The sequence below is a fragment of the Peromyscus eremicus genome, chromosome 19, assembly GCF_949786415.1.
Source record: "Peromyscus eremicus chromosome 19, PerEre_H2_v1, whole genome shotgun sequence".
NCBI lineage: Eukaryota > Metazoa > Chordata > Mammalia > Rodentia > Cricetidae > Peromyscus > Peromyscus eremicus.
Window position 1 is genome coordinate 61,328,284 of NC_081435.1, and position 71,538 is coordinate 61,399,821.

Sequence of the window (71,538 nt, forward strand, 5' to 3'; positions counted from 1 at the left end):
TATTGTAAAAATGGCTTTCCTACCATAACTAAATTACAGATTCAACACAACTCCATAAAAATTCCAATGCAATTCTTTACAGAAATTGAAAATAACAATCTTAAGTTTTATATGAAGACAAAAAAGGCCCAGATAGCCAAAACAATCCTGAACAATAACAAAACTGCTGAAGATGTCATCATTGCAGGCTTCAAGTCATACCACAGAGCTATAATAATAACAACATAATACTGGGATGAAAATGGAAATACCGACTAATGGAATAGAATTAAGGACCCACACATAAGCCCTCATGCCTACATCCACCTTAGTTTTGACAAAGATGCCAACAATACATGTTGGAAAAAAGATAATCTTCAAAAAGTGTTTCTCGTCAAACTGGGTAGCTAAATGTAGAAGAGTGAAACTGGACCCTTATCTCACAGCTTATACAAAACTCCAAATCAATCAAGGACCTTGTATTTTCTCTTCTTTTGCTGTGATAAAGCACCATGACCAAGGCAGCTGTCTTATTACTTTTCTAAAATATCACAACCAAGGCAACTTATAAAAGAAAGCATTTAATTTTGAGTAACCTGTGACGGTCAAGGCAGGAAACATGGCAGTAGGCAGGCAGGCAGGCATAGTGCTGGAGAGGTAGGGGAGAGAGAGAGAGAGAGAGAGAGAGAGAGAGAGAGAGAGAGAGAGAGAGAGAGAGAGAGAGAGAGAGAGAGAGCGCTAAATGGGAAATTCTGGGTATGGTATGGGCTTTTGAAACTTTAAAGAACATTGCTAGTGGGGTTGGAGAGATGGCTCAGAGGTTAAGAGTACTGACTGCTCTTCCAGATATCCTGAGTTCAATTCCCAGCAACCACATGGTGGATCACAACCATCTGCAGTGAGATCTGGTGCCCTCTTCTGGCCTGCAGTCATACATGCTGTACACATAATGAATAAGTGAATTAAAAAACAAAACCCTTAACGCCAGGTGTTGGTGGCACACACCTTTAATCCCAGCATTTGGAAGGCAGAACCAGGCGTATCTCTGTGAGTTCGAGGCCAGCCTGGGCTACAGAGTGAGATCCAGGACAGGCACCAAAACCACACAGAGAAACCCTGTTTTGAAAAATAAAAAAACAAAACAAAAAAAAAGAACATTGCTAGTGACATACCTCCTCCAACAAAGCCACACCTCTTCCCAAACAGTTCCATCTACTGGGGAATCAAGCATTCAAACATATGAGCCTGTGGGAGCCGTTCTTATTCAAACCTCCACAGAAACTTATAGTAGAGTTTATTTGGGTTTATAGTTCCAGAGGGCTAAGAGTCAGTGAAGGCAAGGACTATGCCGGCAAATGCAGGCATGGTGGCAGACAGCCCAGGCTGCATAAAGCTCTGGGCCTGACCACCCGCACTGCATAAACCAGGTGTGGTGGCACACAACTGTAATCTTAGTACTAGGAAGGGAAAGACAAGGGAATCAGAAATTCAAGGCCATCTTTTGCTATACAGCATACTTGAGGCCAGCTCGGAAAACACGAAACACTCTAAAAAAGGGATTTAATATATTTCTGCTATTTTTCTGTCAGTTACACTTATTCTTTGATTCAATTTTCTTGTGAGATTTTACTAAGCACATGTTATATCCACAGGTGGCTCTAGATACCAAATATGTCAAACACACAGCAGGTTCATTTCAATTATGAGGTGTTTACTATAGTGGGGAGCTACTATGGTCCATGTGATGAGGGTTCTCATAGAGTAGACCAAGAAGTGTTCGTGTACATCGTCGATGGACCAGAGGAGAGTGGCAGCGGGGCTTCTTTAGTCCTCAGGACAGTCATAACATCAGTTTCTCTTATTTCTCTGTTAAGTTTCCATCTGACAGATCTGTCCAGTGGTGAGAATGGGGTGTTGAAGTCTCCTACTATTAGTGTGTGTGGTTTAATGTATGATTTGAGCTTTAGTAATGTTTCTTTTACAAATGTAGGTACCCTTGTATTTGGGGCATAAATGTTCAGATTTGAGACTTTCTCTTGATGGATTTTTTCCTGTGATGAATATGAAATACCCTTCTTCATTTCTTTTGATTGATTTTTAGTTTGAAGTCTATTTTGTTAGATATTAGGATAACTACACCAGCTTGTTTCTTAGGTCCATTTGATTGGAAAGTTTTTTCCCAACCCTTTACTCTGAGGTAATGTCTGTCTTTGAGGTTGAGGTGTGTTTCTTGTATGTAGCAGAAGGATGGATCCTGTTTTCATATTCATTCTGTTAGCCTGTGTCTTTTTATAGGTGAATTGAGTCCATTGATATTAAGGGATATTAATGACCAGCGTTTAATTCCTGTTATTTTTTGGTGGTAGTGTGTGTGTATTTCCCTTCATTGGGATTTATTGATGTGAGGTTATCTTTTGTCTGTGTTTTGGTGGGTGCAGTTAGCTTCTTTGGGTTAGAGTTTTCTTTCTAGTACTTCCTGTAGAGCTGTATTTGTGGATATGTAATGTTTAAATCTGGTTTTGCCATGAAATATCTTGTTTTCTCCATCTACAGTGGTTGAAAGCTTTGCTGGGTATAGTAGTTTGGGCTGGCATCCGTGGTTTCTTAATATCTGCAGAACATTTGTCCAGGACCTGGTGTTAATAAATAAAGTTGCCCGGGGGACAGAGCTATTAGCAAGCCACAGTGAAAGCTGGGCAGTGGTGGTGCACGCCTTTAATCCCAGCACTTGGTAGGCAGAGCTAGGTAGATCTCTGTGTGTTCAAGGATACATCCAGCATTGGAGACACACGCCTTTAATCTCAATACCAACCATAGAAGACCTGGAGGTCTGTATAGACAGGCAGTGACAAGGTGGTAATGTGGTTGGGTTTACAACCAATGAGAAGGCAGAACAGAAAGTCTTTATAGACAGACACACAGGAAGTATGTCTCTTTCAGAGAGGTAGGACCACCGCTCTTAGCTATTGCTCTGACCTCTTGGCTTTTATCTCTGTATTGGCTCTGTGTTTCTTATTTAATAAGACCGTTGGTTACTTCTATAACCTGGCTTTCAGAGTTTCCATTGAGAAGTCAAGTGTAATTCTGATAGGTCTGCTTTTATATGATACTTGAACTTTTTCCTTGCTGCTCTTAATTATTCTTTCTTTATTCTGTATGTTTAGTGTTTTGACTATTATGTAGTGAGGGGACTTTTTTTGTGGTCCAGTCTAATTGATGTTCTATATGCTTCTTGTACCTTCATAGGTATGTCCTACTTTAGGTTGGGAGAGTTTTGTTCTATAATTTTGTTGAATATATTTTCTGTGCCTTTGAGCTGGAATTCTCCTTCTTCTATCCCTATTATTCTTAGGTTTGGTCTTTTTATGGTGTCCTAGATTTCCTGGATGTTTTGTGTTAAAAATTTGTTGGATTTATCATTTTCTTTGACTGATAAGTCTATTTCCTCTATTGTATCCTCAACGCCTGAGATTCTCTCTGTCTTTTTTTTTTTTTTTTTTTTTTTTTTGTATTCTGTTGGTTATGCTTGCCTCTTTGGTTTCTGTTCATTTACTCAGATTTTCCTTTTCCTGAATTCCCTCAGTTCGTGTTTTCTTTATTGCTTCTATTTCAATTTTCAGGTCTTGAACTGTTTCCTTCACCTGTTTGATTGTTTTTTTCTTGAGTTTCTTGACTTTCTTTAAGAGATTTCTTGATTTCCTCCGATTTTTTTGTTTGTCTTTTCCTCCATTTCTTTAAGGGAATTTTTCATTTCCTCTTTTAGGTCCTTTATCATCTACATAAATTTGTTCTTAAGGTTGTTTTCTTCTGGATCATCTGCTTTGAGATGTTCAGGTCTTGCTGTTTTAGGATCACTAGGTTCTGGTGGTACTGTATCTGGGCAGCTAGTTCTTCCCCTCACCAAACCAACCATCCTCTGCAGCACCAGTGACCACTGGAGCCATACACCCATCCTGCACTGATTGGGAACATAGACCACCAAAGCTATAAGTCCCCTCCTGGTCCGACTGGGAAGAACAACCACCACAGGAGCCAAAGGCCCCACCTGCTCCAGTTGGAAGAAGAGTGACCTGGAACCCCATCTGTTTGGATTAAAGGGAGAAATGGGTAGACGGTAGTGTAAGAACACATTAAACAACACAAAGAGCAATACAGTACCACCAGAACCTAGTGGTCCTATCTATCTATCTATCTATCTATCTATCTATCTATCTATCTATCTATCTATCTATCTATCTATCTACATGTGTCTGCATGAGTTTAGGGTTACCACTTGCATGCAGGTACCCATAGAGGCCAGTAGAGGGCATTGAATTATCTGGAACTAGAGTTACGGGCAGTTGTGGGCTGCCTAGTGAAGATGTTGGGACCTGTACCTGGGTCCTCAGCATGAGTGATAAGTGCTCTTAACCTCTGAGGGCATCTCTCTAGCTATGACCCCCAGCTTCCCAGAAAGTTTCAAAAATCATTTTGTTGTGGTACTCAGAGCCAGGTAACAGCCTAAACACCCATCACTGAGTAGAGTTTTTCATTAGGGAGAGAATTCTGCAAAGTGTCCAGTCTTCTACATCACAGACGATGACCAGGACTTTCTCTCATTTTCTGAAGGAGATCTTATTATCTCCTTAATGAGTCTGGGCGATTCCATTTCTTTTAGAATATTGCTGATTTGCATCACTCCTGAGCTGTCTGCACTGAATGAAGTTCTGGGAATTTGGAGTAGCTTTGAGACACAAACAGTGGTGGGTGGGATGTTTAGATCTGGAACCAAGAGTACTCATATACAGCCTTTTGTAAACTCCAGCTATCTAGTGGGTTCTAGTGTTCGGTCCCTCTGAAGCTCTTTGCCTCACTCCCCTTCTACTGTACCCTCAGAAATCTGGAAGCTTCTTGGAGGGCCGACTCTCCACTGAACCACTCATGCCGTCTCCGTCGGGATGAGCCATGAGGAAGGGAAGGTAGGAGCTGCTGTATTTCCTTGGGAAATTCAATCCTGATGGGTAGCTTGTGGTGATATTTTATTTGTGCTCTAATAAAGCTTGCTTGGAGATCAGAGGAAAAAGCCAGCCATTATAGTAGACATAGAGTCAGGCAATGGTAGCACACGCCTTTTATCCTATTACTCGGGAGGCAGGGATCTGTCTGGATCTCTGTGAGTTCAAGGCCACACTGGGAACAGAGCCAGACGTGGTGGCACATGCCTTAAATTTCAACATTAGTTAACCATGAAGGTGTGGAGGTCTGTACAGACAGACAGGAAGTGATAGAGCTAGGCAGGAAGAGGAAGTGATGTAGCTGGACAGAGAGCAAACGAGATAGCAGAACAGAAAGGCATATAGGCATGGGTATACAGGAAGTAGGTCTCTCTCTCTCTCTCTCTCTCTCTCTCTCTCTCTCTCTCTCTCTCTCTCTCTCGACTGAGGTGTTGATGAGGTGAAGTTAGCTTGTGGCTTTTCCTATTCCTCTAATCTCTCAGGTTTTCACCCCTATATCTGGCTCCAGGTTTTTATTTAATAAGACCATTTAGTAATTCCTCTACAGTAGCTATGTTGCTATGTTTTATACTCTTGGGCTTGGAATGAAATCTACATGACCGGGGAAGACCACAGAGGCAGCTTGTTCCTTAGTAATGATCCCTGGAACCGCCAGGTTCTAGGGAAATCTAGGCCCAGAGGAGGAAGCCGTGCAGTCCCAAGGCTGAGTCTGATTGGAGAGAATGGCTAAGAAAGCCTGGCAAATGGCCTAAACAGAGTAGGATAGATCAAGCCCATGGCAGAGGAAACCATTTCAGAATATCAACCACTTCTTGTTTAAGTGTTAACTCTTTGCCTGTTTGCTCAAGAATGCTGTAGACAGGGCAGGAGCGTGCCTGGTCCAGCTGGACTTCCACAGTGTGGCTCTAGGGCTGTAGAGTTCAAACCATAGAACTTACCCACCTGTCAGTAGAGGGCAGAGCCATGCAAAGAACTTACTCTGGCAACAACTGCATGTTGTAGAGGAGGCTGTGGACACTAGGAACCCAGGGACACTGGTTCCTTGTTAATGGAGAGGGTGTCTCTCTCCTATGGAGGAGGGAGGCTGAGCCAGGAAGGGGACCTCAGGGAGCTTTGCCCTCCTCACCCCCAACATACCTTCAAAGCATCACTGGAGGTAGCTTACCAGCAGGGCAAAGATGAGGTTTAGTCATCACTACGTTCTTCAGCTGATAGACCTGTCCTCACTTAGGCAGCCAGGCAGAGAACTCTGCAGGAGAGATGGACAATTAGATACTGAAGGGAGCTGTGGGGATGTCCTGGGCCCAGCAAGCTGCAGTTTCCTGGGGTACAGCATAAGGTATGTGGGGTACATCTTGAGCACTAAGAACAGTGGTAACGTTAGGACATGGTGGCACATCCCTGTGTAATCTCAGCATTTGGGAAGCTAAGACAAGAGGGTGGCCATAAGTTCCAAGCCAAGCTGGGCTACCTCATAAGCACCAGCTTCAGTTACCCTATATTTAAAAGAAAGAAAGAAAGAAAGAAAGAAAGAAAGAAAGAAAGAAAGAAAGAAAGAAAGGGAAAAAGCAAACAAAATAAAACACTGTGGTGACTCTGGACAACAGGAAGCTGTGTCCCCTGGTGGAAAGAATATGCCTCAGGGATGTACTAGGTACTAGGTACTAGGTACTAGGTACTGCGGTGCAGCCTCGTGACAGAACATTACAAAGAAAAATGCCCAGCACTCAAGGCCAGAACAACTGGGGATCAGACCTGTGATGTCATCTATGAGGAACATAGGGCGCAGTGTCCCCATGCTCTGACTGTGAGGAAACATCTGGATCAGGAGAGGACCATTGTTCCTGGAGCTGAAAAGGAATGGAAGACTGTGTTTGCTAATGGCCTACTGCACCTCATGCTTCCCTGGGACTTCTTTATTTTTTCTTTTTAGACACCTGTCTGGAGACCTCAGACTCTATTCCATATAGCAGGTGGGGTTGAAGATGGATGAAAGATTATGAAGCAGTCCTGGTAAATAGGATGACTTGTCTCTGCAAAAGAACCTTTACTGACCTCCATTGACCATTGTCAGCCTGCGGGAGTCCTCCATTTATAATCAACTTAAATAAAAGATGCAAGGGTCAATATTGCAGATGCAATCTTAGTGTTTATTAAGTAAATTTGCAAACACACTAGCAAATCAATTCAACCCAACAAATATTTGCTAGGCAGCTAATGAGAGCTTTTATTTCAGAGGCTTAATTCTTTCCAGGTTTGATTGGCACACAAAACTCTGTACATTTGTGGGTTGCCATGTGGTATTTCAATAAACTTAATTTTTTTGATTGTTAGAAATCTATTTTACATTAACTTGAAACACATATGCACATATGCAAACTTGCAATAAAACTTTCATGAAACAATTTTTAACCTCACTAGGTAAAACACTTTCTGCTATTTTATTTTTCCTTAAGAGACAGAGTTATACTATACTATTCAGGCTGGCTTTGAACTTCTGGGCTTGTGATCCTCTCAGCTCCCTGAGTAGCTGGGGACTTCACATGCATTACAGTATGTCCACCAGAGCATCTTCTATTCCGTTCTATTTTTTTTCCTATTCATCAAGAAAACAAACAACGTTGGCAAGGATAGAGAGGATAAAGGAATTCATATGACACTTGGTAGGAATTCAAGTTACTGCAATTACTGTGAGACTCAATATAGAGGGTCCTCAATGCTACAATAGAACAGCAATATGACTTAGCTACGCCACTGCTGGGATATAGCCAAAGGGTTCGGCTTAGCACAGAGGTACTTCCACATCCACGTTTATGGATGCAACAGCTAAGTTAGGAATCAGTCTAGATGTCCACCAACAAGTGAATGAATAAAGAAAATATGGCATATATACATAATGTTTTTTATTTATGTGTCTGTATGTTGTTGCATGAATCCTAATCGGTCTTAATAATAAAAACCTGGAGCCAGATATCAGGGTAAATGCTGGAAGATCAGTAAAGGAGCCAGCCACTAGAGAGACTTCTTACCTCTACCAAATCCTCAGCCTGAAAGGGCCAAGCTCCTGTCTCCACCCTGCCTTATCACTTCCTCTCTCCGCCCAGCCATATCACTTCCTGTTTCCTCCTCCCAAGTGTTGGTATTAGTGGTATGTGCCAACCGCTGCCTGGCCTCTAGTGGCTAGCTTGGCACTCTGACCTCCAGGCAAGCTGTATTTGTGAGAGTACAAACAAAATATCACCACAGTATGTCACGTGTGTGCAGGTGCCCACAGAAGCCAGAGAGGGCATTAGAATTAGATCCCCTGAAGCTGGAGTTACAGATGGTTGTGAGCTGCCTGATGTGGGTGCTGGGAACCGAACTCAAATCCTCTTCAAGAGCAGCAAGTGTTCTTAACTGCTGAGTCATCTCTCTCTCTCCTCCATCATGGAGTTCTATTCAGCCACAATGAAGAATGAAATTATGTCATTTTCAGGAAACTGGATGAGACTGTAGATTATCCAATTAAGTTAAATAAGACATTCAGAAACATAACATTTTATTTCTCATATATTGTAGAGGCACAGCTTAGGGAAGGCATTGGAGGAGCCATAGCTGTTAAACACACAGGCCTTCATAGGAAGAGAATGACTGACACCTGATCACCTGGAAGCCTGGAGTGGATGTTGTCTAACAACCCAGTGATCTTTTTGCTATTCTATGGAGGCAGCCTTCCTAAATCCCTCCCAAAACCTGAGCTTTGTGTCTCTCTTGGTTTATAAAACTCACTCTTATGAAAGAGGTCCTATGTGCTTTGCATCTTCCATCAATAGACTCTATCCTGATGCTTACTAGAAATGCAAGCATGGCACTGGAGCAGTATCTTACATCTGACTCACTAGCAGGAAGGAGGGAAGGAGAGAGACACTGGGCTTATCATGGGCTTTTGAAACCTTAAAGCCCATCCCCAGTGACATACTTTCTCCAACAAGGACACATCTCCTAATCTTCCCCAAAACAGCTTTACCAACTGGGGACCAAGCATTCAAATATATGACCTATGGGGGCCATTTTCATTCAAACCACCACAGTACCCAAATCCTGGATACTCAAGTCTATGGTATGAAATGCATTTTCACATTCTCTAGCGTACTTTAAGCCTTCTCTAGATGACTTCTGATAACTTGTACAAATTAAATGGAGTACAAGTAGTTGTCATACTGTGTCCTTTAGGGAACAATGATAAGAAAGTTGGCACATGTTCATTGCAAATGCATTTTTTTCCAAATTCATTTGATGGGTAATAAACGGATAAAGGGGGAAGACTGGATAGTACTAGAAGATCAATCTACTGACATACACACAGGCAATGCTTTGAGACAAATGCTCATGCAGGCTTACACACATACATGTAAGTGAAAATAACTAAGTCTTTTTTAAAAGTCAAGCTTGGCCAGGCAGTGGTGGTGCATGCCTCAGAAACAATCAAATCTCTGAGTTCGAGGCCAACCTGGTCCACAGAGTGAGTTTCAGGACAGCCAGGACTACACAGAGAAACCCTGTCTGGAAAACAAACAAACAAACAAACAAACAAACAAATAAATGTCAAACTTGAAATTAACCCTTACCTAAAAATTTTAAGTTATAAAAGTGGATGAAGTTTCGCTGGATCAGGTCTATTCAAATGAAGAGGAACATGCCCAGAGGAAAGAGATGGGAATTCATTAGCTCAGGCCGCCACCGGAAATCTCCCAGGTCTACTTCCCAGAACCACCTGTTACATAATGTTTGTTGGCTGTACCATTGCAGTGATCTCCTACGGACCAGGACGTGAGGACGGGCTGAGCAGGTGGAACTAGAGAGATCAGCTGGAAAATGTGTTGTGGGATGTGGTGACGAGCTCGGAGAATGGAACCGGGGACACTAGTTTGGTTTGTTAATTACCTATGCATTTCTTTTCAGAAATTTGTTCATTTATTTATTGTTGGGGAGGGGTGCACACATGAACTCGGATCATCAGGCTTGGAGGATAAGTGCCTTTATCTGCTGAGCTATCTTGCCAGCCCTTCCCAGGCATTTCTTAAGGGCAGCCATGTCCTCTCTCATCTGTTTGCACCCCCATATGAGTAAACCACATTATATCCAAAGCATACATTCAATTTACTCAACCTAGACCAAACAAAAGGTTTTCAAAGGAACCCATGCCCGAGAGAAGACTATGGAAGTTTTGCAAATCTTTCTGCCTGATATTCAAGACAGAAGACTGAGAGCTGAGCAGTCTTTCTCCCTCTAAGACTTACTCAATGAACAGTGTGTGTCCACAGCCCTGGTGCTGAGACTCTTTCCTGACTTTGTTCAGATCCCTAGATCTTAGCTCCAAACTCAAACCCTAAACACAGACTAGAGGATGATTCTTCATTTACATTTGCTTTAAAAAACACAACTGCCACTTTTTTAAAATCCTGTTGGCTTTAAAGGGTGTTGATCTTTATACCCTTCCAGAACTTGCCCAATGAACACTGTGTCTCTCTTTATTTTTCTGTTTATTTGGACTTGTGACCACAACCTAGCTGTGTTCCAAGGTATCTCTCTGTCACCTATGCCAAAATATCCAAGTTTGGTGCCATCCCTGGTTAACCTGGTCTATTTGCTATTTGATTGTAGCAGTAAAGTCTCTGTAGATAGAGAACAGTCACTCTTTTTTTGTTTGTCAAGACAGGGTTTCTCTGTGTAGCTTTGGAGCCTGTCCTAGAACTAACTCTCTCTGTAGACCAGGCTGACCTCGAACTCACAGAGATCTGCCTGCCTCTTCCTCTGCCTCCCAAGTGCTGGGATTAAAGGCACGTGCCACCACAACCTGGCAAGCTGTTTTTACTTTTAATTGGCTGTTGGGAAAGAAGAAAACATGTTTTCTTAAGCCAGCAAAGCGTTATAATTGTTGTTTTGCTTCTGTGGGGTTAAATTCAAGTGTAAAGAATGCTTCAAACCAATGCTTGCTCTGTTAAAGGGAAGGAACAGTCTCAAAGTGTGCTGAAGACTGTAAAGGTTCACATGACTGGGGACCAGTTTGCTAGAAGCCCTTCATGCCTCAGACACTGAGCTGGTATCAGAGACTTGAGATGGGGTGCAAGAAACGCTAAACAATGGGGGACGGATTCCTGTGGAATAGTTGCTATGCAAATTGACTGAGATAAAGGCCTCTACATGTGCATGAAGTACATGGAGAGAGGTGTATCAAAAGAAGCCTTTCAGTGCGAGGTCTGAGCAAGACCTGGAAGGAATAGCTAAGCTAATTGAGGGGATTCCAAGGTATTTTGCCTGATCTAGGCCATGACAAATGGACAAGAAGGTAGACATTTTTGGAGAAGAAAAAAGAGCTGCTCGTGAGAAAAGCTGTGTCTGCAGCTGTGAGAAGCAGGATGGAGTAGACAGTGTGGGTTGACCAGATAGCCAGTGTCCAGACTAGCACACTGGTAGACTGGACTGTCTTAGGGTTTCTGTTGCTGTGAAGAAACATCATGGCCAGCACAAATTGGGGAAGAAAGGGTTTATTTGGTTTACACTTCCACATTGCTGTTCATCCTCGAAAAAAGTCAGGACAGAAACTCAAACACAGCAAAAACCTAGAGTCAGGAGCTGGTGTAGAGGCCATAGAGGAGTGCTGCTTACTGGATTGCTCTTCATGGCTTGCTCAGCCTACTTTATAATAATAGCCAGGACCAGCCCAGGGATGGCACTTATAATGGGCTGGACCCTCCCACATCAATCACTAATTAAGAAAATGCTCTCCAGGCTTGTACACAGCCCAATCTTATGGAGGCATTTTCTCAGTCAAGGTTCCCTCCTATTAGATGACTTCAGTTTGTGTCAAATTTACATAAAACTATACAGCACATACAGCCAAACTGAACAGACAGCCAAGAGTCCAGGCTCAAGCTTTATTTCATTCATGATGAGGTTCTCCCAGAAATGGTATCATGGTTGGATGCTCCTGAAAGATGACCCCAAAAGAAATATACTAGGTAGATTGGGAAAAGATGGTGGAAAAATGGGTAGAGATACTTTGGCAGGGATCTTGGAAGGTCCTTGTGTTTGGCTGCTTTGTGTCATTGTGACTAAACATCCATGAGAACAACTCAAAAGAAGGAATAATGTATTTTTTTCTCCATTCCAGAGTTAGCTCAGTCCATGGTTAACTTCTTTCCATGTTCTGGAGCATAGTGCTTCATGGTGGCAGGAGTGTGTGGTAGAGGAGGTTCTTCACTTCATGGCAGCCAGGAAAGGGTCTGGGCTGGGACATGATATTCCTGTTGTGTGGTGATTTCCTCCTAACTGAAATAGTCCATCCCTGATGGAAGCTCATTAAGACTCAGGAAGTTCTAAAGGGAGGGTTCTTAAGATTTAGCAAGTAAACAAGTCACAAGTCTTAGAAAGTCCCTGAAACTTATCAGACTTCCAAAGTCCCTTCCTCTACAAGGTGTTAGGGATATTTAAGGAGCAATTTCCCCAACCTCTGGAGCTGCCTACAACTTATGCAGAGAGCATTGGGGTTCCAGCTTTTGTGGGTCACCACCCATGTTGTGGTGGTCTTTCAGTGATGAAACTGCTTTTAAGTTGTTTATGCTCCCCCTCCCCACATACTCCTCTTAATGACCTCAGGAAACTTGTTATCCAAGCTAGACTTTGGCAATATGATTATCTTGGTCTGTAGCTAGTTCCTATCTGGGGTTTATTCTTCCCAGGAGTAGTGTCGAAGAAGACCTCTCAAAGACGAGTTGCTAGGGACCCTCTTCCTCCAGCAATCCTACTTCCTAAAATTGCCACAACATCCCAAAATAGTGATAAGGGCTGAATCTCTAACACATTAACTTGTAAGGGACATTTCATATTCAAATAAAAACTGACCTGAATTGGAGTAATGTTTGGAGAAGGGGTGGCTTAGATCACAAGAGAGGAGGAAAATAAAAAAAAAAAGCAAAATTAAAAATAATTGCCCTTAAATTACATGATATAAATATTATGCCTGTTTAGGGTGATAGTTAATTTTATGTCAATTGGGCTGGTCAAGGATGCCTAATGGTCTGGTCATACTTTTTTTTTTTAACATTTATTAATTTATTTATTTGATGTAGATGTATATGTAGATGGAGGGGGGAAGATGATGGAACACATGTATGGAGGGCAGAGTACAGTTTGAGGGAATTGGTTCTCTGCTTTTACCATGTGAGTTCTAGGGATTGAACTCAGGTCACAAGGCAGGGCAGCAGCTGTCATTACCACCCCACCCCACCCCACCCCCAGCCATCTGGCTAGTTTGGTCATCTGGCTGGATGTTTCTGTGGACGAACTTTGGGATGAGCTCAAATTGGTTGGGCTTTGAGTCCCGCAGAGTATCCTCGTTAATAATCAGACAGTCTCACCTGGTCAGCAGAGGGTCTGAATAGAACAAAGAAACAAAGATGACTTCCCCTGTGCAAGAAGAAATTCTGCCAGCAAAAGCCCTTGATCTCCAACCACAGCTCAGCTCTCAGCCTCCAGCCTGTGGTCTAACCTTTGGGGATTGCCAAGTTTCAACTATGTCGACCAATTTCTTAAAATCTCTCCCCCTTTCTGTCTATTTTAACCTGTCTCCCTCTTCACTTACAGCTAGGGCTTTGCATATGTGTGCTCAATCAATTATGGATCAAAATTATTGAGGAAAAAAATGTGCCTGTACTGGACATCATTCCCAAAGGCAATGTAACAACCATCTACACAACAGTTACAGTGTGCTAAGCATTATAAGTCATCTAGAGATGACTTCAGGCCTGTGGGAGGTTGTGGGTACATTATATGTAGACAAGGGACTCAGGCATCCATGGAGTTTGGTTTCTACAAGGATTCTGGAGCCATCCCCCTTTTATAACATGCCTCTTGGTCCCGTGTCTCTGAAGAACTTTAATGGCTATCCCATCACTGAAGAAGCTAAGGGCCTGTGTTTAGGTCCTACTTCTGCCACTTAATTTCAGGAAAACTCTATTCAAGGCACACAACCACTTTGGATTATTTTATGTAAGATGACACTGAATGATCTTCCTGTCAGTGAGACTATTGTTTTCAGAACCAAGCCCAAGTTGAAACAGGAGCCCTAGAGTTTCAGGTTGACTCTTTGGTATGTACCCTGCAGAAACCTCAGGGCAAAACGCGCCCCCCTCCCCCCACCAAAGTCTCTTGCCTCACCATGGTCCTGGCTCAGAGGATAGAGGAAACAGCAGAGTGAACATTGGTCAGAAAAGTTGAAGTCTTTTAAGGATGGAACCATATAGTTTTTAATCTTGTATTTATCTTTATTTTTCCCTGGGCTCTAGTACTGGGCTGGGAGCCAGGGACCTAGAAAATTCCCAATAAAAGTTTAATGAATGCATCAATATTTGTTTAATGATACAGTTAAGGCAGTCAAGCAAAGATGATAAGCAAATAAATACTCTAAATAATCAGTCTGCCAACAGAAATTCTGCAGATATAAGGGGTATTTGTTGCCCTGGTGTGCAGAGAGAAGAGCTCGCCCTAGAAAGAGGTCAGTAAAACCTCTTTTATAGTGCACACAAGAATGGAGTGTATGTAGCCTTCACCAAACTGTTTATAATTTGTAGTCAAAGTCAAGGTCTGGCTCCTTGACATTGGGACAAAGTCATGCTACAAAATGCAAAATCCAAAGTAGAAAACTGTTCTGTTTTTTATAACTAAGGGTTCTCCTTTGACATCCATTCTGGAAAGAAAAATAATCCTCAAGATTTATTTTATTATGTTTTAGGTGTGTGTGTGTGTGTGTACACCTGAGTACAGGTGCCTATGGAGGGCAGAAGAGGACCCCCTGGAGCTGAAGTCTCAGGCAGTTGTGAGCCACCTGGAACTGTGCTGGGCACTGAACTCAGTCCTCTGCAAGAGCGGTATGTGCTCTTAACCACTGAGCCGGCTCTCTGCCCCTGATAGGAAAATAAATAAATAAATAAATAAATAAATAAATAAATAAATAAATGTTGTGTAACACAAATATTTCCTCTTTAAAAAAAAAATATATATATATATATATCACTCTGTTGTTAGATTTGGGATTGCTAGGTTACTTAATTAAGTGTAATTTTTGCTCATCAAAGAAAGTCCTTTTCTTTCCCTCTTTTTTATTTTCTTCAATATTGTGTACCTACCTTGAATAAGTACTCATTTGGAGGAGTGCATTTGTAGCACAGAATTTGTAATAACAAATTCACCTTTCCTTTTAAGAATAAAATGGTGGTTTAAACTTCTGGATCACATAGCAGGAAGTCTCCTTCCTCTAGGGACAGAGTCAGAAGGGAGGACAGCTGTCCCCCTCCCCCACACTCACTCAGCACGTGTGGAGGGAGTGGACAGTGGGTGACTGGCCTGTCCAGTGGTGGGTAGGTCTACTTGTGCTCGGCTTACGCTCAGCTAGGACTGAGTTCCTGAGATATGAATGTGCCCCATGATGTGCTTCCCCTCCCATAAATGTGTGATTGTGTATCACCTGTCAGCTTTGTTTCCAGAAGCCTGTACCAAGGGGCAAATGGAAAGAGATCTTTCTGTCCCTTTGTTGCTCAGAATCTTTTTTCTTTTTATAGTGTATTCTGTTGGGGGAGGCACAGAGTAATGAAAAAATACCCTTTAGATTTTATTTTCACGCTAAAAGATACAAGAGAAAAAAGATCTGATCTGTCATTTTTTTATTCTAATAATCTTTATCATTTTAAAAATGAAAATATTAACTACTTTTAACAATAAAATGCAGATAATATATGAATGTGTACATTTGAACAGTTTTCTCCCTAACCTAGTTACTCTCCTTGGAGGTTAGTGATTTCTTCAATATCCTTTCAAAAGGAAAAAAAAAGGCATTTCGGCTTATCTTTCTTTTTGATAAAGAAGATTGATGTTTATTATGTATAGGTCTGTGTGTGCAGGTGCTGGGAGGGGGCCAGAAGAGGGCATTAAAACCCTTGGAGCGGGTGTTAGAGGCAGTCGTGAGCCACCCAAGACAGAAGAGCAGGTAGCACTCTTAACAGCTGAGCCATCTCTCCAGCCCCAGCTTATTTTGCTTTTAAAAGATGCACATAAACTGAATTGTAGTATAGTCTCTTACACACCGGGATATTTTTCACTTACCAGAGCCTCACTGTTTCCTTGGACAGCAGACAAGGATCTGACAGGTTCTTTTTTATAATGCACATTATTATTATTATTATTATTATTATTATTATTATTATTATTTTGTTGTTGTTGTTGTTGTCTAACAGTATCCTAGGGCTGGGCTGCCCCTTAGTTTATAGAGCACTCACCTCCTGTGCTTGAGCTCTGGGTTGAATCCCTGACACCAAGAAAACCAGATGTGAGGGTGGGGTGCTGGAATTTCAGAGTCATCCTCGACTACAAAGTGAACTCAAGGGCAGCCTGAGCAATGTGAAACAGTTTCTAAGTAAATAAATACATGATGAAAGTATTCTGATATACTTATTTAACCTGCTCCTTGCTGGCAGGCTTTTCCCACATTTGTTTTGCTGTTATAATAAATACCCTTCATCGAACAGTCTCTGGTCGTCATCAACCAGGGCTAATGCCTACAGACGCAGAAGCAGTACGCTGCACCCAGTGGGCACCATGCAGTATAGATCTCATCACTTAAAGTGCTTACTACCATTACTTTATGGCAGATGGACGTAAAATCTTTTCTTGAAGGAACTGCTTTGTCTAGTGTGCTCAGCGCACCAGGCTCCGGGTAGGTAACTCTGTAAGAACCACTGGCCAAAGGCGCTCACATGTGGACTTTTGATAGCCATGGTCCACTTTGCCTGCTAAAGGCTTGCATCAGTAGCCTTCCATTCTGACTAGGGTAGGGCTTCATTCCTAAAATCTAAATCTTAAGCTGTTTTAAGTCATAATCAACTGTCACTTCCCCGAGTTTATAAGAGAGAGACAGACAGAGACAGAGACAGAGACAGAGAGACAGAGAGACAGAGAGACAGAGAGTGAGAGTGTCAAAAACAAAGGCCCCAAATCCTGGTTTGGGGGACCATGACAACAGTGATTCGCACATCACTGCTCTCCTGTCCTTCCTGGAGATGATTGAGAATGCATCCCCAGAAGGAGTGTGCACCATCAGCCAACAAAGGACGCTGCCCTTCATCCCAGGCACTTGGGATCCATGCCCTCGGTTTGTGAGCACACATGTGTTGACAATGGCCCCCTTCGGTTTTTTCTGGAGATCTCAAATAACCAACACTGGGAAGAGAGCTGCAGTGCTGTGGTGGAGTTGTAGTAGGAGGGGGGCATTCTGGGATTGAATATGGGGTGCTCGTGGTATATCTGTTATGGGGTACATAGAAGAATGCGGTCCTGCTGGTATCTTCTTCTCTCATGGAAGGGTCCGCTGTCTCAGTAAGAGAGTGAGTGGGCAGTGACAGCACCCTTACAAAGCACTCTGGACATGGGCTTGCTGCTGTCTCGGTCAAATAGTGTCTGACAGTGCTCTCCTGTCACGTGACACCGTGTGGAACGTCATTGGTCCAACCATTTACATGTGAAATCGAATGGAACAGCACAGTCCTGGAGGAGGTTATTTTAAGGAGGATGGAAGGGCTGGGGACATGGCTCGGAGGAAGAGTGCTTGCCTGGCATGCGACAGGCCCTGGGTTCAATCCCCGGTACTGATACAAGAAGCATTTATTTCAAAGCCAGATGTGGTTGGTGGCACATACTAGCGCTTGGGAGACAGAGGCAGGATGATCAGGAGGTCATTCTCAGTGGCTACACAGTGAGTTTGAGGCTAGCCTTGGCTACATGAGACCCTGTCTCCCGAACACCAAAACCAAGCATGCAAAAAGAAAAAAAAAAAAAAAGAAAGAAAAAGAAAAAAAGACTGTGTGGGTGAAAGTGGTTCACTTGCTGCCAAGCATGAGGACTTAAATTTGATTCCTGGTGAAGGAGAAAACTGACTCTTCTGACCCTACACATGTTCCCAGTGAAGGAGTGAAGGAATGAATGAAAAACGTAAATTTGAAATTTGAAAACGAAAAGGACATGTTAAGCACTGCTCAAAATAGACTTAAGAGACAAACAAGGAAGGAGACAGAGCAGGCCAGGTGGGAGGCGGGACAATGACTCCGCCCTTAGCTGGTCAAGGCAGGAGAGCAGGAGGCTGAACCCCAAGATCCCAGCCCCATTAACTTGAATCTTTGGGGGAGGCCACGACTCACACTGCCTCTACTTCCCTACTTGTCACACAGGCAGAGAATGGCTGGGAGGTCGAAATCACCTAGTAAGAACACTTTGGGCTGCTAAGGGCAGAGGGGAAACCACGTGGACATGGAAGTGTGGACGTGTGGACGCGTGGACGCAGGCTCTCTCCTGTGGGCACTGCTGATCTGTTTTCTGTTGATCCACAGCAGCTTGCAGCCAGCTCGAACAGCAAGAAAAACACACCCCGGGAATCTTCCGAGTGTGCAGAGCCACGTGCCCTGTTCGGTATCTCCAGCAATTAGCAGGGGGCAGAGAGTCTACAAAAGGCCCTTTTGTGCATCTCTCTAATGTGCTCAATGTTTCATCTTCAAGGACGAAATACAGCTCACTGTGGATTGCGGGTTTTCTCAGAGGATAGCAGTGTTCCTAGAGTTAGCTGTACTTGTCATTCATCAGGATGAGCACAGAAGGAAAAGCCGGGTGCCCGGGGCTCCTCGTTGCATAACTCAGGTAAGGCGGCTCCGAACAGTTTCTAGATTGTATCTATTCTGTTTAATGTGTGGTACAACACGGGCTGTTGATCTGTATGGGTTTAACCAGAAAGACTAAAAAATGACTACGTAAGTTCATGATTACTTCTGGGAAATAGGAGCACTGGAGACGCTGTGGGAGCGATTAACTAGGACTCCTCCCTCCCTCCCTTCTCTCCTTTCTACTCTCTCTGCTAGTACTGGGGATCGAACTTAGGGCCTCCTTCATGTCAGGTAAGTACTCTTGAGCTACAACCCCAGTGCCCTCCTTTAAACCCCGTCATTTACATTTGTTATACACTGACTTTATTCCTGGGCCTCGTGTTCTCTGGATGCCCATTTCTTCCATGCCGCCCCTCCCCTCTAGCACAGAAGCAGTCTGTCCCTTTTCAGGAAAGATCATCTTAATGAGGCAGCAGAGTCCACCTAGAAGGGGGCTCTGGCCACAAGCTCTTTGAGGACAGGGCACACAGTGGGGCTTTGTTCACCTGGATGTGTTCAGTGACCAGAGACTCTCTAGTAGCTAGGCCTGATGAAGTCCAGGCCAGTGTGTGCTTTATAGCAAGATCCTGGTGAGACAGACAGAGAGAGAGAGAGAGAGAGAGAGAGAGAGGGAGGGCACAGATACAGAGACATCAATTCATCGAGACATCTATAGTAAGCCCGTGAGATCACTGTCACCTGCACATTTTGGGCTCCTGGAGTGCTGGGTTCTGTACCAGCCCTGTGCCAGTCTGGCCTGGTGCACCTGTCCAGGATATTGTGATGACAGGTGACACATTGCTCTGCAAAGCAACAACTCTCAGGCATTTGATGGATTGCTGGACGTAAGTCTGTTAGTGGCCTGGGCAGTTCCCAGTGTCCTTAAGGGGAAGGTTTAAATTTCTTGGTACTTACGGCAGTGCGGGGGTTTTCTGGGTCAAAGGAGATGTCCACAGAAGGACTGGGAGTTTTTAGCACTGACTGTCAAGCAATGAAGGCAGGAACACAGAAGGGAGAGCCCTGGGACAAGGACGCAGCAGCTTCCTGTTCAGTTTGCAGAACTCTTATCTGCAGGAGACCAGGGCCATGAGAGACTCCTGCGTCAGTGTGCCGCGGCATACTTGAAGCTGAGGATGAGCCCAGCACCTGTTTCTGTGGCCTGCAGTTGACTCCAGGTTGGAAGCAATGACCATCACTTCCTTACTAAAGCACACGTATGCAGGACAGTGGGAGGTGACGGTGGCATGTTTGAGAAGACCCTCCCCAGGGCCTTCTCTTGCTGCGGGTGGCCCCGACACCGGTTCAGGTGGGCTGAGGAGTGTGAAGAGGGACCAGGATTACTTGTCTGGCTGGTATCGACAGGGCTCCAGCTTGAGCCCGCTTTTTTTTTTTTTTTTCCCTTTGCTCTTTGGCTCTTAATCAGCAACTTTTGTGACACTTTGCTTTGTGATTAACAGGGACACCATATACTCTGTCTTAAGTCCTCTCCTGGTGGGTTGTCAGGGGGCAGGGTGAGTATCGGCTTCACCGGCTGAACAACCTAGTATCAGAAGTAGGATCAGATAAACTTGATGAATGAAGCAAGAAAGGATGAGAAGCCAGGCAAGTGCTCCGCCCCTGAGTTTCACCCCATCCCCTTCCCTCTTTTTAGGAGTGAAAGTTGATGACGAGGCTTGGCCTGGCATTTCCTGGAGTAAGATGAGAAGCAGGAAACGCGAGTCCCTCCTTTTAGACACGTTTCTGGTCGGACAATGCACACTCAGGCAGGAAGCTCTCCTGTCAATGCTGAACTAAAGAGAAGCCATTTTGACAGGTCGTTTGTCTCCCGATTTCACAGGTCTAAGTGGAAAGTGGACGGTCTATTGATTTGATATGCCTTTTCATCAATAACTCAGGAGAAATCATTACTTTTGGTGGCTTATACTTCTAGAGGTGTCCGCCCCTGGGTGTCTCTCTGACAAAATGAAAATATCCATGGGGAATAAAAATAGAGCTATCAGATAATCAAATTAAATAATTATAGTGTGCTATTTTTTAAGGATAGCACCTTACCTGAATATCAACACGTGACCATCAAATTATTAGTGACACTTTTCTAACTCCCAGAATCTTACGGTGGTATAAGGCTAAGGGAGGGGAGTCTTGGGTTCTCTTGGACATTGTGTCTTGATAAAGAGTCTTTATAAGTTGGTGCACGCTGTGCTGGGAACACTCGAGTGCTAGCCCCACCCATGCCCTTGTGACCACGGTGTACAGATGCCAGGGTGAGACCACGGCTGGCATTCTCAGGGCTCCCAGTGACCACTGCTAGTCTCAGCCTCAGTTTCCCTGGTGCCTTTAAACAGACAGTTTTCCATTTGGCAACAGAGAGGACATTATACTCTATCAAATGTCTTTAAACTTGGATACAGGGTAACTTTAGAAAGAAGGGATTATTAATAGGGTACCAGCTGGGGCTGGAGGCATGGCTCAGTGGTAGAAGGCTTGCTGATCACAGGCACAGACACTGCTCCTCTGTGTCTGTGTCCACGCAGGGGTGTACATTTCATTTCTGGTCTGCGATCTGTAGTCACAGTGCACAGCCCAGGCTTCTCTTCCCCGGATTCCTCTGTCCCTGGTATAATCCTGTCCAGTGTTGGGTCATTCATAGCACTAAATGCTCAGCATCCGGATGATGCCTTTACAAATCTATTCCTACTCTTGCAGATTTCACCGAAAAGATTAGAGCTCCGTTTGGAAGACCTGAACTTGCAAATCCACAGGTGTTCTCACTTCGTGTAGACGCGCCTTTCTTAATTCCTTGATTGCCTCCTAGGTTGAGGCAAGGGGCGGGGGAGGCACCACTGTGCTCCCCAGAGGTACCCCCCCGCCCCTCCCCCGTGCATTCCACACATCCCTTCACATCTTCCAGGGCTATTTCTGTCCTTGCCCTATTGAAATTGCATCTCAAAGGTCAGCTGTGGTATTTTCAAAGTCCAGTTCAGAGAGGGTTTTGTTTTATCTTCATTTTTCTTTGCTCTGGACCATCGATTTCCCTTCCCCTCCTCTGATGTACTTATGTGGTTTATATTTATCCACCTATCACCTAATTGGATGTTCTAAACTGGTCCATTGCAGAGCAGCATCCTGGCTGGGAGTCCAAGCCCCTGGCATTAGCGTGCCTGTAATGGACTTCTCGCCTTGCCACTAAGTGTATGGAAACGAGGATAATGCGAGGCATTGTTTCCTTGGTTTGCTGTCAAAATTAAATGGAATAATTAATGTAATATTTAGGGCTAAGCCTGAGGAAGTATTCGTGAATGTTACCTGTTAGCATAACCAGCTCTCAACTCTGTAAAAACAGACTGCTTCCCTCTTATCTCTGCCCCTTTAAGGTCATTTTGCCCTCCTCATCCCACAAAGGGCCAGTCAATACATATTTGCCTCCATTTATGGATGCAAAGATTCACGCACGTGGTTTGCAGAGTTCAGGGAAGGAGAAACGACACACCAAGGGAGGCTCCGGGAGGCGGCGGGAGGCAGCAGAAACCTCGTTGTTCAGTTTTTAACTAATAGATGATTTAAGCTGTTGAGTGTTTGAATCGCTCCTTTCCGGACATATGGCGTGTACTGAGCAAGAGGCGGCATTAGCAGTTGAAATACTTGTTAGTGCGACAGTCAGTTACAACGAGGCTGCTTGGCGTAGGGACAGCATCCAATCCTTAGATTAAACGCTGCTCTAACTGGATTATGTGGGGAGAGGCGGCCAGAGCCCTGGAAGCCTTGACTGGAAGGATGGCGCCATCTACTGGCGACGTGGGGAAATGACGCTGAGTGGTGCGTGTCTTGGTTGAGGGTAAAAGTCCCGAGAATTGCCATTCTTTCTGGACAAAGTGTGGGTGGGACTGGACAGGAGAAATTAGTAAGGGGCAGGCACAGCCAGCAGCAGGTAGGAGATCCTTCGGTAATGCGGAGGCGCGAAGGGCACAGCACCTTGGGTCGGCGAGCGACAACCTTGTGGGTGTCCCTGGAGGGCAGTCCCGTCACCCGTGTCCTGCGCCCGCCCCCACCCCCACCCCACCCCACCCCCGCCCCTGGCCCCACCTCGTACTCACGGATCCCCTCTCCCGTTGGTCTCGCTTTCCTATTCTCTGCTGGCTCCAAATTCCGAGCCGACCCTTCTTCACCTTCTGATTCCTCTTTTCGCATGGAATGAAACCACAGCCGGGAAAAATCTCGCTGAGTCACCACATTTGGCGATCAGCTGGAACAGAGTGCCTCCCGAGGGGTCCCGGACCAGCCTCCAGCCCCACAACAGCAGATCCTCACGTGACAGCCTCCCCAGGAGCCAGGTAAGGTAACTGCAGGTGACTGCGCAGACGTGCAGGCGCCCTGGTTCCATCCTGGAATGTGCTCTGGCCACTGGCGTCGGAGGGAACTGAATCCCAAGAATGTTACTATCGGGTGACGTTTCCTTTGGAAGATGAAAGTGGACCATAACAGACCTGCAAGCCATTTATTATTTTTTTTCTATTAATGAACTATACAACTGGGTCACTAGATGGGTTATGGATTGTTGTATTTTAGCAGAGAGTTTTAGTGGAGAAAGGCCCGAGGGAAAATACGGGTGCTTCAGACTGAAGTGTCTGCACCCTTGGGGAGCACACAGGGAGTTAGCTGTCTAGGAGTTTTCAGGTTCCGATGGTAAGTACAGACAGACAGTGAGCCTGCTGACGTGATGTACAGCTATCACCCCCAGTTCCTGAGTGAGGCTGGGGCAGAAGGATTGCAAGTTCAAGGGCAGTTTGGAAGGTTTCAGGATTTTGAATTTCATTTCTGTTTGAGTTCAAATGAGTTATTTTATATTATCCTAAACCCCCAGGGTTTTGCTTTTTTTTTTCTCTAAAAGGAAGATAATGAAGCCTGCCTGTCAAGAAAATGTGGAAATTAAATGAAATATAATAAGAATTCCTTTGAGTTGGTGGGGCTGGGTTTAGTTAATAGAGACTCATGAACACTAAAACCTCCAGTACTTGACCTGAAGTACAGTCTTCCTACTAATTCAGGTCATGGCCTTCTCTTTGAATATTAATCTACTAGCTGGCTCCTTGAGTTATTTCCTTATGCAAACCACGCATGTAATGTCATGTCATTTTTTTAGCTTTGGTTTGTTTTACTCTAGCAAGAACTTAAACTCTTGAAGTTACCCGCAACATCATTTCAATTCAAAGAGTCACTCCAGATGAGTCACAATTTTCCTCAAACTTCATCTGTCTGCACACCTATTTACACAGCAACAATTTAACTGCTTTCCATCGTGAAGTCATTGGAGAACATCTAACTTTGTTTTCAGAGAACGGCTTTCTCTCCTTGTACACTTGGGCGCTTTCAGATGTTTGGTCCCTTGCACGTTAATAATTAATTAAGTAAACTAATTAGTTTCACAGTTGCAGTAACAGGTACAGCTGTGAACTGCCTCTTGGGAAGCATGCTCCTACCATGGAGCAGATATGATGAGTACTGTCCCCATTGCAGGGGGTGACAAAGTTCTCACGGGGCCCAGAGAATCACAGTTAACCTTCAGCCTGAGTTAAACAGGTGGATTCAGTACTTCCTGCCCCACGTTCAGAGAGCTTGACCTCATGCCTCCTGAAAAAAAGTGCCTTATCTGCTGTCAGGAGCTACCCACATTATTATCATCGCTAATGAGTTCAAAGTTCAAAGGGTAGTTTGAAATCTAGCAGTTTTCCCCATCATTTTACGGATGAGAAAAAAAAATACAGCTGTTTGTAACCTGGGTCTTCATAAAATGCCTCGTGGCTTTCATACATCGAAGGGCATACATCATGAAGCTAATATTTGAGTCTCAGGGATTTATGTCTGTAAAGTGTTAGAATACTGCTTGGAAGGCTTCTAGTTCCCCTGATCCATAACTTTTCTGTAGGACCAGGCAGAACCATGACATATTAATGATCTTGGGGGTAATGAAAACCTTGAGCCTGGACGTGGCATACATTGGAAGCACCTTTAGAGGCAGAGGGTCGTATTAAGCAGTGGGTAAAGGGAACAAAACAAGCACCAGCCAGACTCCTGTCTTCAGCTCGAGGTGTCCAAGCTTCCTCTTCCTCGGTCCCCCAGCCTGGGTCTCGCTAAGCTCAACAGTAGAGTCTACCTCTAGTAGGAAATGGCTGTTTAGCACCTATGGGAAGAGCCAAGTGACCAGGACTCTGTGTCCTGCGTTCATCAGTAGTTTGTTTACCGTGTTCCTTGCAGATAGCTTTTGTGGTCACAGGTGGAGATGATTCTTTGGTTGGTTTTTTTTTGGGTAAAGGTCACAGCTGTTGGAAGCAAGCTGCCGGTACTGAGTGTGTTGCTGGTACTAGGACTGCACAATGCCTCGGACTCTGAGTTTGCTTTCCTTACTTATTTGTCGTTAGTTTTTAAGACAAGGTCTTGTTTGTTCTATAGCCTAGACCTTTCTGGGACTCGTGGCCTTTCTGCTTTTGCTGCCCGAAAGCCTCGAGGGTAAGGTGCACCGCCGCACCCTGCTTGCTTGTTCTGTTTGTTTGTTTTTATTTCATTTTGTTTGGAGACAGAGTTTCTCCATGTAGCCTGGGATGGTGCCTGGGAGCTCTCTACATAGCCCAGGCTGGCCTTGAACTAGCCGTACTCCTGCCTCTGCCCCCTGAGTGCTAGGATTAACAGATGTTGTTTTGCTTTTTAAGGAAATTTTAATAATGGCATCCTGGATGGACCCAGCCGCTCCTGTTGTTAATCCCAGCACCAAGGAGACTGAGGCAGGGAGATCTCAAGTTTGAAGCTAGAGCATCTACTACTTAGCTAGTTGAAGCTAGCCTGAGCTATGTCATGAGACTTGCTTTTAAACAATGGAGGGGTGGGGCTATAGGCGGAGGAAGAGTACTTATCCAGCATATGCAAACTCCTGCACTGGGTCTCTATACTGGGAAGAAAAAAAGCATCCTAGAGTCCAAGATCTCTGCATGCTAAGGTCATGCTTTTTCACTGGGCTACACTCTCAAGCCGCAGACTGATTTTCATCTTGACAGTTATCTTCGTTCACTTCTGTTGTTATTTCATAATAACAAAGCACCAGAGATGGGATAAGTAATAGAGTGATTTGGGCTCTCCGTTCTGGTCCTAAGTTAAAGGACCCCATTGGGGGGTGGTTTCCTTGCTGACAGAGTCCTAAAGTGTTGTAGAAACATCCCCTGGTGAGAGATCAGCCCAACCAAGCTGGATTCTACAACAGACTCAGTTTTCAGATAGCATTAACCCATTGGTCCTTTACTATGGATTTATTCATGAGGGCAGAGCCTGAGCCGGCTCATAGTGAACATTAAGTTTCAGTGTGAGTCTGGAAGGGCTAAACCATATTCAAACCATTAGCAACTGTGAACTTCAATGTGTTCCACAAACACATGCTGCAATTCTTTACTTTCTGCAAGTACCAACTTTCTCTTCTCTCAAAACACGGCCCCAAGTCCTTCTGTGATTTCTGGGGTCTCTCCTGGGGTATGGCCTCAGTTCCACAGAGTGTGCCAATCTTGGGATTAATTGCTAGTTCAGAGATTCACATACACTAGTGTTGGTTTAACAATGCCCAGAGTCTTGTACAAAAAGGGTGACACTCGGGCCCTTTGTTCCCTGAGATTCTGGTCCAGCAATTCTGAAGTGGGCCTGGGGTCTGACAAGTCCTAGGAATGCTGGTGTAGAAGGCTCCCCTATCAGCATGGAAAACGCTTTCAAGTTTGCATGCAAGATCAAGATAAGCTCTGGAAGCCAGCCTGACAGCTGACAGGAGAGCCTAGCTTTGGTCTCGAGAGGGGAAGCAGGGACATCGGAGAGGGTTTGCTAGAACAAGCGGCAAGCTAGAGAAGGAACCTGTGAGAGAACCACAGACGCTGCATTTTCCAGGAGGAGCCTCTCAGCTTGCCTTCATGTTGCCCTGCTTGGGAACGTTCCATGACTTCTAGTCCTGCCTATTAGGACCGGGCTTGCTGCTTGGTTTCGGAAGCTGGGAGAAGCCGCCTTAGCCAGTTAGCATCCTTTGTGGCTCAGTTGCTCTTGCAAAAAGAGGTTGAGCATAAGAAACAAGGAATGGCTTGTTTTCTTGCCCAGCAGAGAGTAGCTTCAGTCATGCTTTACTTTGCCATGGGACACAGACGCCAACTGCTTTGCAATGAGGCTCATGGCCTCCTCGCTGAGCGGGGGCCCCAGCCTATCAGATCAGTGCTCTTTTAAGTTACCAGTAAGCTGTCATCAGGTATCTGTTGACTCTGATCCACAGTGTCTCACCCAAGGAGAAGCAGCTTCTAGTCACACATAAAGTTGCCTGGAGAAAACCCCAGGAGCAACCACACATGTCTTTGGTTGTTTTCTGTTTTGCCTCAGTATGAGTTTGTAAGTCCTTTGTTCTGGAGGGGACAGCCTTTCAATGCTGTGGTTTCTTTGTTTTGTTTTTTTTTTGTTTTGTTTTGTTTTTTATTTTTTCGAGACAGGGTTTCTCTGTGTAGCTTTGGAGCCTGTCCTGGAACTCCCTCTGTAGACCAGGCTGTCCTCGAACTCACAGAGTTCTGCCTCTGCCTCCCAAGTGCTGGGATTAAAGGTGTGTGCCACCACAAGCTTCCTTGTTGTCTTATGGTGGTTCAAAGGTGTGGCCCCCAGGCCAGTGGTAGCTCAGTAGCACCTGGGAGTTTACTAGAAATACAGATTAGTAGGCCTCCTGCCTTTTCCAGGGTACAAAATCTGAAACTCTGAGGACTAGGCCTGGAGTGTGTGTGTTTTAATATGCTCCCCCAGGCAGTTCTGATGCATGCTCAAATGTGAGAACCCCTGGACAATGTGTCACTCCAGAGATGATGACAGTCTTGACCTGGGGCAGCCAGGAGACTGGGTTTTAAAAACACTGCAGGTGGGGGCTGGAGAGATGGCTCAGAGGTTAAGAGCACCGACTGCTCCTCCAGAGGTCCTGAGTTCAAGTCCCAGCAACCACATGGTGGCTCACAACCATCTGTAATGAGATCTGGCACCCTCTTCTGTATACATAATAAATAAATAAATCTTAAAAAAAAAAAAAAAAAAAAAAACACTGCAGGTGATTCTAACGCATCCAGGGTTGAGAACCACCTGTGGACATTTGCTGGCCTTTTCTCCTGTTAAAGCTGCAGAATGCTCCAAAGCCAATGGTCACTAAAGAAGGACTATCCCTCACACCATATTCAAACAAGTAGCTCAGAACGCATGGCTGAAGCTGGGTGTGGTGGTGCATAGCTGTGATTCCAGAACCCAGAGAGCAGAGACAAGAGGATTGCTACAAGTTTGAGGTCAGCCAGGGTCATGCAATGAAACTTTATCTCAAAAAACCAAACCAACTCCCCCCAATCCAATGATCTAAATTTAAGAATGAAAACTACCGAACACTTGAATTGTAACAGTAATTGTTCATGACCTTGAATTTGGCAATATGTTCAAAAGCTTGCTACTTCCTTAAAGAATTAAAACATAAAATTTCTTAAACTCTAGTAACTTCACTGTGGTGATATTGTGTTCCCCAAAATATTGTGAACCCTAATAAATTTATCTGGGGTCAGAGAACAGCCACTAGACAGACATAGAGGCCAGAAAATGGTGGCACACACACCTTTAATCCTAGCCTTCTGGAGGCAGAGATCCATCTGGATCTCTGTGAGTTCAAAGCCACACTGGAAACAGCCAGGCATGGTAATAAGAACCTTTAATCCCAGGAAGTGATGGCAGAAAACAGAAAGGTATAAAAGGCGTGAAAACCAGGAACTGGCTGGTTAAGCTTTTAGGCTTTTGAGCAACAGTTCAGCTGAGATTCATTCTGTATGAGGACTCCAGTCTGAGGAAACAGGATCACCTGAGGAACTGGCAAGATGAGGAAGCTGTGGCTTGTTCTGCTTCTCTGATCTTTCAGCGTTCACCCCAATAACTGGCCTTGGGTTTGTTCTTATTAATAAGACCATTTAAGATTCGTGCTACACTCCACTCTGAGTATATACCCTAGAGTGGTGAAGGTATATATACACACAAACAGTTACTTGTACACAAATATTTATAGCAACATTTTTTTTTACAGTAGTCAACAAAGCAATTGCCCATCAAGAGATAAATGGATGAATAAATAGTTGTGTCTCCATGTAATGGAATGTTATTTAACCTCAAGAAATGAATGAGGTGTTCACATATATTCCAGTATGAATGGGCCTTTTAGGAAAGTCAAACCACTCCCATACAATGTAAAACAAGTGGGTACAGCCCAGAGATGGAAGGCATATTTGTGGTTGCTGGGGGAGAGGGGATGAAGTAGTACAATGATTGTTTAATGGGGTGCAGGGGTTTTTCTGGGGGCGGGTGTTGTTAAAGCTAGTGAACCGTGTCTTACATGAATTTCAGTTCAACTTAAAGAATCCAACTGTACATTCTTATCTGTAAAACATGATAAAGAGCAAAGCCAGAGTCCTCTACAGTGGCCTTTGGGCCCTGTAGCCTTGTCTTTGGCCACGCCCATATTCTTTTAATAATTGCTCCAAACATGTTGAATCCTATTGCAACCATATGTTGCAACCAGCAGGCCGTATGTTTCTGTCTCCCAACTCACCTGTGCCCCGCAGGAGACACCTGCCGGCAGTTCCCGCCCGCGGTCTTCTCTCAATCTCTACTCCTGTGACCTTCCACTGACACCCTCACTGCTGAAATGGTAGTCTCTCAACCCACAGAGCTCATGTATGCCATGGATTGGAGGTGAAACGCCATGGTTTCAGGCTCATGTGTTGAAAACCTGGTCCTCAAGGGCAGCAATGCTCAGAGGTGGGACTTTGGGGAAATGATTCCATCATGAGGGCCCTGAGCCATCAATGGATTGACAGATCAATGTGTTCATCAACTGATAGGTAATGGGAACTCGGGAGGTCGGGCCTAATCGAAGAGATCACCACAGGTATGCCCGTGGTAACTATGTCTTATCCCCAGCCTCTCCCCCTCTTTCTCTTTGTTTCCTGGCTACTGTGAAGTAAACAGCCTGCTCTACCATGGTACTCCCCTGCCATGATATCCCATCCTGCTTTGCTCCTGGCCCAAAGCAGTGGAGTCAGCCTACCTGGACAGGTAGTGCTGAAACTGTGAGCCAAACCTACCATTCAGTCTTTAACACGATCTTCTCAGGTATTCTGTCATAGTCATGGGAAGCAGGGGTCTCCTGCGGGGCACAGGTGAGTTGGGAGACAGAAACATACGGCCTGCTGGTTGCAACATATGGTTGCGATAGGATTCAACAGGTTCGGAACAATTATTAAAAGAATATGGGTGTGGCCAAAGACAAGGCTACAGGGCCCAAAGGTCCTGCCCAGACCCACTGAGTTCGAACCTGTACCTGAAGTTCCTCACACGACGAGCCTGATGCCGTTTGTTTTCTGGTAGCAGCCCCCGCACAAAGGGTTTGTCAGAAAGAACTGGTTTCATCTCTTGCTCCACTGGCCTTTGCTCTTGCCGCTGAGTTGATTCGTCCTGTTGTTGCTGCTGATTCCTTCACTGATAGCAGAGCGAGTGTTTCCAAGCCTTCATCCGAGGACAGGGACCAGCAGCTAGCTCTCTGGGAACCTTCCAGGCTTCTGGTGCCAGGTTGGGACTACTGAGGCACGGGGCCTTGGAACTGAGAACTATCAGGTGTCGACCCTGTCCCCCAGTGAGAGACAACCATTGTGGGATAACTCTAGTTGTTGAGGTACCCAGCCTCAAGGACTGAGTAATTACTGGGTTCTCAGCTTCTTGGGTGTTAATTTAGCTGTTACAGTTTTAAAGCTGACTTAATAACTTCACACACACACACACACACACACACACACCCCTTTTTTTGTTGCCGAGACAGGACACCATGACCAAGGCAACTTATAAAAGAAAACATTTAATTTGGCACCTATGGCTACAGAGGGTTGGAGCCCATGACCATCAGGGTGAGGGGCATGGCAGCAGGCAGGCAGGCATGGCAATGAGCAGTAGCTTAGATCTTATATGTTGAGACAACAACCATAGAGCAGAGAGAGGCACACTGGGAATGGTGTGGGCTTTTAAAAACTCAAAGCCCACCCCAAAGTGACACACTTCCTCCAAGGCCACACCTAATTCTTCCCAAACAGTTTCACCAACTGGGGACCAAACATCCAAATATATGAGCCCATGGGGGCCATTCTCATTCAAACCACTACCAGCACTATGTGTGTGTGTGTGTGTAGTGGTTTTGAATGCATATGAGTGTGTGTGTGTGTGTGTGTGTGTGTGTGTGTGTGTGCATGCATACACCCTCTTTGTTCTGTTCCCCTAGAGGACCCTGACTAAAACAAATTGTGGTACTGGGAATGTGGCTGGAGAAACAGAATTGTAAGGCTGAGCTATTGTGATCAATCCACGTGAGTCTATTTAACGAGTAATAGGGATTTATTAAGATATAAATTGAGGAAATACACTCACAAATACAGAATGGAGTAGACAGCTGAAGTCATCCTCTGATCTGACCAGGAGCAAATCCACCTTGCAGGGAGGCAGCAGGGAGAAGGGGCATGTGACCCATCTCCCTCCCTTTTTAAGAGGTCATGTACAATGGCGGGAAGCACCGCCTCCTTCGGGCCCTATAGCCCAACGTCATAGGTGGAGCAAACACCACTACACTCAGCTCTTCTAGTGGAGTCTCTAGTGGGCTTAGAGAACCACTGAAGCTGACTTTTCAGCTGGATAGAACCTACAGTTACTAAAGACTCCTCAGACAGTATGGAGAGCACTGGAAGTCCATGGTGTGCATGAATTAAAGAACGTATCAATTGCATTTGATGATCCTGATGCACCTCTTGTGAGGTGTGTGGAATTTGGTGACTCTGTGTATGAAACCTTTGAACATTTCTAGAGAAACAAGGAAAATAACAACGCTGGTTATTTTAGTATCTTCAGACAAATTTATAAAAGAAAAAAAAACTGAGCTGAGTGATAAAATTGACCTGCTCCAGATGCACAGAAACAACCCAATGACTTCTAAGTGTGCCCTGGAGGAGACGCGTCTCTCCTGCAGTGTAGAACTCAAGTTACAGAAAACTGAACCAAATCCTCAGTGCCCAGTTAGTTGAGAACCTGGTGTTGTACCCAGAGTCCCCCGAAGACCACCAAGAGACCAAATCCGATGCAAAAGCAAAGAGTCTTTTTACTACGAGTTAACTTGGGACTCTCGTCCATCTGACCCAGCAGCAGAGCAGGAGAGACCCCCCAGTAGCCGGGGGCAGGGTGTTTATAGGGAGTAGAGCAAGGGGGTGAAGCAAGGGGAGTCTGGGGTCTATTGGCTATGTAGGAGCAGACTCAAGTTTGATGTTTTCTCCCATTCACAGGTGCTGTCCTTGGTCAGTTTGCAGCTGCAAGAAAACTATTATCTCTCTTAGCAGTTGTTGTGGCTACTACATATTTTCTTTATCCTGACCTTGCTGGCTGTACCTTTTGATTGGCATCTTTTACTGTATGAGGACATCTGGTGGGGTTTTCCTGTAACTAGAGCTAGACTCAAGGTTGGGGGCTCAGGGGCACATCGTGTTGTGCCAGGGGCCTACATTCTGTTGGGTATTGTCCACAGCCTGTCATGGCTGCAGAATAGTCAAGGCAGGGGTCCGGGCAGGGACTTGGGTTCCTCACCTGGTACGTACTTGGTGCTTGAGGCTGGATGTTTCAGCAGTCAGAGTAGTCCCACAATAGCTGTCTCTCATGGAAGAGGGGGGACCACAAAAGGCTATCACTCAGTCTACAAGGCAGGGTGTCTCCGGAAGACTCCATCTGGTGCCTCTGGTTTCTAGTCCACAATGAAAGCCTGGAATGCTGGCTCTGCTGTTAGCGTAAGAATCATCATCATCATCGCCGGGCGGTGGTGGCGCACGCCTTTAAGCCCAGCACTCGGGAGGCAGAGCCAGGCGGATCTCTGTGAGTTCGAGGCCATCCTGGGCTACCAAGTGAGATCCAGGAAAGGCGCAAAACTACACAGAGAAACCCTGCCTCGAAAAACCGGAAAAAAAAAAAAAGAATCATCATCATCATCAGCAGCAGCAGCAGCAGCAGCAACAGCGCACAAATTAACTCATTCCCAAGCAGGAATGCCAAGAGAACAAAAAGCAAGACTATATTCCTTTCTGACCTCTCTTATAATCTGGATTGCTACCAGAAGGTGTCACCTATAATCAGGGCGGGGCCTTCCCACGCCAATCAAGGCAATCAGGAACATTCTTCAGGTGAAGCTCCCTCCTCAGGTGGTTCTAATTTGTGGCAAGTTGACACTAGAACCAACCATAATACCTGGCATGCATGAACCCTGGGTTCCATCCCCACCACCAGAGGAACCAGGCCTGGTAGTCTATACCTATAATGCCAGTGCTCAGGAGGTGGAGGCAGATAGATCAGAAGTTCAAGGTCATCCTCATCTCCAAAGCTGGTCCAAGGTCACCACGGTCTCCATGAGACCCTGTCTCCCCCCAAGAAAGTATCATCAGTATTTTTGGAGATCTTTAAGAAACGCAAAATTTCAACCACTTCTTCTTTTAACTCTTGAGGCTTTTGTGGGTGGGGGCTGAGAATCTGAATTTTATTTCTTGAATAGTTGTGATATAAGGAGTTTATAGGATTAGTTGTGATATAAGGAGTCTATAGGGTGGAAGAATAGGGACCGGAGGAATGACCCCCAGGAGCTTTAAGCTGCTGCTCCTTTCGGTCAGTCTTGAAAGCGTCTGCCCATACCCTGTGAGTCCTAGCTCACCACCAAGGTGAAGACTCCCAGTCTTTGTGTTCTTCCACAACAGGGCACACTCCACACAACAAGGCTGGTTGACACTGATACTTCAGAAGAGTGTTCGTGGCTCATGTGGTGATTTTGTCCATTTTTTCCTTTCTTTTTTAGTTTCATGGAGCAAACACAGAGACTCCTGAGCCAGCCCCCTCCCATCCCCACTTCCCAGCCCAAGAAGAAAAGGATGCCAGTGAAATCTTTCTTTTCCAAGGTGAGACACAAATGTCCCTCCCCAGTCATCACTATGTAAGAGGTGAGCCTGCTGCCTCTGTGGTTAGAACTGCTTGGCCTGGGTTCCATCTGGAAGCCATGTAATGACTGTTCTTTCAACAGGGATAGAGGGTGCTTATGAGAAGATGAGATGAGGAGGCTTCAGCTTGCTGCTAACTCAAAAATTAAAAAAAAATGAACTGCAATAAATACTCAGAAATAGCAACGGTGCTGGAAAGTTACAATGTCTCATCCATAGTGCTGAGCAAACAGCTGGATCTGGACCCTGCATCTATTCCTGCTTCCTAAGGATGGGGGCTAGCTTGCCTTTGATTCTCTCTTTCTCTCTCTCTCTCTCTCTCTCTCTCTCTCTCTCTCTCTCTCTCTCTCTCTCTCTCTCTCTCTTTCTCTCTCTCTCTCTCTCCCCCCATTCCACTATGAAGGCAGGTTCCTGTCATGATGCACATGTGGAGCTCAGAGGTCAATCTCGGATGTCTGTCTGTCCTCACCCCCATCTCTTTTGAGACAAGGGCTCTCTTGTTGTTGTCTCTATATAGCAGCCATCTCATGCACCTCTGGGGATTCCCCCATCTTGCCAAGGGAAACTGGGATTATAGACGAGTGCTATTGTGCCTGGCTTTACATGGGGTTCAATGTCAGGTCTTTATGCAGGCATGGCAAGTATTTTACCCGACATCTCCCTGGCCCCCTTGTCGGGATCTTTCATCTTCTGGGGTCTGACTCTAGTGTGGGCGGCCTTGTTCTGTGTCCTGAAGAACCCTAGTGTCTTCTTGTCATTGGAGCTCATCTGCTCAGTAGGGAGGCAGCTCATCCAATTGTGAGGAAGGTGGCCTCTATCTTGATCTGTCTTCCATCTCATCTATATCTTATCCTGCACTTACTCAGTATTTAGTTGTGGAAGTGTAGGATTTTGCATAAAATGCCGTGTTTTCCCATTGTGTTATTTTTGCTTTTTCTTCTTCGAAATTGCTCAGATCCATGAATTCGGAAGTCAGGACAACCTTCAAACCTTCAAATGTCCTGAAATGTTTGTAGATGTGTCATTGATGTTTGTTGAGATGTTGCCCTTGAGTCACACGCTAGTGAGGGTTTGAGGAAGGTGACTCCTGCTGGATGGGGATGTAGGGCCATCAGCCTGACTGCAGGAGTATCAAGACAGATTGGAAGAGAGGAATAAGGCGGACACCATAAAGCATGCCACTCATTTGATTTAGCTAAAGGTACAGCGGAAGGACGAGAAGGGGTTGGAGAAGGAAGAGGGTCAAGGGAACTTCCCAGGGAGGAGAGAGAACGGCATAGTGTACACTGCAAAAGGGACCTGTGTCTCGAGGACAGCCCCTTTCCTCTTAGCCTCGGTCACACAGTTCACTGCTGTGTGTCTCTCGCCAGAACTCCCCAACCCACCTCAACACCAGCCCTGCATTATTCTCTCCACCAGCGTCTTCGTTATGTAGACAAACGTGTTTGTCGACAAAAGTAAATCATCTTTAAAGGTTGGAGTGTAGCTTAGTGGTGAGGTGAGGGCTTAATTCATGCAAAGCCCTGCTTTAATCCTGTCACACACACACACACACACACACACACACACACACACACACACACACACACTTAGACATATTTAGTTATCTTTTTTATTCTTTAAGAATTTTTTTTATTCATTTTACATACCAACCACAGATCCCCCTCTTATTCCCCCATCCTGCTCCCCCCCCAGGCCTTTCTACCCCCCATCCCCTCCTCTGAAAGGGTAAGGCCTCCCGTGGGAAGTCAGTGAAGCCTGGAACATTCAGCTGAGGCAGGACCAAGCCCCTCCCCCCTGCATTAAAACTGAGCAAGGCATCCCACCATAGGTAATGGGCTCCAAAAGCCACATCATGCACCAGGGATAGATCCTGAACCCACTGCCAGGGGCCCCTCAAACAGACCAAGCTACACAACTGTCTCTTGTATGCAGAGGGCCTAGTCTGGTCCCATGCAGACTCCATAGCTATTGATACAAAGTTTGTGAGTTCCTATGAGCTTGGTTCTGTTGTCTCTGTAGATTTCCCCATCATAATCTTCACACACACACACACACACATCCGTTCATGTAATCCCTCTTCCTTCTCTTTGACTGGACTCCCAGAGCTTGGCCTGGTGCTTGGCTGTGGATCTCTGCATCTGCTTCCATCAGTTACTAGACGAAGGCTCTCTTGGTCCAGTTGGAGCTGGTGTTCAGTTATCTTGAGTTTAGAGGGAAAGAGAAATTTGAACAGGCAAAATAGCATTTTCTTTAGAGAGAGATGTTTCGAGTTGAGTTCAGAGTATGACTCTGAGCCCTTTTGAATCCTCTCTCTCTCTCTCTCTCTCTCTCTCTCTCTCTCTCTCTCTCTCTCTCTGGGGGGGGGCATGCCTGATGTCAACATCAGGTGTCTTCTCCATTGTGCTCCACTCTCTCTGGACCGGAGCTCACTGATTTGGCTAGGCTGCCTGGCTAGTGAACTTGAGAGTTCTCTCTTTGTCTGTCTTTCCAGTCCTGAGACTGTAGGCATGCACTGCTGCACCCAGAATTTTATGTGGGTGCTCAGATCTTCATGTTTGTCGAGCAAGCACTTTACCAACTGAACCGTCTTCCCTGAATTAATACACTTTTGACCCACCACCCAGGTCTCTTGGAAACTGAGGTTGCAGAAGCGGGAGCCTTTGAAGAATGCGTTTTTCATCTTGGCAGAAAAAGCCCGGGATCCTAATGCTATAAAGCGCCATCTGGCAATGAGATGCCTGGGCACCATGGCCTGTGAAGCCCCTGACAAGGTAGGGGAGGTGGAGTTGCAACAGCCTTCCCTAGACTCTAAGCCCTCAGGGCATGGAGTCCCCACACCTGGGGCAGGTGCCCACGGACGGCTAACACTGTAACAAGTCGCACAGACCTAGCAGCAAACAGTGGTATCTGTGTTCCGGGGCCTGATTATAGAGCTGGATCCGTAGTTCAGCATCTTGCAAGGCGGCAAACCACTGCTGGCTAGACTGTCTTCCTGAGGCTCAGAGCACTTTTCCAAGAGTGGCTTTTTGCAGAACTTACTCTTCCAAGGGTAGGACTGAGGTTTCTCTTTCCTTGCTGGCTGTCTGCCGGGGGCCACCCCCTGGTACCCAGGATCCACACTCTCAAAACCTGATAACCTGTTTCTTCAAGGTGTCTCTCACTCCTGTCTGCTCTACTGGAGTCTTATATAATGTAACTTAGCAACCAGGAGAGACTGCTGGTTACTTTTGTCACATCTGGCTAGAAGCAAGCCACTGGTTCTTTTTACATGGGCAAAGAACAGGTTATACAAGGATGTGACTCACTCGAGGTCATCGCGGGCCCAGCATGCCCCAGCTCTGTCAGCCTTGGGAATGAAGCTTCAGCAGGTTCATATCACTCTCTTGGAGAGTTTAAACGATTTTTCTCATAATTTTTGTTTGTTTCGTGAGAGACATTTTCATACCCCATCCTTAGCACCTTGTCCACGTCGATACCATTTTATGTCCTCTCCATTATCAAGTCACCCAGCTCTCTGAAGGGCCCTGGGACACTCCTGTCTACCCTCTGCTCTTGAAGTACCTCCCCAGTTTCATCACCCAGAGGCCCAATTCCTGTTTGTCCTTTCTGTTCTTCTAAGACCTAGGAGGGCTCTTGGGCTGGGTTACTAGAAACGTTTGTATTTGGATAAGAGTTGGTGGCAGATCCAGAAGAAAGTGCGTGCGTGTAGCATATATATTATACATTTTATTATATGTTATACATGTGGATGACACGAACAGGAAGGACGACTTGCAAGGAAGAAGGAGAGCAGCAGAAGGTGGGGAGGGAGGATGGGGAGGGTAGTGAGGGATGAACATAAGCAAACTACAGTGATGTATATGTCAAAAAGCCATAATGAAACCCATTATTTTTTAACATTAACTACAAATATTAATTTAAAGAAGAAAAGAAAGAAAGCCAGGGCCTCTCAGTCCCAACTTGTGGCTACTGGAAAATTAGGGATGGGGTTGCTTTTCAACTTGAATTGTGTGTGTGTGTGTGTGTGTGTGTGTGTGTGTGTGTGCGCGCGTGTGATGCTAATGCTTTTCCAACCTTGATAGCAGGTAAGAAAGTACAAGAAAGCTTTCCTTGACCTCCTGGTGCATGGGCTGTACGATCCTGTGAGTTCTGAAGTTATCCACGAGAGTGTGAAGACTCTGACCATCATGCTGGGCAAGATCCAGGGCCAAGGCCTGGGCTCCTTCTTCATAGACATCACCCTTCAGACCAGGACTTTATTGGATGATGTAAGTGAGAAGGGTAAGCATAAAATTTGGGGCTGTGAACTTGTCCTGGTTTAGAAATGAGAGTCCCGGGCTGAGCCGTGTGGTGGTGGTACATGCATGCCTCTAATCCCAGCAGAGGCAGGCCGATCTCTATGAATTCAAGGCCAGTCTGGTCTGCTTAGTGAGTTCCAGGACAGCCAGGACTACATAAAGAGACCCTGTCTCAAAAAACCAAAAACAAAAAGGAATGAGAATCCTAGGCAGTGTGTTTCTCAGGAACAAGGTCTGCACCACTCTCTAGTTCATAAATTAATTTTATTGAAAGGAGTTACGGGTGGGGGTTATGGAGAACAGAAAGGCTGTATAGTATCCTATCACTCCCTCTCGAGGAGTTTCCATGTCAATAGGGAAGTGAGCATGCACACTAGTCATGAAGATGCCAGCTGGTGCTCAGTACTCCCTTCCGTGTAACAAGTCAGCATTTAGTGAGCCCTTCCAGTGTGCCCTTCACAGTGCCAGACAGTTGCCATGGATACTTATGCAGTCCTTACATCAACCCTCTTTGATGGGTGCTACAGTGGTCTTTATTATAAAACGAAGAAACTGAGGCATAGAAAGATTAGGGCCTGCCCACAGTTCACAGAGCCAGCATGCATCCCAAAAGCAGCCCTCTGACTGTAGCCCCTGCCCTGTCAGCCACAAGACAAAATGCACCAACCAAGAAGTGCTCAGGTGCAACATGAAGTCTCAGAGTGAGGACTCTTCCATAACTGACTTGCAAGCTGACAATCAGGCCTGCCGCTGTCTCATTACCGAAGACACACCTGTCAGTCATACTCCAGACCTTTATTCATACATAACCCAGAGCAACTTCCACCTGCCCCTCCATCCTAACTCCTGGAGCCACACAGCGGCTGAACAAAGAGAAAAGGAGAGGCATTGAGCTTACAGAGTCCAGAACTTACGTCAGAGCTGCTGACATGCTTGTCAGGGCTCATTCTTATCCACAGGGACAGATGTTAATATTTCAGTGGAGGTGGCCCTTGTTGGCCTGGAACCCAGTAGATAGCCCAGACTGGCCTTGAGGTCATGGCCATCCTCCTGCCTCAGGTCCCGAGTGCTGAGATTACAGGCATGAGCCACCACCCCGGCCTAGATGTTTGCCGTTGAATGCAAACCTGTCTTGTCTGAGAAGAGGGTGAGAAGGTGTTTACATTACCACCCTAGGATGTCGGCATACATCTTGAGGACATATCCTTAAATCCTTCTGGTGCCATCCGAACTTCAGTTGATTTTTATTCAACTCCTTTTGAAACCCAGTTTACATGTCATTTTCTTGAGCAGAATCCTTGGCCATGTAGAAAAGGAAATCCTCACACAGCACTGCCTACTGGCCGAGTCTATGTAAGGGTTACACTCTAAATATGGCCTGCTTCATGCCATGTTTGTTGGGATATGTACCTCCACCAGATGATCGCCACACTCTCAGGAGACAGGCACCTGGCTTATGCATTCCTGTACATAGGCCTCAGGGGAGGGTTGACTTGGGGCAAGTTCTCACTCAATTTTATTTAAACATACTTACACCCTGGACAGAGCAATAAACAGAATGCCACCCCAAGGCAATTTACATGAGCCACTTATGCTAAAATATATTTTTGAATAATTCACAAAATGATCAGTGCTGTCTCAGTCTTTGTGACCCAATTCTAGATGCTTTTTTTCCCTTTGGAGAGGTCCACACCCTGTTCTCTCTGGTTTCCCTGGAGCCTGGACAGGACCATGAAGTGGGGATATAAAAATCTGTGTACCAGCAGGGCTGTGGTGGCGCACACCTTTAATCGCAGCACTAAGGGAGGCAGAGGCAGGTGGATCTCTGAGTTCGAGGCCAGCCTGGTCTAGAGAGCAAAGTTCCAGGACAGCTAGGACTGTCACACAGAGAAACCTTGTTTGGAAAAACCAAAACCAAATCAAAACACACAAACCAAAACAAAAATCTGTGTATCAAAGTCAGGAGATATGGCTAGAACATGATGTTCACTTTTAATGTGCAGCTCAGAATGATGGTTGGGATCTGCTCTGATGGAGATCTGATGGCGGTGATCTGGTTTTTTGTTGTTTTTATGTTTTGTTTTGTTTTTGTTGATGGAAACCCACAGGAGAATGACAGTGTGCGGTACTCGGCCTTTGTTCTGTTTGGGCAACTGGCTGCATTTGCTGGGAGGAAATGGAAGAAATTTTTCGCCCACCAGGTTAACCAGACACAAGATTCCCTCCTGACCCATTTACAGGACAAAAGCCCTCAGGTTGCCAAGGTGAGACAGCCATTCTTGACTCACTTCGTGAAATCTCTACTGTCCCCAGAGGGGGTGAGGGCAGCTCCGCTAAGTGGAGAAGCCAGGCCCTGGAGTTCCTGCCCGTTAGAATGGCCTGTAGGGTGTGTATGTAAAGCTGGGCAAAGGGGCCTCCAGGGTACGATCTCCCCCATTTCCCCTTTGACCCGTCTCTGCCCAACCCAACACCTGCCAGTGCCAGCTAGATAGGTGAGGCCAGGCCCCCAAAGGATGATGGGAGAGGTGCACAGAGTTCTGCAAAATCACTTTGGGAGAAGGGAGGAAGGGAGACTGTGGATGAGTGTAATTGCAAGAAGGCTGCATACAAGGCAGAGCTGTGCCCTCTCCACGGGCCACAGACTGAGCCACGGCCACTTCATGAGCAGAAATCCTTCAAGTTTCAAGCTCCCAAACGACCTGAAAATTCCTTTCCCAGCCTTGGTGGCTCTGACCTTAGATTGTCTACAGTCCTTTGGGATCACCTTCCGTGCCTGGCATTCTAGGATTCTCTAATAGTTTAGCCAGTTGGATGGCAATGTTATTTTCCTCAGGCTTGCAAAACGACGGTTCGAGCCTGTGTTCCATTTCTGAAACTCAGGAAGGAGCAGAGTTTCCAAAGTGAAGAAGATCAGAGGAACCCCAGGCTTTCCCGGCAGCTGGTGAGTGAGCCAGGGCAGGAGAGAATTCTCCTGGGAGTCCCTCACCTTCAGGCACTTAACACCGGAAGTGGACCCCGTGCAGCAGGAAGTTACCTCCTCCTACCTCCTAAAGTAACTTAGGCTAGTATTGCAATTGCGGTGGATTCATAAGGCGATGTAAACCACAAGGTTCCTGGAAGATGATGCACAGAATTATCATTCACTCAGTTCTCATCATTGGCTACTTCCACTCCTGCCTCTTCTCCCCGTGTCCTGTATGGCAACCTCCCTCACATGTACCTTTTTAAAATTTCTTCCAGAGCCATTATCATCCTGAGGTCCTGCTGTTCTTCTATGCCAATAAGATCCTATAAGTCCAGAGCGGCAGAGAAAATGGCCCCATGTGAGCGCCCTGCTCCGGGCATCCTGTTCCCTCTGCTCTGTCTCATTGGGTACTTCTTTGACTCTCCTCACGTGAATGTAGCAGAAAAGAGGATGTCAGAGAACAACTGGGGGCCGGGGATCACCCTGGAAGAGTACCTCTGCACCCAAAGTAAAATGCGACATTACTTTCATGGATCTCATTTCTTCTCTATGTAAACAAATTTGTTGAGAGGTAGACACTTCCTTTTCTAAGTTGTGTGCATGCACATATATGCACATGATTGTGGAGGTCAGAGGACAACCTCAAATACTGTTCCTCAGGCACCATCCACCTTTCCATTGAAACAGGGTCCTTTAACTTGCTGGGGCTTGTAGATTAGGCTAGGCTTGATGGCTGGTGAGTTCCTGAGGATCTGTCTCCTCCAATGAGCACTGGGATTATAACTATACTCCAGCGAACCCAGCTTCTTTAAAAAAATTCTTCTCTCATATATTATATCACTCATATATTATTTCTCGACCATAGTTAAAAAAATTCTTCTCTCATATCTTATATCACTCATATAGTATTTCTCGACCATAGTTTACCCTCCATCCATTCCTCCCAGTCCCTCCCCCACCTCCTCTCCTCCCCAGGTCCACTATTCCTCCATTTTCTGCAAGAGTGAGAGCGAAGTCCTCCCAGGGATAACCACCAAACATGGCTTAACAAGTTACAATAAGACTAGGCACAAACCCTCATATCAAGGCTGGATGATGCAACCCAGTCAGAGGGAAAGGGTCCCCCAAGAGCCACGGGGTCAAGGATACTATGAGAACATGGCCCACAGCATCAACTAAGCAGGGCTCATCGGGGCTCACGGAGACTGAAGCGGCAATCATGGAGCCTACATGGGTCTGAGATAGGTCCTCTGCATGGGTCTGAGCTATATATTCTCTGCATATATGTGATGGTTGTGTAGCTTGGTCTTCTTGTGGGACTCTCAACAGTGGGAATGAGGGGCGTGGGTGTCTCTGTCTCTTTCCCCGGCTTTTATTGTTTTTGTTTGTTTTTAACATGGGTTCTGGGGCCAAATTCAGGCCCTTGTACTGACTTTCAGCAACTGAGCCATCTCCCCAGCCCGATGGATGCACATTTCCTTAAAGACATTTAATATGCATGATGTTCAGAAACACCTGTCTCAGTTCCTCTCTGTCAGGTGACATACATTTCTAATATGTAGCTTCTGAGGCTTGGGAGAATAATTGTTACCATAAACATTTTAAAATGTATTTGTTTTTGATGGTTTGCTATTTGCTATTGACATCTTTTCTTGTCAAGATACCAAGAAGGTGGTTTGCAAAGTATTTTCAATTTCTCATGATCTTAAAATGTCATTGTCTTAAAGGTCATCTTTAAAAGGACTGACAATGAAAAGAAATATTGCTGAAAATCTGCAGGATGATGATAACTTACAGAATAAAAACAGTAACATTTACAACATATTGGGTACTGTGGTGGTTTGAATGAAAATGGCCCCATGGGTTCATATATTTGAATGCTTGGCTCCCAGTTAGTGGAACTGTTTGGAAAGGATTGGAAGGTGTGTCTTTGTTGGAGGAGGTGTATCACTGAAGGTGGACTTTGAGATTTCAAAAGACCACGCCAAGCCCTCTGTCTCTCTCTCTGCCTACTGCCTGCGGATCACGATGTGAAGCTCCCAGCTGCTGCTCCAGCACCAAGCCTGTCTACTTCCTGTCAGGATGATCATGGACTAACCTTCTAAAACTGTAAGCAAGCCCCCAATTAAATGCTTCTTTTTATAAGAGTTGCCTTGGTTATGGTGTCTCTGCAGGGCAACAGAATAGTAACTAACATAGGCAATAATAACTTTTTGAAAGTATTACTAATACAACGACTGTATGCAATAGGTGTTATTATTTATTTATTGGGAGTGAGCACATACCACTGTGTGTGTGTGTGTGTGTGTGTGTGTGTGTGTGTGTGTGTGTGTAGGTCAGAGGACAACTTGAAGGAGTCAGTTCTCTCTTTTCACCACGTGGTTATTCTCTCTTTCCACCATGTGGGTTCCAGGAATCGAACTCAGGTGGTCAAACTTGGCAGCAAGCACCTCTATGTGCTGAGCCATCTCACTGGCCCCAAGATGGGTGCCATTATGGTTGTCATTTCATGGATGCGCAAACTGCGGAAATTAACTCACCCAAGATAAATAGTAGGCCTAGAACTTAGGTCCATGTGATCTGATTTCTGGAACTGAAGCTCAGTGACTGTGCCTGGACTCATTGGTGGGTGGTTGGACATGAGAAAAACAAACAGTGGACACCACCACCCGCTTCCACTCTTTCACTCAACCCAGATAACTTTTACTCTCGTCCACACATACCAAGACTTTACCATGAGGGGTCATTTCCAAAGTTTGCCTGCTGCCAAAAGGCCAGCTTTAAGCAATTCAGAGAGACTGGAGAGGAGATAGGAACCAGGCAAGCCACTGGACAGATGCACAGACACACACAGGAACTTTATCTGAGGGCCGAAGCTCAATGCTTCATTTTATTTTTCTCTCTCTGCTGGTTGTTCTTTTTACTCTATTTTTTCTCTGTGTTACTTTTAACCTGTTGTTTTTCTTTTATCCGGGCCTCCCCCACCCCCGTTGTTCTCTTTGTACATCTTTTTGGTGTTATCCTTTTAACTCTTCTCTGGTGTCTTCCTTCTATTTCTTCCCTGATGGTTCCCTTCGATTTTTTTCCCAGATGGTTTTCTTCTAAATCTTTCCTTCTCCTTCTGTCTCTTTTTTTTTTTTTGTCTTATCCACGTTATACTTCCTAATACAAAGACTTCCATGCAAGAACAGATTACCTCATAGCCACAAGTTACATAGTCTCCAAAACAAAGCAAAAATCTTTACACGGAAGTCACATTAAGGTCAAAAGTCACAAGTTCTTCTTACAAGTCCACAAGTAGTTAAATATTTTTTTTTTATCACAAAGCAAATATATGATTCTTTTATAATTGATTAACAAAGTTTTAAGCAAGTCAAGTCTATTTCAGCTGGGGTGGGTTTTTTTGCTTGTTTGTTTTTTTGGTACCGGCAGGCAGCTGTTGCGGTTTCAGTGTAGGAGATTTCTATTCTTAATTCTACTCTAGAGAAACTTTAATCGAGGCCTCAGTTCACCATCTATTTTCCTTTGCACACAATAGGGTCGTTTAATTTCCTTTTACAACTTTGTTTCCTCAAGGTGCATGCCGGGGGCCTGTGATTAATTCTGTAAGTCACATGACCAAGGAACTAGGCCTAACCTGGGGTGTAGGGACATAATTGTTCTCTTTAGTCATTGGCCTGTTTTTCACAGGCAGAATTCATGAGTCTATAATGAATGAAACTTCCTTGTTCTTATTTTCTATCCTCTGCAAATCTCATATCTAACAAAGAGGAAGGTGACTTTTAGCCTATATTTGCCTTTTTTTTTTTTAAAAAAAAATATATATATCTCTTAGTGGAGCAATTGGCAGAACAGGAACAACCTAAACCATGTCCCCATTCATCTTTACTAACTGTCCTCAACACCTGTGTCTTTTGGGCTACCTCAGAAAGTCCAATTAAATTATAGATCTAATTAATCATCACTGCTCTTATAAAAATCAACTTCATTATGATCTGCAAGTAAATTCCCCAATGAGGAGTGGGATGTTCCCAGGAAACAATCACACTGTAATAGAGAGAGTAGGATCCTTTCCTGTAGTAATCATACCGTGCCAAGTACAGCGGGAACAGGACAGCAGCAAGCAGGAGGAAGCCCAGCAGAAGCCAGGGGCATTCTGGGAACAATCCTCCCAAGGCTCTGCCTCTCCAGGATGCACCCAGAGTAGCTTTGTTATGCTCTGAGCTGTATCCCATAAGCTCCACTGCTGACGGGAGCTACTCTGACATGGCCACTGGCATTCGCCTATACATCCATTCCAAATCTACATTTAATTATTTGAACTAAGTACATACTCTTATTAATCACTTATTGACAGATGTGCTGATGTTTTGGTGACCCATCCTCACTATCTGAAGGGTCTTATTACTCTTATAAAAAGTTGCATCCAGGCCCAGTAATGTGCATACTTCTAGCCCTGGCTATTTGGGAGAATGAAGTGGGAAGATCACTTAATGGCATGAGTTCAAGACTGGCGTGGGTAGCCTATTGTGTCCATCTCAAAACAATTTTTTTCAAGAACAAATTGCTTAGTCCCTCCTTCCTACCAGCCAGCTTGCTCCCCAGGCTTCCCTCCCCACAGTTCTGAGGCCCTCACTGGGCACGGTCACCTCGGGAACAGTCTGTTCAGTCTGGGAACTGGAGAGGTCAACAAGGGTAGAGAAGACAAGAGGTTATCAAAATATGGAGGGGTCTGAAGAGCCATTCTCAGAACTGGGAGATCAGTTTCTGCGCTGTCCTCAAGAAATGTAGAGGAGAGGGTGTTTAGGAGTGTCCCAGGAGAGGAAGGAGGCAGAGATGGCAGAAGTGATAGCAGGTACCGAGAACCAGCAGGGCCTCCTCCTTCCAGTCCTGTAGCTGGTGACAGCAGGAGCTGTAAGGAGTGACTTACACTGAACAGCAGGTGCCGTGGATCCGGAATCATGAGCTCTCTTCTTCCTCAGATATGGGATTGCCAAACTAGACTGCCAGATAGGTTTCGAATCTGGTGCAGATCTGTTTGATGATCCTCAAGAGGCAGGAGAAACAACTCAATTTTGGTGACATTCAGAAATGGTGGCAATGGGGTGAGGCCTTAGCCTGTGCTCTGCAGTACAAAAGACAATGCAGTTAATGTTTGGTGTTGAGCTTCTGTGTTAGCCCACTGTTAGGATAACCAATGAATTCCCCTCCTCACAGCCACGCCCTGTATAGCCTTCTGCTCCTGAGTCGAGGTTCATACTGTGACATGCTTTACCCATCAGAAAGTAGTGAAAGTACACGGTGCCCATTCTAGAAGCCCTGACAACTTCTTCTTTTGCATTCTGGGGGGGAGGCCAGCCTCTGTGTAAGTCCAATGACCACAAACAAAGCAGGAAGCCTGAGATGACCTTGGGGAGAGGTGGGAACCCAGCCCACAGCAATGTCTGGGACCCAGAACCAGGACCCGAGCTGGGTGGTCCATTCAGATCCCAGTTCTTCGAGCTCTCTTAACTGACGTCTCCACCAGGCTCGTGCATGTTGTAGAACTGAGAATGAGGAAGCAGATGATTGACAGTTCCAGGCTTTCACATTGGGGATAGTTTGTCACATAACAATAGAAGCAAGAAAGTCTCCTTGTAGCTGGAGTTTTCCTGTGTCCCATCTGGCCCGTGGTGAGGACAAATCTCTCTCACCCACCAGTCCTGCAGCTTCTTGGACCCAAGTAAACACACAGAGACTTACATTAATTAAAACTGCCAGGCCATTAGCTCAGGCTACCTGTTGACTAGCTCTTACATTTAAATTAGCCCATAATTCTTATTTATGTTTAGCCACGTGGCTTGGTACCTTTTCTCAGTTCTGCCTTCATATCTTGCTTCCTCTGTGTCTCATTGGCAACTCCTGATTCTACCCAGAATTCTCTTCTCTGCTTGTCCCGCCTATACTTCCTGCCTGGCTACTGGCCAATCAGCATTTTATTTATTAACCAATCAGAACAACACATTCACAGCATACAAAGCAATAGCTACAGCATCTTCTGGCATGCATTTTGTCAGCTCTGTAACTCTCCCGCCAGAGGTGCTCAGAAAATAAATGATGATCAGGGAAGGAAAAATCATCTGAAGCCATGGCTCTTTCTTGAGAGAGCCCATTTTGACAAAGGCGGGTTATCACTCCCTTTCTTATAAGGGTTATCTCAAATGTCCCCTAGCTCATAAGATGTCTGGGATGTTTCATTTTCACTATTCACCTGACTGGATTAGCGATCACCTAGAAAACACCTGTGTGGGAGCGTTTCCAGAAAGGGCTAACTGAGAAAACCCGCCCTGAGTGATGGGCATCCCATCCCATGGACTGAGAGCCCACACAGAACAACAATGGAGGAAAGGAGGAAGCTGGCTGGTGTCAGCATTTGTCTCCTTGTTTTCTTGCTTCCATGAGGCAAACAGTCTCCCTTGCCATGCACTTAGAGCACCATGGTGTCAGCCTCGCTCAGGCCCCAAGTGGAAGTGTCTTTTTTCAAAACCCCCTGAGACTGTTCCTCCTTTAAGTTGTTTGTCTCGAGTGTTTTGCCACAGCAGTGAGAATCGTGACGAATACAATGGCTATTAATTTGAGTGCCAGCCTAAAGGTTTGACATTTCTTCCTCCTTAACATTAGATGCAGAGCAGTTGAATGAATGAAGGGGAATAGAATGTCAAGTTGCTGTCACACTGAGTGCTACATTGATGGAGCTTTGAGGAAAGCCTGGCCTGGGCCTTCAGGTTGGAATGAAAGGAAGCTTGTAAGATGGGTCTTTCTTAAAGAGAGTGTGAGAGATTGCATAGGAAGCTGAGGGCCTCATGGATGTATTTGTGTGAATAGAAGCCTGTGGGACTCCAGGAAACAGAGTCACTAAACAGGGAGATGCCTCACACTTTATTAAAACCAGTATAGTGTGTGTCAGAAGGCAGCATGGGCTGTGTTGTAGTTAGGGTTTTCTGTTGCCGTGAAGAGACACTATAACCATGACAACTCCCAAAGAAAATGTTTAATTGGGGTGGCTTCCTTACAGTTTTAGAGGTTCAGTCCATTATCATCATGTCAGGGAACATGGTGGTGTGGGCTACATCTTGGCTTGTGGGCAACAGAAAGTCCACTGAAACACTGAGCGGTATCCTAAGCACAGGAAACCTCAAAGCCTGTGCCCACAATGACACACTTCTGTAGCAGAAAATTTTCCCTGGTCCCACTCGGTCCCAAGGACCCGCTTAGAGGTGGGCAGGAAATCCAAGGAGAGAGACAAGAAAGAGAAAGGTGGAGTCTGGAGAGATGCCAGCCTGCCACCCAAGGAGCAACATGCCAGCAGACTGGTAAAGCCATAGAACACGTGACAAAACATAGATTATTAGAAATGGGTTAATTTAATATATAAGAGCTAGCTAGCAAGAGGCCTGCCATAGGCCATACAGTTTGTAAATAATATTAAGCCTCTGAGTGATTATTTTATAAGTGGCTGCAGGTCAACAGGGCTGGGCGGGACTATAGAAAACTTTCTGCTACACACTTCCTCCAACAAGGCCACAGCTATTTCGACAAAGCCACACCTCCTAATAGTGCCACTCCCTATGAGATTATGGGAGTCAAGAACATTCACACTACCACAGGCTGTCAGGGATGATTAGGAACTAGTGATATAGGATACATATTTGTGCTGTTTTTCAGTGTCCCAGGTTTTCTGTAATGAATATGTATTATTTTTATAATCATAAAATTCTTGCAAAGATTTTGCAATGAAAAGAAAATGTCCAATTGTGGAAATGATGCTGTGGATGCCTGGGGTCATCCCGGACGCCTAGATCTTTTCACGACAGTTTGTTTTAACCAGTTTGTGACAAGAACCCATAAATGACAACATTTGCTGATGACAGAGGCTTTCAACTGATTATCATGTTGATACTGAACCTGAATCATTTTAGTTCAGTTGTTGTTGAACCTTTTCTTCCTGAATCTATGTGTCAAATGTCCTTAGAAAAACCTTGAATTCTAAAGCCCAGTGTGGTAGTGTATGCCTGAAATCTTATTACTCCGGGAATTGAGGCAGGAGGACCAGGAGTTCAAGGTCATCCTTGGCTACACAGTGCCTTTAAGGCCAGTCTTGTCTACAGGAGACCCTGTCAGAGGAATAACAAAAAGCCCCAAACAAACACTTGGGTTCTAGATGAAGCCAACACATCTCAATCCTTTAAGGCCAGTCTTGTCTACAGGAGACCCTGTCAGAGGAATAACAAAAAGCCCCAAACAAACACTTGGGTTCTAGATGAAGCCAACACATCTCAATCCTCTGTGGAGAGATGCTCTGATATGCAAAGGCCCTTACTGTTTGCCAAGTGAAGCACAAATCCCCAAGGCAAACATCTACTATTCTCTGCAGTCTGTGCCAACCTGTGATCTCCCTTGGCTCTTCCTAAATCCCCTGTGCGGAGTGGTTTGCTGTCTACTTCCTGTTCCATCCATCCCTTTTCATAGACAGAGTGGATCTGGTGGGGTTGGGGGCCTGGCTCGGCCACTTGCTCACATGACTACAAGGAGGTCAGTGCATCCACCACACCTCAGTTTGCTGGTCTGTTAAACATAGACGACAACCCTACTCCTAGGGCAGCTGGGCATCAAAGGCTTCATTAAACAACACTGAGTGCTTGGTATATTTCCTGGTAAGTGTAAGGAACTCCAAAACGGTCACTTGTATTCCTAACTATTAACTAGTTAGTCAGGCATTATCTATCTATCTAGTCAGCACAAGAAGTCCATCTTGTGCTTTCTGGTCTGTGGACCCTGAATGAACTCTGCACCCTCCTCTTACCAGTTCTCCAAGAATGTGGATCAGAACTGGCTTGTCTCAAAGATGAGTTGAATTTGTCGAATTGAAAAATGTGACACCTTCACCATGCACGTACCAGCCACCTGATAGATTTTACAGTGTGTGTGTGTGTGTGAATGTATGTATGTATGTATGTATGTATGTGTGTGTGTTTTGGGGGGTGTGTGTATTCACATTTATGTGGTTGCACATGTGTCTATGGGTGGGTGGAGGAGGCCAAAGGACAGCCTGGAGTTGTGACACCTCAGAAGCCATCCACTTTGTTTATTGAGATGGATTCTCTCAATGGCCTGGAGCCTACCCAGAAGGCCAGGCTGGCTGGCAAGCAAGCCTCAGGGGTCTACCTATCTTTCCTCAGCATTGGGTTTACAAGCGTGCACCTCCATACCAGCCCTTTCAATTGGGTTCTGAGGACTGCACTCAGGTCCTCATGCTTCTGTGGCAGACGCCTTTCCTCACCTCAGGTTTTACCATTTTAACCAGCATCATAAACATAACTGAATGAGGATAACAAGTTGTTTATTCTCACCGAACCCTTGTTGGAGATCTGTGAATGTTTGCAAGAGGTGCAATCCCTTTTTATGCTCTGGGGCTCTGTTCATTTTAACTCAGTATTCCCCAAAGCTCTACTAATAAATAATTCTACATTGTACCTTTGGGCAATCTCTCGTCAATAATTAACACCCCACCTTCCCTTGCAGAGTGATTGCTGCCGTTATGTTCCTTCCCAGGAATGAGTTTCCTACAGCCATTTGTAAATGTTAACCAGATAACGGTTCAATGTCTCCCTGCAAGAAGAAAATGCTTTTTTCGGAAATGTAGATCCGAGCATTGGAATGTCATTTCCTATGCCACACTCCTAGGAGCCACAGCAAAAACGGGGTGAGAGAAATCCTAAACTTTCCAGCAGGGCTGCCCAGTGTGGCAGCAGACAGAGCCACTTGCTGGCGAGGGGGAGAAGCTCAGGTTCTTAAATGGGTGTCATTCATGCTAAAGGGTGCTGTGGCCAATGGCTTGGCTCTGTGTTCTTAAACACTAGGTCATTCATGTTCTCCCTCTCCTACTCCACTCCCCTTCTCCCTCCTTCCCCCGGACATGTGAGGCCAGAGCTCAGCTCTAGTTGTCTTCCTCTGTCAACACACACCTTATATTATTATGTTCTGAGGGTCTCTCTCGGAACCCAGAGCTCACTGTTTAGGATAGGCTCAGGGCCAATGTACCCTGTTGTCTCTGCTTCCCCAGTCCTGGGATGACAGACACACACCACACCCAGATTTTTTTTTGTTGTTGTTGTTTGTTTGTTTCAAGACAGGGTTTCTCATTTTGGAACCTGTCCTAGATCTCGCTCTGTAGACCACCAGGCTGGCCTCAAACTCACAGAGATTCACCTGGCTCTGCCTCTGAGTGCTGGAAATAAAGGCGTTCGCCACCACTGCCCGGCTCACTCCCAGCTTTTTATGTGGCACCTGAGAACTGAACTCAGGTCCCCCTGCTTGTGCTGCTACAGGCACACTAACTGAGCCATCTTCCTAGGAAGATTTCCTTCCAGAGCCTCAGTTTTTTTTTTCTTTGAAACACGAGGTGAAAAGCCCTCCACATAAGTCTCTGATGCTCAGATGAGAAAGTCTGTGTAAACTGTGTTCTTTACTCTGTAGCCACTCATTACTGGGCTCTACTTACCCAAGAAACCAAAAGCAAGCATGAAACACAGCCTTTGTGTAGCTCCCAATTGAAAAGCAGCACATTTAGTAGAAAGAAAAGTCAGATGTGGTAGCATACACCTTTAATTCCAGCACTCTGGAGGCAGAAGCGAGCCTGGTCTACATAGTGAGTTCTAGGACAGCAGAGCTATGTAGTGAAACCCTGTACCACACCCCTACCTCTACACAAATCTTACACACCAGTAAAATTGGAACAACAGGTTATTGTACACAAAGCTGCTCTTCTGGCTAACAAATACCCGTTACTTATGAATAGGATTCACGAGTAACTACTTTGTATAGGTTAGTTATACTCAGAGATGTTAGCATGGTTGGAAGAACACCATCTAGAAATTGTACAAGACCTGCCATTCTTCCCTAGGACAGCTCTACACCAGGGTCAAGTTTAACTCAAAAATGATGATTAATACCATTTGGAGAAGAGGTGTTAATATGCTTGGATTAAAGTTTGTCAGAGCGGTTTTTTGTTTACTCTCTCTTTCAGACCTAAGAGGAATAGACCTGGGGAATCTTTGATTTTTCTGACCGGCATGAAAACCTATGCAATATGCAAAGTATTGAATGAATCAAAAGCCAGAGAGTTCATTTACAACTTAAGTGAACAAATCTAATTTCCTAATAAAAATAAGTTATCTTACAGGAACAAACAATGTCTTGTATTATACATATTTTACTTGCTTTTGTTTTTAATGCATTGCTCTCTCCTGTGATCTCCGAGTAACATATGGGGAAGGTTCTATTATCATGGCTGGGATATACGCAGGCTGTTTCATCTTGAATGACCTTTGTGTTTATACCTGGATCCAATGTTGGCTAACTCAAAGAAAGGAATGGCTCCTCTAGCCTTTTGGATTTCACAAGGCATTTTTATTAAATCTAATTTAGAGTTGTTTATCACATTCTGTCTGAGAAATCAAAGCCTGTAACATCTGGTTTTCCCAGCATCGATATAAGACTGTTTCCAGCAGGCTGTGCGATTTCACTTCTTGGGCTGTAGAACGGGAGCTGAAAGGACCAAGATGGGTCACTGTTTCTAAGGGGCATACCCCTCATGTCTCATGTTTCTGAGTGTCTCTGGAGGTGAGGTCCACAATGTGGCCAGTGTCTGGCAGACTGTAGAAGGGCCGAATGTGGAGCCCATTTCTTCCACCTGCAAAGCTCAAGGAGTTCATACTAATCTTTCAGCAAGTGGTACTCTGCATTTTCCGTGGGCAGGCACAAAGCAATCATTTGAAATAACCAATCGGTACCCTAGGGATATTGCTCAGTAATGGAGTGTTTGCCTAGTATACGCAAGGCCCTGGGTTCAATCCTCCACCCCACAGTAAAGTAAAATAATCGAACAACAAACAAATGAAAAGCCCTGCGTCTCCTCTCTGGTGTGTTTTCCTTTCGCCTCTCCAGGCTCTGCCGGTAGGAACCTACACAGGGCATGAGAAGCGTGAGGCCCTGTAATGTCTGCTGGAAGGGGAGGTTTGGCTAGGATGGAATTCCTGCTGACATGCGCTGGGATGGTGCAGTAAAGTTCTTGCTATAAAAGCATGACTTCAGGTTCCTAGTACCCACGTCAAAAGCTTGGTGGTGCACACTTAATAGACCAGTGCTGGGAAGGCTAAGAGAGAAGAATCCCTGGGGTTACTGACCAGCTGGCCAGGCTGAATCAGTGAGCTCCCAGCTCAGAGAGTGAGTGACCCTGTCTCAAAAATTAAAGGGGAGAGTATTAAAGGGAGACATCCAGTATTTATCTGCCTCTGGTCTTTACATATACACAGAAACACATGTCACATGCCTATATGTTTGTACACATGCTTATGCTCTGTGTGTGTGTGTGTGTGTGTGTGTGTGTGTGTGTGTGTGAGAGAGAGAGAGAGAGAGAGAGAGAGAGAGAGAGAGAGAGAGAGAGAGAGAGATTCACATATATGCACGCACACTCTCTCTGTGAGCGATTTAGCCAGGGATCTTTTTCAATCTTCTCTCTTTATCCTTCTCTCTCCTACTTTTTGAGTGCTTGCAACTTGATAATTGTTAGTTTTCAAACCAAATACAAATGGCTAACTGAGGTGCCCTCTAACAGAGCAAAGCAGATGCTGTGGCGGACCTCTCTCAGCATCTCCAGTACCTGTTACGGGAGGCATGGGTTGGTATATCCTACCCCTACCCTAACCTCTCCAGTCCTGGCACTGTGCTGGGCCCTTCCTCTGGCTTCTTTTCCCTAAATAACCCAGCCATTTTGGTTACGCTGTTCTCTTGATCTCCTGGCTCACTCCTGGCCTCTTGGCTCCTGGTTCCTCTCTCTCACCCCGTCCCCATCATGGCCTGGTTCAGTCTGGACCCTTCCAGATACTTTGCTATTCCTGCCCTCGGTATCTACAATAAACCTTTTCCTCAACCCATACCTAGGAACAGTTTTCATGCTATAACTAACTTTTAGACGCTAGAGATTTGACCTCCTCTAATCCATAATTGCATCTTGAGAATTTGGGGGCTTAGAGATAGATCAAGCCCTTGGCGTTCTTTCCATCCATTTGAGAAGAACACGTCTCTGTGTTAAGAATGGCTGCTTTCCTTAAAGGATCCCTGTTTGGATTCTGACTGAAAGATTCTGCTTACATAGCAGCAATGGTGTGATCCAGCATCTCTCTCCAGCTGCTGCGGAACGTGGCTTGGAAGAACAGCTACACAGGCCAGAGGTAGCTTCTGTGGGATGGGATGGAAGCAATCGAGACACTGGCTCCTCTGTATACCCTGTGACTTCCCTTCTGCATTTCTTTCCTGGAAACTCCTGACCACGCAGGAAAAGGCTTCAGCCTAGTGGGCACTCTAGCAGCCTCTTTGATTGATGCTTTAAACAACAGACCAGGCAGAATACCTCCCGTGCAGGGAAGCCCTGGCCAGAGTTAGGGCAGAAGAAGCCCCATGTGAACCTGGTCTTCTTAGCTTGGATTCAATGATGCTGGAACCAAGAAGCAACAACTCTATATCCTATTTTTGAATGGGTCCTGTTCTCTATGGCCTCCAAAGAGACAGAGCTGTTGGATCCTTACAGGTGAGCAGCGACTGTGTGGATGTGATAATTTGAATGTAATTGGCCCCCATGAGCTCACAGGGAGTGGCACTATTGGTAGGTGTGGCCTTTTGAAGTAGGTGTGGCCTTATTGAAGGAAGTGTGTCACTGTCGGGGCAGGTCGGAGGTCTCTTTTGCCTAAGCTTGGCTCAGTGTCACAGACACTTCCTGTTGCCTTCAAGATGTAGGACTCTCAGCTACTTCTCCAGCACCATTTCTGCCTGCATGCCACCATGCTTCCTGCCATGATGATAATGGACTGAACCTCTTAAACTATAAACCAGCCACTCCAATTAAATGTTTTCACTTATAAGAGTTTCTGTGGTCTTAGTGTCTCTTTACTGAAATAGAAACACCAACTAAGACAGAAATTGGTATCAGGGACCGGGATATTGCTGTAACAGGATGCACCATGTTTTTGTTTAGAGGAGTTTGGACTTTGGTACTTTGGGTTAGAAAAGCAATGGAATGCTTTAAGCACTGCTTAATGAGCCATACTAGTAGAAGCCTGGAAAACAGTGGTACTAAGAGTTATTTGAACTGGGGCGGGGGGGGGGGGGGCTCATTCAAGAGCTTTCAGAGAAGAATTTTAATATGTTGCCTAAATATGTATGTTCTTATGATATTTTGGTAAAGAATGTGGTTTTTTATCCTTGTCTGAAGGGTCTGCCTGAGGTTACAGTGAAGAGTTTTAGATTAATTCCTTTGGCAAAGGAAATCTCAAAACAGCCTAGTATAGACCCTGTCGTGTGGTTATTAGTGGTGACTCTCATGAAGATTTATAATGAAAAGGAGCAAGCTGATCAGGGTAAACTACAAAATATAAGTTTTGAGAAGAAAAAGAGCACCAGGAGTATACAGAATTCTTACAAAGATGGCAAACAGGGAGGGAGTAAGGAGGGAAGAGGAAAGAGAGAAGGGTCTGGTTACGTGTGGTGGCCCACGTAGAATCCCAGCCCCTGGGAGGCAGAAGTAAGAGGACTGTGAGTTCCAGGCCCACCTGGGCTACATAATGGGACTGTTTAAACAGAGCAGAACAAAATCAAACGGGCTGAGAATATGACTCAGTGGGTAAAAATGCTTGCTGCCCCATCCGGATGCTCGGGACCCACGTAAAAGCACCCATAAAACCAGTCCTGGGGGGTTGATGTAGAGATAGGCAGGTCCCAAGGGTTCGCTGACCAGCCAGTCTAGCTGAAATGGCTAGTTCCAGGTTCAGTGATAAACCTTATCTAAAAAAAGAAAGAAAGAAAGAAAAAGAAAAAAGTGATGAATGATAAAAGGTCCCTGATGGTGATGTATGGCCTCCTTGTGTGATGCACAGGTGAACACACTCACACACTCACACACAATAGGCGTAGATGTACACATATACCTTTAGACCCAGAACCAAACAACGTGAAGAGAACAGGGAAGTTTTCCCAAGTCGTGGGAAGTACTTTCAGTATTGAACTGGGACGGTCCTCAGCAGTGGGAAGCTGCAGCCAGAGAGCAAGTGGGGACTGAGTAGCACAGAGAGGGGAGGGGGTTGAGGAGGCTTGCATGGAAAGACAACAGTGAAGTGAGGAAGAACCCACATGCTTTCTTCCTCCAGGCCCCAGGGCAGCAGGTGCTGTTGGAATGACCTGGTTGCAGGAAAAGCAGGGAGTGTGCAGGTCAGTGTTATGGGCAGAGCGTTCATCCACAGCCTCTCAGCATCCAGCTGCTGTGTGGAGCCCACTAGGCATGCTCCGTCAAGGACATGGCTCCTACCAGGGTCCCACAGTCCTTCCTCCTCATGCACCGGTGTGAGATCACAGGAAAATATCTATCCTTTCCCCTAACTCTGCTTGTAAATGGAATCATTCTAGAATCCAGATGATCATAGGTAAGCGTGAACATGGGTATCTCTACTGAACATCAGCAGTGTCTCCTCTGAGCCCTGTCTCCTGAGATCACAACAGAAGTTCTATTCTGTTTCTCCCAGCTGCAGACAGCCCTCCATGCCTCTGGGCCACTGCAGCTGGGTGTATGACACAGTGTCACTGGCCCGAACCCTGTCAAGGAGAGAGCTTCCCAGGGGCTTCTGGGCAGCCCCAGTCTGACTTGGTTACTTAGAAACCACTCAGAGGGGTGGTGAAAAGGGCTTATTCTTGAACATTCTGAATGAACCATCAGAGGCAGGGCATAGGAACTTGTGAATTTGGGCTGTGAAAACTCCCCAGTCTGATGTCTAATGCCCAGCTTGGGTTGAAAGCAGGCAGTTGCTCACAGCCTTGACCACTCCGGAGGGGTGGGAGTGGGGAGGTGTCTTGATAATTCATATGCCACCATGCACCACAGGTCTACAAATTCAGACTTTTTTCAGGTAAGTTTTAGGTTTTTTGGGTAAGTTCAGGTCTAACTCTGGCTAGAGCACTTTCCCATCATTCTCAAGACCTTGGGTTGATCCACAGCACAGCTAAACCAAACAACAACAAAAGAAGTAGGGCATGGTGGCACGTGCTTGTAATCTTAGCATTCAGGAGGCTAAGGCAGGAAGATCTCTCGTTTAACGCCAGCCTAAGCTATGTAGTGAGACTCCATCTCAGAAAAAGAAACCCCCAACTCCCTAGGTGCCCTAAAACATATTTTAAAAGGGTATGAGTGAGGACATTATGCTAAGAGAAATAAGACACCAACAAAAAGACCAACCATGTATGATTGCACTTACATAAACAAACATTGCGAATAAACATTAAACTTGACTTTCAAGCTGTGAGAAGAGAGGGAAAATGTCTGTGGGGTTATCCAGGCCTAGGAGTCAGCTGCATTGAAGGGTGGAAGGTGCAGGGTGCTAGTGTGAGAAGGGGAAGCAAGAGAGAGCAAAGAGTCCCTGCCCTCACTGCTGGGGCAGCTCAGCCTCTGAAAGCCTCCAGACCTGCCCAGGATACACAGCCAGGATGGTTGCCTATCTAGCTTTGGTGATCACAGACCAGCAAATAGAATTGGCCTATGGTCTAGGTCAGAGGGATACAGTCACAGCTGTTCAGAGAGTGACCAGGGGAGGGCAGCAGCGTCCCTGCCTGCTACCTTTGGACAGCCATTCTCCCAACCTCAAAAGGTTTAGGGTTCCCAGACACCTGTGGAATTCTCACAGCAAGAAAGTCTTTGTATTGTAGGGCAGGGGGCTGGTGTGTGTGTGTGTGTGTGTGTGTGTGTGTGTACATGTGGTGACCCGAGGTCAATATTGGTTATCTTCTATCACTTGCCATCTTATTTTCTGGCACAGAGTCTCTCACTGAACTTGCTGTCTCCACCTCCTCAGCTCTGGGATTGCACCACTGCACATGGCTTTTTACGTGGGTGCTGGGGATCTGAATGTAGACCCTCACGCTTGTGTGTCAAGCACTTGACTGAGGCGTCTCCTAGACTCTGCATTTCTCAAAGTGTGTTATTCATATTAACCAGCGTGTGTGAAGATGCAGCTCATTGTGATTTTGATTCGTACCCCCCGTTGAATGATTTCGAGCATCTTCTGAAGTGTTTCTTGGTCATGTGGCCATCTGTATATCTTCTTTAGAGATGCCTTTCCTTAAATTCTTTTATAGTTTCAAGTTGATGATACCAAGTGGTTTTTGTTTTTGAATTAGAAAATTATTTATATATTCTGGCACTCGACCCCTATCAGACATATGAATTGCATATATTTTTTTTCCCTTCTGTGGGCTACTTTTTTCATTTTCATGATAATGCCTTGGAATGTGCCAAAGTTTTAAATGTCGACTAAATTTGATTTATATATTTTTATTTGATCGAGTGTGCTTTTGCTGTCATATCTAATAAACCCCTGCTAAAATTAGAGCTGTGAAAACATTGAAAACTGTCACCAGAATGTCTGCGATGACCACGTCTTTTGCCCACATTCTAGGGAAGGGGGTATGAGACCGAAAGGCTGTGGGCTGTTAAGAGTTAAGGGATGAGGCTTGAATCCCAGCTACATCTTCTCAAATTGTGTGTTCTTGGGCAAGTAACTGAACGTCTCCAGCCTGTGATGTACTTGTGTATAAAAATGGGCTAATTGTCTTCACACATTAATTAGGATGTTTTCAACTGCAGACCAACAAAAAGTAATGAAGAATCAAAGCCTTCTTTTCTTATAAAAAGTCTAGAGATAGTACTCCAGGGACTGAAGCCGTCCATGTCTTTGAAGGCTGACTTTTGTGGCGATGCTTTAGTTTTGCTTAGTTCTCCTCACCCTAAGGTGTTGAATTTTGCTTCCAACTTTATGCCTTCCTGATCGCAGTTTGGATCTAGCAGCTCTTAGTGTCCTGCCCTTGCATTCTCATTCCGCCCCCCACTTTTTTTTTTATCTGATAAGGTTTAACGTTTTATAAATAATGGGCTGTGCCTCTCTCTCTCTTTCTCTACCCTCTGCTGCCCTGTGCGTGCGTGCGTGCGTGCGTGTGTGTGTGTGTGTGTGTGTGTGTGGTGTTTGCCTATATGTGTGCGTTTGCATGGGTGTGTGAACACATGTGTGCTCAGGCATGAGGAAGCCAGAGAGTGATGCTCAGTGGCTTCCTTTATCCCTCACTACTTTATGTGTTAAGCAAGGTCTCTCGTTCGAATCCAAAGCATGCCAGTTCTATTAGTGTCCCCTTGCTGTCTCGCCAGCTACCTAAGCACTGGGGTCACAGTGACTGTCACACTTGCCTGGCATCACATGTTGCTCCTGCACCATGCCTTCCCTGCCACGGTGAACTGAAGTCCTCTGAAACTGTCAGTCAAAAGTTTCCTCCCTTGTTTCCGTCAGGGGTATTTTGGTCACAGTGATGGGAAACCAGCTAATACACATTCACATCATGAACTCCAGTCATATTCACCCCATTACTCTGTTTTGTTCCCTCCTTCCTTTCCACGTTCCTAATGGAATCAGCCTTCTCGGTTTGTTATTTTTCACCTGTAAACTTCTTGTGGCAACAGTGAAAGTGAATAGTGAATGGCCACTTTAAGAAAGACAAATGTAGTGGTATGTGTTTATAATCCTACTGCTGGGGAGGCAGAGACTGGTGGGGATCCCTGGAGCATACCAGCCATCCAGCCTTGTCTACTTGATGACTTCCAAGCTAGTGTGTTATGGAATATTTTAGCTATGTGAAGGTGTGTTACATTTGTTTATGCTGCAGAATATTACTTTAACTGTGTAAAGGTGTGTTACTTTTGTTTATGCTGCATTTGTTTAATGATGTAAGGATGTGTGTTTAATTGTGCAAAGATGTGTTGCATCTGCTTCCCCTTGCCTGCCTAAGGCACCTGATTGGTCTAACAAAAAGCTGAACAGCCAATAGCTAGGCAGGAGAAAGGATAGGCGGGGCTGGTGGGCAGAGAGAATTAAATAGGAGGAGAAATCCAGGCTTGAGAGAGAAAAGAAGAGCGAGAGAAGGAGGATGAGGAGGAGGAGGAGGAGGAGGAGGAGGAGGAGGAGGAGGAGAAGGAGAAGAGAATGAAGGAGACGCCCAGGGGCAAAAGGCAGGTAGCCACCAGCGAGCAGTCATCGCCAGAAGCAGTGAAAGGTAAGGTGTACGGAAAGAAAGAAGGTAAAAAGCACCGAGGCAAAACGTAGATAAAGAGAAACAGGTTAATTTAAGTTAAAAGAGCTAGCCAGGCCAAGCATCCATAACTCATAATAAGTCTCCATGTCATTATTTGGGAGCTGGTTGGTGTCCCCGAAAGAAAAAGCCTGGCACTAGTGGGAGACGCTGACTCAAAAAAAAAAAGAAAAAGAAAAGAAAAGAAAAAAGGTGGACAGTTCCTGAAGAATGACACCTAAACCTGTCCTCTGGTCTTCCTGTGCACACAGACACACAGACACACAGACACAGACACAGACACAGACACAGACACACACACACACGTATATGTACAAATGCATACTAACAAAATTTGTAGTATATTAGTCATAACCCATGAGGTAACTGCCAGCCTGGTTATGGATTAGGTATGAGGTCATTCCACTTAAGAATGAGTTGATACAGAACATCAACTCAATCTAATCAGTGAGATCACCATGTGAAATTGTGCTTAAGATTTAAAGCAGTAGAACCTGGCTGACTGCTGTGTATGGCAAGGAGAAAACTCCACTGATCTAAGTCCCTGATGTTAATAAAACGTGCTCAGCCCTTTTATAAAGGTGGAGTTAATTTGAGCCAGATGAGTGATGTCATTGTGAGTTAATTTTTCACTAGGATTGCTGGGAGAAAATCAACTTCCCATGACCAACGTGGCTCAGAGTTTCAATTTAAACAAACACATTTTCTGCTGTGTGCATCCTGCCTGGTGTGAGCATTCTCCCCAGTGTGAGCATTCTCTCTAGGAAACACTGCATTTGCAGGTAATCAAGTCAAGTTGAGGTCCTCAGGGTGGGATGTAATCTTCCATGAGCAGTGTCCTTATAGAAGGGGATGCACTTGGACACACACATAGGTGCAGAGGATGACCTGGAGACACATGGGGAGACAACCATGTGAAGCTGAAGGCACTGTCACTGGAGCTATGGCTGTAGGCCCAGGAATGCTAAGGGTTCCCAGCTGCCACAGAAGCCAGGAAGCTAGGAAGGATTCTACTCGGGTCCCACAGGGAGCAAGGCTGGTTTAACGTCTTGATCTCAGACTTTGGTCTTCTGGAACTTGCTTGAGAACATGTTTCAGTTGTTTGAAGCCTTCCCCCCCAGTTTACAAGCTTTGTTACAGCAGCTCTTGTGGGCCCCTTTAAATCTGTCAATGATTCGAATCGAGACTAGATTACAAAACAAATCAAACCCATAGCATCACTACGGTGTAAGATCTGAGGTAAATTTGCATGGATTAGCACGTGTCTCAGCGAAATACTTTGTGCGTGTTAGAACACCTGCGTTCTTCCCAGAAAGCAGAGCTGGCACACAGTGTGTGGGCAGGTGGCTTATTGTAATAAGGGGTCGCAGGCAATAGAAGCAAACAATAAAACCGGGTGCAGAAGTGAGTTGGTCCCTGCGGTGAGCATCTGAGTTCCACCTAACTTGGCATCTTTGAGGAACACTGTGGAATGGACCTCAGATTTTCATTCCCAAGAAACAGAAGAGGAGAGTCTATCTTTTTCTCACCTGACTTCTCTTTCAGGGTGTCAAATCATGTGAACTTCTGGGTCTGGGCATGGATGAGTGTTGAGCACTTCCTAGAAGCCCTATGCTTTGGTGCTGAGAAAGAAGCTGGGTCAGAAAAGCAAATTGTTAAGGATGGAGTTATTTTCAGGCCTTACCTGTTCAAAGCTAGTTGGTGCATCTATGGGTGAAATCTATAGCAAGTCTACTCTCATTCAGGGGACAGAAACACAGAGCCACACCTTTTCATTGCAGGAGTGACATGAATTTGCAGTCTTGGTTCTGTTTGTTCAGGGATTTGGTGTTTGCTTGCTTCCAGTCACGGCTTAAAGTACCACTGTTCTTGTTCCTCAAGGTCTTGTACTTGCAGTTTCTGGTGCCCTGGTCATCTTCATCTATGGACTCTTAAGTAGAAATCAGCTCCCAGCCCTGTAACGGCTTTCCTAGCCAGTGTGCTACTGTAAACGGCTTTCTATACTATTGACCCTTTCATCTTTGGACTGGTCAGTGGGGATCCTGGATCAAGCAAAGGATCTGGGCTGGTCCTCAATAGCCAAAGTCACCTTCTTATTTGTCATGATATGTGATGCACATCCCGTCACCTTCTAGATGTCCTATGGGGTGAAAAAAGTATACACTGCAAGCTTCCCGAAGGCAAGACATGACAGTTTCCTTCATCACTGTATTCTCACGGTGCCTGGTGTACAGCAGATGATCAACAAACAGTTACTGAGTAGAGGGAAGGAGGGAGGGAAGAAGGGAGCAAAGAACTTGTTTCAACTCTCTCAAGGCAGAAGCAGCTGTTGGGGGCTTTCCCTGTAAGAAAAGAACATTCATAGACAGTGGCCAAGAATGTCCTAGGTGGTGGGGCTTCTCTCTTACCTTAAGTCCTTGGTTCCAGGGAGCTAGTTCCCTTCATCTCTGTGTGCAATGGCTTGAGTCTCACCAGCCAGCAGGTGCCTTCTTAGGCTCAACCATCTAAAAAGCAGAAAGCTGTTTGTAAAGGAGGGGATCTGCAGCATGGCCACAGGAGAGGCACAGCCCTCTTACATACCTCACACAGCTTCTCTAAACCTCTGGGCCACCATGATTATCATGGAGAGACACTTAGCTTTCTGCCTTGAGGGTTCTTATCTGGAATTTCCCTGCTTTTCTCTGCTATAGAGATCACGAGGAAACGCCCACTTTGAACAAGCTAAAGTCTTCGCTATGGGCCAAGGCTGTCATGGTGACCTCAGTTTCCCTAGCCCTTGGCCAAGTTCCAGGGTATAATAGACTCTTGCTCCAAACTAGCACACTGAGGAGATAATTGAAGCAATTTTTAATTCCCGGAGGCACAAGAAATTGGGTGGCCTGACCTAAGCTCTGAACGATGGGAACGGTTTTAGACCGACACTTGCTGAGTCGGCAGTTGTTTCATGGATTCCAGATGTTCTCAGTTCTTACTGTCTGTGGAACTGAGAGGCCTAAGCATGAAACTCAAGCCATTCCAATGGAGTGTGGCTTTCCAAAAGCCGGCATTTCTCACCCCCAAACTCCATCTATTCCTGCTTGCGTCCCCTCTTTTCCCTTATATGAGTGGAAGTTCGGCTCTGTATGCTAGGGTCATGCCAACAAAGTGCATGTCTGAGCAAGAGTGGATGGTTGTCCCCTGAGCATCCCTGGCAAAGCAGGGGCCCAGCTCCTGGAGAGAGCGCTACATAGAGCAATGATCCATACAGATGTCTCTTGCGGGCACCTAATTCCAACTTGCAGAGCCTCATCTGTCTCTCTCAGGTTCCCAGGGCCTCTAGTTTTCCCACCAGGTGAGTATATTCTGCGTGGTCCAAGTACATGGCTGCTCTTGGCCTCCAGAGGCCGATTATAAACCAGGGACTGACTGACACTCTCTCTCTCTCTCTCTCTCTCTCTCTCTCTCTCTCTCTCTCTCTCTCTCTCTCTGTGTAGCTAGAGATATTCATTAGGACAAAATCTCATGTGAACACACACACACAAGAAGTAGGGTTATGTGCACCACTTGTAAAAAGTGGAGTTTTAGGAAAGCAGGTGTGGAGTAGCTGGCCAGATGAGGTCTGTGGGACTCCTGGCGCCATTGTTCTAGACAAATCACGGCTCTCTCTTCCTTCCCTCTTATTTTCTTCTTCAGTCCCTCCTTCCTGCCTTCTCTCTTCATTTCTCCCGAGGACATTGTCCCCCTTCCCCTGGGCCTAGCAAACTTGGCATCATCTTGGATCCTGATTGTGAAAAGAAGCTGGTCTGCAGAGAATGGTTGACGTCAGGCTTTCAGCACTGTGGAGAGTTGGAATGTTACAGGTCCAAGAGGCTAGTTCCTTTATCTCGGGCTGGTTCTAGCCTCCAGAACAGGCACTCCTTGCCCACCTCTGTGTCTGAACTAACGTCTTGTGACTAGTAGATAGAAACCTTTTAGAATCTATTAACCTAGAAGACCACTAACTTCCACCACCCCAAAAGCTAAGAAATCACCAGATAGTGTTTTGAGTCAAAAACAAACAAAATGAAACAAAACAAAAACCTTCCCCCATCCTGCTGTACCTGCCTCTCTGCTGTGCCCACCAATGTATTTTACACTTGCCTTGAGTTATGACGTTCCTTGTACTGTACATCTGTAAAACTTCCTGAAATTACTCCCATGTTGGAACATGTAACCCAGGGTAACCCTAAATCTGTGTTCTCCAGCCCTGGCCACTCAAAATGGCTCCCTGACAAACTTTCTCTCACTCCCTTTAAGATGAGAGCAGTGTGTTTTGAGCTTACAGCACACACAGGTACTGATAACCCTCTGGAGAGCTCTATTTTGTTAGCCTGACCCTCCATCAGAAGGGAAGGGCCTGTTTCTTGGGTAAGCATCCGGAGGTGAGTGAGACCCACCTGACAGAAGAAGGATGGAGCTGAACTCAGAGGAGAGAATTTGGAGCTTGATTCTGACGTCAGCCCAGCCCCCACACTCCCCATCAAAAGTCAGTTCCTGGATTTCAGGCCATGAATACAAAGGGCTGGATCCATAGTCCTGTTGGTCTGTGCAAGTGAAAGTCTCCCTCGGGGCAGGCAGCAGCAGGTGAGACAAGTCGCTGTGGGGAAGGCAGGGAGTGATTGATTTTGGCCCGCGGCCAGCACAAAGGGGTGTGAAAAGAGAAGGGAAAACAGAAATTACACCAAACAGCTTGGACGTTTCCCAGCCAGCGGCCAGAGGCGTCAACAGCCAGTGGTTTTCTTTAGGGCTCTGCTCTGGCTGCGAGGCTGGATTCCTGCGTTGAGATTTCAAAGCTGAGTAGTGTGTGCAGGTGGCCAGAGCTGGCCGAACAGCTGGTGGGCTGCAGGGCAATCACCCTCACAGCCGGGCTCCCTTCACAGAGGGGAGCCTAATCCTCCAGCCCTAGCAAGCCTCCCCCTTCAGTCAATAGACTTTCTTTCTAGAAAAGCCAAGAACCAACCAACTACCCAGCAGGCACTCTGGCAAGGAAAGGGAGGCAGGCCTGAGCTTGCTTGGATACCTAGTAGGGAGCATCCAGTTGGGGGTCCATCTGCCTCACCCTCTGGCTGAGGGAAGGAAGCCTTGAAGCAGTAAGAAGAGGAGGGAGAGGTGATATGGTAATGCAGGGTCTCGTGGCCTCTCAATCTCTCAGAGCCTGAGCTGAAGAAAGAGGGCTGAGGTAGCCAGATGCCTTCTCCGGGGGCATGGTGAGGTGCCCCTAGAATAACTTCAGGAATCACTGGGGAAGGAATTGGCTAGGGCTGAAAGTCAGGTAATAGGTCAGTCAACTCTGATACTGTAACAAGTATCTGAGATAATTAACTTACAGTTAACTTAAAACATGGGATTTAAGCCCATGATTAATTGGCCTGATTCCTTTTGGGCCTGTGGCAAGGCAGGGATGCATGATAGAGCAGACTCTTGCTAGAGGGGAGCTACTCACTTCATGGGAAGTAAGGAAGGGGGTAAGGAAGCAGGAAGGAGCTGGGGTCCCAAGGTCCTTTTTAAGGGCTAATTTCCCAATGCCCTAAAGGTCTTCAGTGAAGACCCACCTTTCAACAACTCACCTCTATCTCCTAGTAGCATCATTCTGGGGAGCAAGCCTTTACCATGAGACTGTGTTAAAGTTATACTTGACTCGGAGGAGTCAGTGACTAGCTGACCGGAATTAGCCATAGAGAAGCCAGGAATATGGATAGAGAAGACACACAGGAAGGATGAGGGAGGAACTTAAGAGATTTCACTGTCTCTCTGATCTGGGAAGTGTGGAGAGAAGGACAGCTGGCCACTCCTCCTCTGCTTCTTTGATCTTTCACGTTTTGACTCTGATATCTGACTCCCAAGTCTTTATGGGCAATAGAACAACTTAGATAAAAACAACAACTAAACCAAAGGACCAAAGACACACTATCTGCTTTGCTCTTAACCATCCTGGACCATTCTATCCTAGGAACTAAAAGACTGACTTGGACTTTCCCACTGCGGAATGATCCGTGAAGGTGCCAGACCGCTCCAGGGATGGAAATGACGGACGCAGTGAGGGAAGGAAGACAGGACAGGAACAAGGACACACAGAAAGGCTGGGATCAGGTGGACCCGGCTCTCTCATGGAGAAGACACAGCACTTCAGAAGCTCAGGGTGTCTGTTATATACAGTTGGACAGGAGGCAGGGTTGGTTACTGCAGACAGCTGAACAAGGAGGTGGGGTTTGTGGGATAGATGAACAAGGAGGAACACTCTTAGTAGGGAGCAGTTTTCAGGCAGGAAATATCCAGGAGGGAGAAAGCCAAGGTGGCCATTTTCTGCCCAAACTATCGACGTTCACACTTGGACTAGAGGAAGGCGGGGCCCCTCCCATGGGTCTGAGGCTCTGGTTTTCTTGACATGGCTGTGCTCACGTCAACTATATGCTCTCACTCAGGACTTCACTCACCACTTACAGAAAGGGCTTCTGTGGTTTCTGTTTGGTTTCAGTCAGGCCAACCCAGGGAGGCAGTATCTGCAGAATGGATATTCTCAGAGTTGTGGTCCAGATGAGGTACTGCTGTTAGGCACGGGCTCTTCCCGTCACCATCTGTCCTTAGAGTCGGCTTCCTGGCCTGAACTTGTTCGTCCTCTTTTGGAAGAGAGATGATTTTCTGTCCTGAGAAAACAAAACAAAAAACCGCTTTTCCCTAGAAGGCCATCCTCTGTTGGAAATTCACTTCTTCATTCTCAGTCCAACTCAACTCCTTGTTCTTTCTGAGATCTGTCATTGATCCTTCCACCTGCTCATCATCTCTGTTCCTTAGGGGGCTGTTGCAAATTCTCACATTTACTGCCCATGTCACTAAAACTTTCTGCTGGGGAGAGATCTCATTCTAGTGAAGTGTGTTGTCCCTTTGAAGTGACCTAGTTGCATGTGATCTCAAGGAATTAACATGGTAAATTGTTGTTGATTGGTTTTGCTCTTTTGGGGGTGTGTGGGCTGCCACCCAGCTCCCATATAAGTCACACATGGAGGCTTATTCTTAATTATAAATGCCTGGCCTTAGCTTGGCTTCTTTCTAGCCAGCTTTCCTTAACCTAAATTAGCCCATCCAACTTTTGCCTCTGGGATTTTACCTTTTTCTATTTCTGTATATCTTTTTTTTTCTTCCTTACTCAGTTGCTGATTGTGTAGCTGGGTGGCTGGATCCTGGAGTCCTCTTCTCCTTCTTTTCTTGCTCTTTCTCCTCCAAGATCTCTCCTACTTATCCTCTCTGTCTGCCAGCTCTGCCCATCCTTTCTCCTGCCTTGCTATTGGCCAATGATCTCTTTATTAGACCATCAGGTGTTTTACACAGGCATAGTAACGCAGCTTCACAGACTTAAACAAATGCAACATAAAAGAATACATTGCATCTTTGCATCATTAAATAAATGTTCCACTGCATAAACAAAAGTAACACATCTTAAAATAATATTCTACAACAGTGGATAGAGGTTGGTACCCTAGGACAGACTGGACTTGGGGTGATGCAGGGGAGAATAGCAGATCTTTGCAGAACTCAGATCACTGCATTTGGAGGGACACTTCACCTCCAAGAGTTGTAGCCTTGGCTGTGAGCGAGTCCACTAGGTCTTTAAAGGTTGCAGGGTTGTTGTTGTTGTTATTATTTTTGCACAGCCCCACAGAAAAGAGCCAATATTCAGCTCTTCATGATTATGAGTTCATCTTGACCTCATTTTGCAAGCTAAGGGACAAGTTGCACAAATGTGGCAATACGTGCCCCTCCCCACCCCACATTCAATCAGGGAACATACCTGACAGCAGTTCCTTCTACTTTTAGAACCAGGCTGAAATTTCCTCTGCATGCTCAGGGTAGACAGCTCTCATTATCAAGTCTAATAAATAAATCACAGCTTAGAGCCATGAGACTCCGATGTAAAATATAATGTCTGGCACCACTGGAGATAAAATAAATCACCTTTAATCTGGTAAGCGGGTCATCTTGATGCTGTGCTTTGTCCTAGGGACCTCAGTGGTAGATTGTATGAAACTCAGAGAAGCAGAAGGATGTTGTTCAGGTGCAGGGATTTGAGTGGAATCAAAGCAGCTGGGCCAAAACATGAGACAACAAGCGTCTTTGCACAGGGATGAGCCTTGATTATCTGCTTTCCAGGACTTAGGGACAGCTCCTCTGAGGATAGCCCCTCCCACTTCTCTTTACCCTCTGCCTTTGAGAGACACTGTTGTATCTGATAGTCTCTCTCTCTCTCTCTCTCTCTCTCTCTCTCTCTCTCTATATATATATATATATATATATATATATATATATATATATATATATATATATATAATGTTGCTGTTCAGTGGTGTTTGCAAACAATTTGAGGCATCTGGAGTATTGCTCTGCCATGACCAAAGACACAACAGAAGCAGCTTAAGGGAGAAGTTTGTTTGGGCTCCTAGGTCAGGACACGATCCATCCATCACAGTGAGAAAGGCAGTGTGGTGGGCAGCTCCATCTGTGGATGCAGACGCTTATTGTATGGTTTGTCCTAACATCGTGGTGGATCAGAAAGCGGAGAGCTTGGACTGGACATTGGGTTGGTCTAGAACCCTCAAGATTCATTGCTCAATGACCCAGTTCCTCTGACTAAGCTCCACCTCCCAAAGGTCTTACCACCTTCCAAAGGTCTTACCACCTCCCAAAGGTCTTACCACCTCCCAAAGGTCTTACCACCTCCCAAAGGTCTTACCACCTCCCAAAGGTCTTACCACCTCCCAAAGGTCTTACCACCTCCCAAAGGTCTTACCACCTCCCAAAGGTCTTACCACCTCCCAAAGCAGTGCCACCCATTGGGAACCTAGTATTCAGACGCAGCCTGTGGGAGTGTGGGGGTCTGGGTGAGAATGGCCCCCTTAAGACCATAGATTTGAATATTTAGTCACCAGGGAATGGCACCATTTGAAAGAATTAGGATTAGGAGGTATGACCTTGTTGGAGGAAGTGTGCCACTGTGGGTGGGCTTTGAGGTTTCAGAAGCCCATGCTAGGTCCAGACTATGAGTCTGTATGCCTGTCTGTCTGTCTGTCTGTCTGTCTGTCTCTCTCTCTCTCTCTCTCTCTCTCTCTCTGCCTATGGATCATGATGTAGCTCCCAGGTACTTCTCCAGCACCACACCTGCATGCCACCATGCTCCTCACCATGATGACAATAGATTAAACCTCTGAAACTGTAAGCAAGCCCCCAATTAAATGCTCGCTCTCTCTCTCTCTCTCTCTCTCTCTCTCTCTCTCTCTCTCTCTCTCTCTTCTTTTTGGTTTTTCGAGACAGGGTTTCTCTGTGTAGTTTTGTGCCTTTCCTGAATCTTGCTCTGTAGACCAGGCTGGCCTCGAACTCACAAAGATCTGCCTGCCTCTGCCTCCCGAGTGCTGGGATTAAAGGTGTGCGCCACCACCACCGGCTAAATGCTTTTTTTTTTATGAGAGTTGTCTTGGTCATGGTGTCTGTTCATAGTAATAGATCAGTGACTGAGATGGGGCATTTCACATTCCATCTGTAACATTTGGTATGTATCTTACACTTATAGGAGTATGGGATCAGAATATGGTACTTCCAAGTATGGTACTCTGGCATAATGGTGATTTTTGAGCTGAAGGCAAATGAAATACAGCAAACACTGAAGGAAAACAACAATTTGAGTTATTCATTGGTTAGTTTTTCTCCTAAGTGTAACATGTTCCACAGGCTCACCAACTTTTCTCATGTTAATGTGTCTTCTAGGTTTAATTTCTAGGGCTCTAGCCAGAAAATCTAGGAATGTGAAGGAAAAGGTGTTTCCCTCCTTAAATGACACACCTTTACATACAGACTAGATGCACTGCCTACGCTCGGCAGTCAGGTGTGTCCAGTGGTCATTGGATTGGACAGTGAGTCTGGGAGCTTCCACTAGGAAGCATTTCAAGATGGCAGACTTTGATGAGAAGGCAGACAGGGGTCAGAGAGACGGCTCAGTGGTTAAGGGCCCTTGCTACTCTTCAGGGGACCCAGGTTTGATGACTAGCATCCATATGGTGGCCTGAAACCATCTGTAACTCCAGTTCCAGGGGGCCCCAGGCATGTATAAGGTACACAAAGAAGGCAGGCAGGTAGAGAAAGGCCTTAGTTTCTTCATATTGTAGGTCTAGTTCTAAGCCATGATGCCACACATGGAGTCCATGGCATATTGGAGGTGAGGGGGGCATGGGTGATTTTCGAGCCCTCCTGCTGGACCTGCATGATGTCCTGCTGGACCTGCATGATGTCCCTACTTACTTCCCCTTCCCTGAGGCTGCTCTGAAACCTCTGTTAAGGAGAAATGGAATGGGAAGTGAGAAGGGCAGGGTCCTACAGGTGCAGTTTCCCCTGGTAGTTGTCTTTTCTCTCCTAGAAGATGATTTGGTTCAGGACTCAGCAGACTTCACAGTGAAGGAGTGAGGCTTGGAGTCCGAGCCAAGGTTGGTTGGTTGTTTGATTTTGTTTTAATTCTTTTGGAATAATTTTTTTATTTTGTGTCTATAAGCATTTGTGTGCATGCATGTATGTGCACCACATGTGTGCCTGGTGCCTGCAGAGTTCAGAAGAGGGCATCAGATCTTCTGGAACTAGAGTTACAGATGGTTATGAGCCACTATGTGTGGAGGCACACACAGGTTTCCTAGTGGGATCTGAGCTTGCTTTACCCAGCAGGGCTGCATTAGAGGATTGCTTGACCATGTGCATGGTTACCAGGTGGTTGGAAGGGTCTACACTTGGCTGTGCTAGGGGGAGGTCTTTTGCTCCACTCCTTGGCATTCCTATAAAAACCCCTTTGAAGAGACAGAAGGGGCCTGTGGATGTTGATCCAGGCCCTCCTGAGGCTATCCTGTGTTTCTTTTATCCCCTCTATCTTTCTATCTAAATATTTCTCATCCCTCTTTCAAGAGTACCCTAGGGAAAAAGTGGGAGCAGGTCTCCCACAACTATGTAGGTACAGCAAACAGAACCTGGGTCCTCTGAAAGAGTAACAAGTACTATTAACTGCTAAACTCGGTCTCCAAACCCTGACATTGTTCTTGAGGGGGCTAATAATCAAGTGGATATCTCACAAAATAACCTAGAGAGATGGAATAGCTAGAAAGCCCTAGGTTAAAGACCATGTGACTGGAAGAGTGTCACTGGTGGTAGGAGGTGGTAAGGTGTAGCATGTGGCTGTCAACAGAATTTACAAGAGCTCAGACATTCACTGTCTGTGGTGGTTGGAATGAGAAATGTCCCCCATAAGCT

At 45.7% G+C, this 71,538-nt stretch overlaps 1 protein-coding gene across 5 annotated transcripts; it reads left to right on the plus strand.

Annotated features, from left to right (window-relative positions):
• Positions 1-18,536: 18,536 nt before the first annotated feature.
• Positions 18,537-41,895, plus strand: Mro (maestro). Of its 5 annotated transcripts, XM_059245907.1 has the most exons (10): positions 18,604-18,692; positions 18,911-18,946; positions 19,769-19,869; positions 22,898-23,025; positions 33,630-33,729; positions 36,396-36,542; positions 37,854-38,039; positions 40,178-40,333; positions 40,903-41,010; positions 41,310-41,895. In XM_059245907.1, exons 5-10 carry the CDS (start codon positions 33,634-33,636, stop codon positions 41,361-41,363), a joined length of 747 nt encoding a protein of 248 aa, XP_059101890.1. In that variant the 5' UTR covers positions 18,604-18,692; positions 18,911-18,946; positions 19,769-19,869; positions 22,898-23,025; positions 33,630-33,633; the 3' UTR covers positions 41,364-41,895. The 5 variants fall into 5 exon arrangements, with proteins under 5 accessions (XP_059101894.1, XP_059101891.1, XP_059101890.1 ...); XM_059245908.1 differs by lacking the exon at positions 18,911-18,946 and having other exon boundaries at positions 18,592-18,692; XM_059245911.1 differs by lacking the exons at positions 18,911-18,946; positions 19,769-19,869 and having other exon boundaries at positions 18,537-18,692.
• The last annotated feature ends 29,643 nt before the right edge of the window (positions 41,896-71,538 follow it).

What these genes read in the sequence shown, in the direction of transcription:
- Mro (XM_059245906.1), top strand. Translation starts at nt 22,886, where the DNA reads ATGAAACCACAGCCGGGAAAAATCTCGCTGAGTCACCACATTTGGCGA. An exon ending in AAAGCCCTCAGGTTGCCAAG is followed by an intron (nt 40,334 to 40,902) that starts GTGAGACAGCCA and finishes TATTTTCCTCAG; the next exon opens with GCTTGCAAAACGACGGTTCG. An exon ending in CCAGGCTTTCCCGGCAGCTG is followed by an intron (nt 41,011 to 41,309) that starts GTGAGTGAGCCA and finishes AATTTCTTCCAG; the next exon opens with AGCCATTATCATCCTGAGGT.